Source organism: Pezoporus wallicus, unplaced genomic scaffold (assembly GCF_028554395.1).
Source record: "Pezoporus wallicus isolate ANWC-B61680 ecotype Strahan unplaced genomic scaffold, APGP_CSIRO_Pwel_v1 contig_8276, whole genome shotgun sequence".
NCBI lineage: Eukaryota > Metazoa > Chordata > Aves > Psittaciformes > Psittacidae > Pezoporus > Pezoporus wallicus.
Window position 1 is genome coordinate 8,539 of NW_026636425.1, and position 72,089 is coordinate 80,627.

The 72,089-nt window shown below is 38.1% G+C and overlaps 2 protein-coding genes across 2 annotated transcripts in view; both read left to right on the plus strand.

The window, feature by feature from the left end:
* The first annotated feature begins 14,298 nt into the window (after positions 1-14,298).
* On the plus strand, positions 14,299-50,409 carry TOPAZ1 (testis and ovary specific TOPAZ 1). The gene is made up of 22 exons (XM_057400244.1): positions 14,299-15,060; positions 17,486-19,952; positions 20,972-20,998; positions 24,117-24,184; positions 27,049-27,188; positions 29,246-29,307; positions 31,612-31,727; positions 33,935-34,020; positions 34,730-34,867; positions 38,818-38,881; positions 39,964-40,115; positions 40,378-40,470; positions 40,725-40,840; positions 41,357-41,401; positions 41,981-42,050; positions 43,083-43,257; positions 44,649-44,749; positions 45,158-45,323; positions 46,183-46,347; positions 47,375-47,578; positions 48,633-48,819; positions 50,103-50,409. The coding sequence occupies exons 1-22, from the start codon at positions 14,490-14,492 to the stop codon at positions 50,314-50,316; spliced, it is 5,427 nt and encodes a 1,808-aa protein (XP_057256227.1). The 5' UTR covers positions 14,299-14,489; the 3' UTR covers positions 50,317-50,409.
* Positions 50,410-55,280: 4,871 nt separating this feature from the next.
* The window catches only part of TCAIM (T cell activation inhibitor, mitochondrial), a 19,533-nt gene continuing 2,724 nt past the window's right edge, over positions 55,281-72,089 (plus strand). The window contains exons 1-10 of the mRNA XM_057400245.1: positions 55,281-55,352; positions 57,353-57,423; positions 60,398-60,530; positions 61,075-61,228; positions 62,410-62,656; positions 63,955-64,077; positions 66,516-66,613; positions 68,255-68,346; positions 70,226-70,458; positions 70,999-71,130. Coding sequence (XP_057256228.1) covers positions 57,392-57,423; positions 60,398-60,530; positions 61,075-61,228; positions 62,410-62,656; positions 63,955-64,077; positions 66,516-66,613; positions 68,255-68,346; positions 70,226-70,458; positions 70,999-71,130 — 1,244 coding nt within the window. The 5' untranslated portion in view covers positions 55,281-55,352; positions 57,353-57,391. The remainder of the gene's footprint in view (positions 55,353-57,352; positions 57,424-60,397; positions 60,531-61,074; positions 61,229-62,409; positions 62,657-63,954; positions 64,078-66,515; positions 66,614-68,254; positions 68,347-70,225; positions 70,459-70,998; positions 71,131-72,089) is intronic.

Here is a 72,089-nt window from a genome sequence, read left to right on the forward strand (position 1 = left end):
TGAGGGGCCAGTTGCTTAGTGATAATCATAAAGGCAAGGAAGAAAATACTGCAAGCCCTGCTATACCTGCACAGTCAATCTGATGAAAAGACCGTGGCGTTGCAAGGGAAACAAGATTAAGCTGCTTTGTTTTGTTGCTTGTGAAAATTTCTTATATGCTTTCTACTTATTACACACAACACTGATAATCAGGTCTTTTGACTGCAGTGTTAAAAATTTCCTAATAAATAATGCTAAGGGTTCGAATATGTTGTTGCTATGACCTTTGTAATACGGTCTTTAAAAAGTAGGTGGTATTTCAAAGCACAGGGTAATTCATAGCATTTTGCATACAGCTTGTATTCCTCCTACATACTTAAAATACAGAATTTAAGCACTATGAAATGTGTTTAGATGAGGCACAAAAGATACCAATGATACAAAGGCTGCGCTAAAAAGTTTGTCTGCTCAGATGATTAGACAAATTCTATAGGAAGTTATTATTGTTAAGGATGGCCTTATTGGCCATGAGGTCACTTATGGTGTCCCCTCCCCATTGCTCCGGAACTTTGATCCCTTATTAGTCACTCCATGGGCCACTGGCACCTGATTCTCCATGTCCATTTCTGACTGCTACCAATGTCTTTCTGTTTGAGAAACTCACTTTTTTTAGTGTCAATTCCAGAGTACAGAGCTTGCAAATACAATAGCAAAAAATGTGATTTTAGAAACATAACATTTGCAGGTTTTCTTACCTAACTGCTAAGTGCTTTTCATATTTACAAATCACTCCATAAAAGTAGATCCAAAAGGCTCAATAATTCCTTAATTAAGAATGGAGATGGAGCATTGCCCTGGCCATCTAAGAGGACTAACAGAATGAGGGTGAACATTATCTCTAGCCCTAGAAGTATGCTGCATATTTATGCAAATTATGCAAACGTTGAGGCAAAACAATACAAAACCAACAGTGCAAATGAATTAAGATTAACACCCCATAACGAAACATGGCAAGGAGAGATTCAGATTGTGCAGCACTGATGCATATGGGTAAACAGACCACTTTCACATTGCATAATGGCAGTCTGCAGTGTCTTCAGGAACCCTTTCCCTCAATAAATGTTGCATCCCAAGTTGCACATCAGAAGGTGCTGGACAAGAGCTGGTAAGAGGACGAGGAGCAGTTCTAGGTGTATCCCCCTCTCATGGGCACCAGCGCAGCACCATCTGCTGGGAACACACACACTTTGGACAAATCTCTCCAGCATCAGCATCTGTCACCACTCAACTTCCTAAACATGAAGGTGCCCTGAAAATTTCCACCTCTCTGGTTCTTCACCAATCTTTCCAGCAAAGAGGAAGTGATTAATCACTGCAAATTAATCAGATTGTTACTTGAGGAAATGCAGCTTGGAGGACTTGGCAAAAATCTTGGAACGGCCTGAAGAAAGTCAGCATTTTCAGGTTCTATCCAAGAAGTCATTTTGATAGTTAGCTTTTATTCTCTGCAAGATAACTTCATGGGCAGACGTTCTCAAGGGACTGGTAAAGGCCAGCGATGCCAAGATACAGCCATGAACCTGAGGCAGGGCCTCTCGGACTGAGCAATGGTTTTGGGTGTTCAACCCTTCTGAGGAGACTGATTTCAGATTCAAAAGTGACACAGAAAAGTCAAGGGTTAAATCAGAAGAAGGTGCTTCTAGGTGAGAGATGTAAGCTAGAGAACATAGCACTGACTGTTATTTTGCCAGCGTTAAATCTGTGGCAGAATTAGTCACATTTCCACAGTCAAAACTAAGCTTCATTATAAAGCAGGACATCAATAACTTTATTAGCTATGAAAAACACCAAGTATCTTCCCCATGCTAAGAGCAAGAACCAGCTGGAAAATTCTGGCAAGCTTTCTTTTTCCTCCCAAAATTTTTTCTGCTCAGAAAAATTTCTCTGAACCTTTGATGGAAATCAGGAAGCTTTCACCCTCAGAAGGCATTCCAGAATTTCTGGTTAGTGGTATGGGCAACATGCTGGAACAGACATACTGCTGCTGCAGGAAATACCTCAACTGGTCCTTCCTCACCCCACTGCATTGTGTGGCACAGGCAGGGCCAGAAAGAATAACAGAATAGTAAGGGTTGGAAAGGACCTTAAGATCATCTAGTTCCAACCCCCCTGCCATGGGCAGGGACACCTCACACTAAACCATGTCACCCAAGACTCCATCCAACCTGGCCTCGAACACCAGCAGGGATGGTATATTCACAACTTCCCTGGGCAACCCATTCCAACCACCCTTACAGTAAAGAACTTCCTACTTATATCCAATCTAAACTTCCCCTGTTTAAGTTTTAACCTGCTACCCCTTGTCCTATCACTACAGTCCCTAATGATGAGTCCCTCCCCAGCATCCTTATAGGCCCCCTTCAGATACTGGGAGGCTGCTATGAGGTCTCCATGCAGCCTACTCTTCTCCAGGCTGAACAGCCCCAACTTTCTCAGCCTATCTTCATACAGGAGATGCTCCAGCCCCCTGAACATACTCGTGGACCTCCTCTGGACTTGTTCCAACAGTTCCATGTCCTTTTTATGTTGAGGACAGCAGAACTGTACACAATACTCCAGGTGAGGTCTCATGAGAGCAGAGTAGAGGGGCAGGATCACCTCCTTCGACCTGCTGGTCACGCTCCTTTGGATGCAGCCCAGGATATGGTTGGCTTTCTGGGCTGCGAGTGTGCGCTCTTGGCTCATGTTCATTTTCTCATCAACCAACACCCCCAAGTCCTTCTCCACAGGGCTGCTCTGAATCCCTTCTCTGCCCAACCTGTAGCTGTGCTTGGGACTGCTCCAACATAGGTGTAGGACCTTGCACTTAGCATGGTTAAAACTTTGTAAGGTTGGCATCAGCCCACCTCACAAATATGTTGAGGTCCCTCTGGATGGCATTCTTTCCCTCCAGGGTATCAACCGAACCACACAGCTTGGTGTCATCAGCAAACTTGCTGAGGGCGCACTCAATCCCACTGTCCATGTCAGCCACAAAGATGCTGAAAAGACCAGTCCCAACACCGATCCCTGAGGGACACCACTCGTTACTGGTCTCCAGCCGGACATTGAGCCATTGACCACAACTCTTTGCGTGTGGTCATCCAGCCAGTTCTTTATCCACAAAGTGGTCCATCTATCAAATTGATGTCTCTCCAATTTATAGATAAGGATGTTGTGTGGGACAGTGTCGAATACTTTGCACAAGTCCAGGTAGGTGACATCAGTTGCTCTAGCCCTGTCCCTCAGTTCCACAGCCCCACCACAGAAGGCCAGCAAATTGGTCAGGCAAGATTTCCCCTTAGTGAAGCTATGCTGGCTGTCACCAACCACTTTGTTGTTTTTCATGTGCCTTAGCATGCCTTCCAGGAGAATCTGCTCCAAGATTTTGCCAGGCACAGAGGTATTACTGAAAAATGTCCAAACTTTTTGCCTGCAGAAGGCACTACTCTATCAATCAGTGCTACTCCTGAGGTTTGGCGGTGTGCTTTTTTAGCAAAGCCTTAATTCTTGGATCTCCTTTAAAAGCAAAACAAAACCTCCAAGAGCTAGGGATCCCATATTAAGATGTAGGCGAGAGTGAGTTGAACTGAATGATATTATCTTAAAGTATAAACTTCACATTGAGTAAAAGATATGGAGAATACACCTAGGAACCCCTGAGAGAGCTGTAGACACTATTCGGTATCAGTTAACCAGCTGTGTGTGCCATAAAGTAGTTCACTGTGAAAAAATATACCAGAAATTTAGAGATGAGATGCACTCAGGAGAGCAAATTCTTCTAGTTTGTTAAAGAAGCTCCTTTTGGTAATCTTGGTGGACAAGCACAGGTAAATCCACTTCCATGTTCAGACTTTCAGCGAGAACTAAGTTTTTGTTCACTGAGAATAGCATCATAAATTACAATGAAGAAAGGGCCATCCATTATGTTTTTTCTCAGATAAATGCTTCCTGTTCACACTTATTAATGCATAAAAATATTACTAGGTTTTCACCACCATCTGTCTACAGCTTTACAAATTCACTGAACCGCTGTCATTTGCCCCATGATGGTTATTTGCAAGTACAGCAGCCATTCATTCCTGAACAAACCAATCTACTACTTGTATTTCTTCTAAAGCATTTTATGATTCTGGAAAACAATTTTTATCATGAGAATTTTATAAAAACCAGGGAAAACTGAGTGTATAAATGTATATAAATACTTCACTATAACAACCTCTGGCACTTTAATTCAACACAGTTTAATTTCCTCCTAAAAATGGTTTCATTTCACAGAAGGTACATTTTAACATAAAGATTGCTATAGTTTGAATAATCTGAATGACATTCCTGATTAATTCATTTTTCCAACTACTTTTAATAACATAAAATGAACAGGAGGGAAGGTCACTGTGACCAACAGTGTTCTTTGAATCCAGCTGGAGACTCCTAGCAGTAGCTATTTGCAGTTTTACTAGATAAATGCACAAGCCCCAAATATTTTTCAAGTGCTAAATCAATTAGTCAATATTTAAAGGCCATATATGATAAAATTCTTTGTTCAATTGCCCCTGAAAATGTTACTGCTGTTACCTCACATGTACAGGGCACAGCAGCAACTTGCAGGCTCCACAAGCTGGTGCCTCACTCTACAAGGCAAACACCCAGAATAACTGTCCCTCACCCAAAGCCTGCAGTTTAAATGGCAAGTCTCCCCAAAAGCACGACATCAATGAGGGGTTGTATGAGAGGCGATAATAAAAATGTACAGATTGTGCACTCTAGTAAATGCTACTCCAGTGCATGTAATTCTTTTCCAGTACAGTATCTCTGAATCTCAACCTGACTAACGAGGCATGCTGTTTTACTTTGCTTTTATTTCACATAGGCTGTACTAATTCATATTATATAGCTTCAAGCCTTCATGAATGGCAGAGCAGCAAGCAGGGGCGGAAAAAGAAATGTCAGTCTCTTCACAGAGCATGCCAGTATTTCTCTCTTCAAAGTCTCCTGGTTCTCCTACTTCTTCTCCCAAAACACAAAGGTTTCTACATTCATGAAGTCTGGCTATGGTGGCAGAGCACAAACTCCAGTTCATATGGCCAGAATGTGCTGGTCGAAGTCAGATCAACAGACACAAAACCCAGGCAAGGGTTCAAATGTAATAATTCTGACATGGAAGGATTTGTTGTATGAATACAAGTTTTCATTCACACTGAGGTATGACCTTAGCATCTACTTGCACATAGGTGTCAGGGGAACTGCTGGCTGGCCATTGATTTCAGTTTTCAGGCCATCTTTAAATGTTTACATCACTTTACTGAGAGAAAATGTGGTCAAATGTCAGGAACACAGGTAATCATTCAAAATGAAGGGACAGCTAAACCATCAGCTAAGGCATCGAAGCCCCAGGCTAGCAGTCCACAGGAGCCCCCAGGCTAGCAGCAGAGGGCTGTGCCTGCCAGAAGCTGGTGCTGGAGGGTCCTAACCTCATTTTTACATTTTAGCTACACTTGTGTTGGCTTTTGTCCTAATAATAATGTCTAGTTGAATCCAAGCGGAATTACAGTCTCTGCTTAGCATTCATTGCTCAGAACTGCTGGGGGCAAAAGGGCATTGGTTTTATACTAAGAGATCAGGCTATTCATTGCCATTTCTCTGAAGTGAAGCAATACCCATCACAGAGCTCTATGTCACCCCATGAGCAGCCTCTTAACAGTATGGTATATCCTATTACACCAACAAATTCCAAAGTGAACATAAGGACTTGGCAGAGACACTGAACTATTTACAATAACCTCCTTTCCATCTCACTTCACAGAAAACAATTACTTAGGCAAAGAGAAGTGAGGATGAGGGCATCAGAAAACAGGTCTCTGAAAAAGCAGCATCAAAAATAAATGCTGTATGCAGTGCCTGACTTTTTTAATGAGGCAGCAATTTGTTAACTCATCCTTCTGTTTTAGTAACTGCAGACTGTAAAGTAAGGGAATATACTGTATTCACAGAAGTCTAACTACACCAAAGGAAAGATGTTAGTTAAAAAAATCCAAGCCGATTCCTGATTAGAAATACTTACTTGTCATTGGTTACATCTTTTAACGTCCTCAGTGGCCAGGTACAACAAAATAACACCCCCCAGGAAGGCCCAGTGTAAACTCATGTGACAAACCACTACTTGAAGATGAAATGTAAATGTTATGGGATGGTGGGGAAAAGACAAGGTACCAAGTGTATCCTGCACCACAGGTAGAGGTTTCAGTTCAGCATTTGCATAGCCCCGATCCCTGAAGGCATCATTCTTAGCCCACAGGAAGCGACTGATTTTGCTTGTCTCTTTTCAGACTGTTGAGCATGCAAAATGAATACAAATTATTACCTGACTCTTTTCAAGGTTCAAAACAGAATAGGAACCTCTGCCAGCAAATGTAATTCCCATGGAAGCTCTGTCCCTTTCAACAAGTCTTCTCAGAAGCAACATGTCCCCTGACATCAAGTCCTGCCTGAAACCCTGTTCAAGAGCTTATAATCAGCTCTGTAAGCAGTAGGACAAGACCTGGTATCTGACATTTCTGACATTTCTCTTTCTTGTGGCTTCTCTGATGTTTAATAAAGGGTTAGCCTTTCTTTCCATGGAAGACTTCTCATCTACGTGGATGTTCACCTTCATGAAAAATGCAGGAACTTAACAGCTCTGTGACTACTATCCCATCACTTTCAAACTTAGACAAAATAACCCAATATTTGATACTTACTCAGAGGCCAGGAAGGAATGACTGACATAAGCAGGCACACTGTGAGTGCAACACCATCACTGTAGCCAAGAACCTAGACTGCCTTGCTGTGCTGACTTGTCTGTTGAACAGTGACAACAATGCTATTAATTGACAAGTATTACTTACTGCCAGCCTTATTACAGGTGAGTAAGCCTTTGAAAGAGAGGCAAGGAAGGTACTTCTGCATAGATACAATAACATCAGAGAAGACCTACACTTTCTGATTCCTGCACCCCACGCCATGCAAATGTCTAACCACTCTTCTCATCTGATCACCACAATGTGACTAATGCAAAGAACTCCAATCCGTAGGTAAAGCAACATGCCAAATCCGCAGTGAAACTACTGTTTTAATTATCACACAGTATCACAGTATGCTAGAGATTGGAAGGGACCTCGAAAGACCATCTAGTCCAATCCCCCTGCCGGAGCAGGAACACCTACATAGTGTTACACAGGAATGTGTCCAGGCGGGTTTTGAATGTCTCCAGGGAAGGAGCCTCCACAACCTCCCTGGGCAGCCTGTTCCAGTGTTCCGTCACCCACACTGAGAAGAAGTTTCTTCTCAAGTTTAAGTGGAACCTCTTGTGTTCCAGTTTGTACCCATTACCCCTTGTCCTATCATTGTTTGCCACTGAGTAGAGCCTGGCTCCATCCTCGTGACACTCCCCCTTTATATATTTATATACACTAATAAGGTCACCCCTCAGTCTCCTCTTCTCCAAACTATAGAGACCCAGCTCCCTCAGTCTTTCCTCGTAAGGGAGATGCTCCACTCCCCTAATCATCTTTGTTGCCCTTCGCTGGACTCTCTCCAGCAGGTCCCTGTCCTTCTTGAACTGAGGGGCCCAGAACTGGACACAATATTCCAGATGGGGTCTCACCAGGGCAGAGTAGAGGGGAAGGAGGACCTCTCTCGACCTACTAAACACCCCCCTTCTAATACACCCCAGGATGCCATGGGCCTTCTTAGCCACAAGGGCACAGTGTTGGCTCATGGTCATCCTGTCGTCCACTAGGACCCCCAGGTCCCTCTCCCCTACACTGCTCTCTAACAGGTCGTTTCCCAACCTATACTGGAACCTGGGGTTGTTCCCGCCCAGATGCAGGACTCTACACTTTCCCTTGTTATACTTCATCAAGTTACTCCCTGCTCAACTCTCCAACCTGTCCAGGTCACGCTGGATGGCAGCACACCCTTCTGGCGTGTCAGCCACTCCTCCCAGCTGAGTGTCATCAGCAAACTTGCTGATAGTACACTCAATTCCCTCATCTAAATCGTTGATGAATATATTAAATAATACCGGTCCCAGTACTGACCCTTGAGGCACTCCACTAGTTACAGGCCTCCAACTAGACTCAGCCCCATAGACTACAACTCTCTGGCTTCTCTCCTTCAGCCAGTTCGCAGTCCACCTCACTACCTGATCATCCAGTCCACACTTCCTCAATTTATCTGTGAGGATGCTGTGGGAGACTGTGTCAAATAATAATTATCATAATGATAATAATTATCATAATGAATAAAAGTCTTTAAACTATCCATGTACAGTCTCTGCTCAGAAAGCCTTCATGAAACTAGCACTTGATATGACTCATTCAACTGTCCTCAGTTGAATGGCCTGGGCCACAGGAGTATGATTACTCACTTTAGGATTCTACCAATATAGAAGTAATAGTAGTAGTAATATTATGCAGAAAACCTACACTGCAATTATGACTCATAATAGGGGTTCAGGGCTGTTGTAACTATTACATCATTAAAGGAATTTTTCTGTATTTACTCAAATGAATTGCTCTAGAAAGCGGCAAGGCTGAAGGGCAGTCCAGCAAATAATTCCTTTAACAGTGAAACATCCAATTTCTTCAGTAATTACATATTTGCCTACACCTGACAGGTACAGGACATTCTGATCAGCTCTCTGCAGTCACAAAGTTGCTGTTTGTGGGACAATGACTCCAGAAATAACACTTTCCATAATTACTTACATGCTCAGTCTGACCCACCAGATGACAGCCAAGCAGAATAGTGGACACTTGCAGTTAATAAAGTATGGCATCTGGGCCATTACAAACATATCAACAATCCTCTTGCTGGTTAGATAAATATTTATCTAGGTGAAGAAACAAAAAGAGACATTATCCATCCTCAAATGCTGGTTAAGAAGCAGAGCATACAGGCAGAGGGTATGTAGGTTTTAAATGAACCTATTTTCTCATACACAGAATACAAATAGCTGAGATAACACTGAGGTTATGACCCAGCCACTCAGCTAATCAAAGTATAAAGATATGCAAGTGAAGTTTATATTAACTGAAGCATTTATGCTGGATGCAACTCTGTAAGCAGCAGCCATTTCCTAGATATGGAGCAAAGTACACTTCTTACATTCAAAACTATCTGTGTAAACTATACAATATATTGGGGGATGTGGAGTGATCTGATGCTTAAGGGTGAATCACCCAAAAGAAAAGCCACAACTTATTCTGAGGCTCCACACTTCGTATGTCAGCCACCTTGACACTACCAAGCAGACAGAAATGTAATGCCTTAATGGACGACCATAGCTCAAGAAACCAAACCTAGGAGCAGTCACTGTTCAATGACCAATTCATAAGGATTCAGATTGGGATGCCAGTTTACAATTGATCACTGCCACCATTCAAAGTCTAAGGCTCTCTTTACTCTTCCGATGAACACTGCTGAAGACAATCTTCCACTGTTTTCTTCAGTCAGTCTGAACCACAGAGAAGTTTCCCATTACTGCATTTTGTCTTCACTTCTCCTTTCCTTAAGGGCAATTTTCTGAAGCAATCTGACAATTTTTTTTCTTCCTAATTTCTGTTTAGCACTGTTTTCCCCATTTTATTACATTCTGTCTATACCTTACACCACCACAACTGTTTCTAATCCTATGCCTTTTCTAGCTCTGACTTACTCAACCTCCACTTCCTCTTTCCCTTTCTTTTCTAAGCTTCTCATTTAGAAATCACATTTCATAATCCTTTTTGGCAGCAAGATGGCGGTGTCATGTACTTGCTGGTGTGCAGATGCTTTCCTCCCAAGTCCAACATCCTTTTCATCCAGCCACTAAAAGAAGTTGATTCTAAAGACAGATTTAGTGGTAGATACATGGTACTATCTAGTTAAAGCAAAGATATGCTTTATTTAGAGAATTTTAAAACAAATTGAGACTGAACATGTAGTCTCCAAATTGATTTGTTAATCCTCTACTGCATGTGTATTTTTTTGAATTTTACATTCCAGCTAGTTAATTTCTTAAACTCCTAGCAGCGGAAATTTAAAAAAGAGCCATAAATGAAAGGAATTAAAACAGAAAAAGAACTGAACACAAGATTTCCCTTGTGGAACCTTAAAAACGATTAGTGCCACTTTCTGTAATGTTCAGATCATACATGATCATCTGGCAAGCCGGTCTTCCAGAATAACTGTCAAGCAGACTGATTACCAAAAAAAAGGCAAATGGTATAGATGACTTTCAAGCTTTCAAGCTCAGTGTGAGAGGTCCTTACCCCTCCTATTCTTTGACAAAAAAATCAAAAAAAAAGGAGCACAAAATGTGCCAGGGGAAAACACTGATTCCACGCAATCAATAATTTTAATTTTTATGATGTCACAATTCAGTAGTAAATTAGGAATCAGAGGATCTACCAAGAAATGCCAGATGGTTCATTATGAAATACACCAGCTGTCCTTTTTCCTCCAACATCTCATTTTAAACTGGTGGAAAATGAAGTTACTTTAATATACCCTGTACAGCTCTATAACAAAAACAGACACCAAAATAAAGACTGAAATATCGAGCTACTCACTGGATTCAGCTACTGTACCATCATGATGAAATGTCATCTAATCACTCAGCTGTTTCACAAAACAGATCACTTATTTCCACTGAGGTACCTCTGCTCCCCACACCATATTGGCTCTTGCTAACAGAGCTCATTGTGTCAAGGTAGACAAGCAGACAAAATAGCCAGTTCACATAAACTGGATCAACACCCGTACAGTTCAGCTACCAAGGACATGAGCTGAATGTATACATTGTACGTCAAGCCTAACAAGGGCAGATAGAGTGATTCTCATCAGATGCCATTTCAAAGGTGGCTCCCTCATTTAGTACCTGGGAATAGAAAGCAAAAGCAGTTTTAGAGATATATATATGAATGACTTGAGACAAAACTCCTTAGTTCAACAGATTAGCAATACACCTATTTCCAAAACACCTGTGTATTTGAATGGAAGGCAAGGGGTAAAGAAGTTACTTTAAATTCATTATGTGTACTATCTTTAGGTGCTACCTTTGCAAAACCAATAGTTAATAAATAAATCCTTGGGTTTATAAAAAGATAATTTCTTAGACATACTGGACTAAAACTCTCCCTGTTTCATTTCAGTTTTATTACTTAAGGGATTAATTTGGTGTGCTTGAAGAATATAACAGACTGTGTATTCTTCAGAGCTCAGTCTCAGTTATTACAGCACAGCCAAACTCTTCCCACTAAGGCTTGTTAGATAACAAATCTATCCCTCAGCCAAGCATGAAGATGTAAGCAGAGCAAAAGAAGTGGTCTAGGGGGACATTTTTCACATTGCCTCACAAAAAAAAACCAATGCAAGTTAATTCTTTTCAGTTTCCTGGCTAAAAAAAGAACACTTAATTCCTATGTGAGTGTACTAGCAAAGTCTAAAATGCACCCCAGAAAAAAAATTGTATGCTTTGCTCACCTATGTAGCTGGTTTATATGTTTCTGAATTTCAATCCTTCAAGAACTTTTGGAAGGTTACACAAATGTATCACTGTTAGATCTGCAGCCACAATTTCTCAACAGTAGTAATGTAAACTACATTAGATGGGGACTAACTGTGCATACTCCTTTGAGAGAAGAAAGAAATAAACTCATGGACTTTACATAAATGTATTCCTATGTATTCTTTTACCCTCTTGGAAAACGCCAGCTATCTCTGAGTGTACTGGCTATTCTGGAAAAAAAAAAAAGGGTTTAGGCACCAGGATCCCTTTTTAATTTCAGACACTTCGTACCTCATCTTTCTATTACTGTGTTACATGTCTAGGATGAACAAGAAACCAGTGAAACAAAGCAACAAATCAGCAATATAAAGTTTAGATATGGCATTGAAATACAGGACTTACAAAACTCAAGAGAAACAAGCATTTATTTGTATTTCCAAACAATTTAAAAACTTCCATGTAGTATTACTAATTGAAATGTTGTTGGAATGTGAAAATAACTTTTTCTCCCTTAAGCTGTTTATATGATTTTTTTAAAGTTCTTTCCACCTTAATAGTCTACAGTTCTAATAAACACTTGTCACAGAATTTCTTTTATTAAATCTCTTCTTTCAAGTATTTTTAAAAGACAGTTAAATTGATCCACTTTAAAAGACAATGTTTATACTACTTCTTTTTAGCAGTATTGTAATGTTTTTAACATAATCCACAGGTGCTTCAAAATATCCTTTCTGAGGACTTTTATGAATGTCTTTAATTAGCATTCATTTCCTGTCTTGGTAACAAAAGACCATGTTACACACTGGAGAACATTATATTTCAACTGGAGGTGGTTAAATTTTGCCAGAGCTGAATGTTTTCTGTTAAACACAGCTTTGCAGAACACTGACAATGATACATGCTGTGCAGTTAACCCTCTTCTATTCGGCCCTTTCTGTCTGAAGGACCTAAAGCACATTACTGAGCTGGGTTAGAAACTACCAAAGAAATCTGTATTTTCTGCTTTGCTTAGCTTTCGTTAGCCACTCAGTGACTTTTTTGTTGTACTTAAGAATGTATGCTCAACCTAAGATGATAAGCAAAAGGAAGTTACTGGCTTCCCAGCCTGCCTGTTGTTCCTTATCTATGGACAGCTTTTGCCAAAAATCCACTGCTGTGTTTATTTGGGCAGCGATGTATTAGCTCTACCTATAGGTGGAGAAACAGAGGTGAAGTGAGTAACACGAGCTGAAGTCACATAATAAGCCAATGTCATTTGGTAGAATATGCCTTTACTCTTCAGCTACTCTTTCACATTGCCAATACTGCACTTCTAGAAAGTAGTGACAAAAAAGCTTTATTTCTGTGCATGCGTCTCAAACTAGGGTGCATGAAATGTGAACACCTCCAAGCAATAAGTCAGGGTGCAATGAATCTGAGTAAGGCACTTCATTCCCTCAAGGACCACCTGTGAACAGAAAGGGACAGAGTCCTATTTGCCAACCACCTGTGATGCTGCTGACTGCATTGCTGGCATTAAAGCATCACCTTATTAAGTTTAATTATTTATGATTTTCATAGCACTCACCATTTAGATTCAATCTTTGTACAACATTGGTTTTGTAAGCTTACTTTTATGTGTTCACATTATCACTCAGGGGATGGTCCTGAAACTTTGGTGCCCTATCTTTGTGTTGAAGCTACCACCACATTTGAAGCCCAAACACCAACTTTGGTTGTTTTCTGACTATACAGTCTAACTAGTTGAGCTACTTTTTTCCTAACTGCAGTCCTCAGAAACTGCCTTATTTGAAATATGAAGTTTACATAGGCCACAGCTATGGAAACAAGTATATCACCCCTCAGTATCAGAGGGCCCCTTTAGTGCTCAGGGCAAACGAGGTGATTGCTTACCTGAGGTGGATGAAACAGGTGAAGAAACCGGACAGCGAGGCAGTCGCCGGGGGGGAGGGGGGTCTACCCGACTCCAGCTCCGAGTGAGTTGACCGGTTGCCACCATGTGGCACTTGACAGGTTTTAGCAGTTCTACATAGGCCCCTGGCACCTTGGGCCATCCATCCCCTGGCCTCAAGGCTGTGGCTAGGCCTGGTAGCCTCTCACCCTATGGCCACTGCGGCACGGGGCTTCGGGCATCAAGAGAGCATGACGGCTCCCCAGCTGCAGCTCGGAAACCACCACCCAGCCTAGCTCTGTGGCCCAGAGGAGCAGCGTCTGCCAACCCCATCCGCAGCCGACTCTGAAGAGGTTTCCTCATAAAGGCGGCGTCCTTGACCCTGCCAGAGGACCCGCACAGCGGGGTGGCCACAGCTCCTGCTGTTCTCCTGACTGTGTTACCACACAAGACCGCGCATAAGCCTTAGACCGCCCCCCAGGCCAACCGTCCACCGTCCTCCCCACGCCGACACCTCCCCCTCTAGGCGTCCTTCACGCCGACGCCGTCGACCACCTCTCGCTCCCCGCCCCCTCCGGCCGCACCGCCATTAACCCCTGCCGCGGGCATCCGCCTCTCCCTTCGAGTGGCGCGTGCGGGCAGGCGGCGCTGAGACGACGCTTCGAGGGACGGATCGGTGGACGAGGGCCGGGACGAGGGGAGCGGCGGGGTGGCGCGGGGGTGATTCAGGCGGCTTCTGCGGCGGGAGGCGGCGAGCTGCGTGGCACGGGTGGCCGCGGCGCGGCCCTTGGGGCGCAGACCCCTCTGCGCGGTGAGGGGCCGCACCGGGCTGCGGGGGGTGATGGGCGATCGCTCGTTGGTGGCTGTGGGCTTGCTTTCCTCAGGAGGCCTGAGGTTGTTTGCTGTCAGGCCGTGAACTCTGAGGCCTTAGCGAGGTTGTACTCCCCTCCTGGTTGGGCCTCTGCCTGCCTTAGGTGCCAGACTAGCTGGGGTGCTGCTGGTAAAGGTGCACTGGTGAGTGGATTTTGTTGCTGACTCTAGGCACTTAGGATGCCGCAGTTACGGTCAGGGAAGGTGGTAACTGGCAGTGATATAAAGTTGGCTGATGAGATGGTCACCAGGCCAAGCTCTCTGGGCGCTGGGGTAGAATGTGAGGCAGGGAGCATGTTGGTAGTCAAGCAGAGTCATCACCTGGTACCTGAGAGAAAACCTGAGCAGCCCTTACCTTGCTGTCTGCAACCTGCCATGCTCTCCAGCGTTCTGTGTGAGCAGTTTGCTCCTCCTGCCCCCATGCAGAAGGAGCAAGGTGAGAGTAGCCAGAGACTCCCAGCTGAAAAAAACAAGCAGATACAATGCAGGAGGATTTCCAGAATCAACAAGGGTCTAGAGCTGCCAATTTCAGACACTGCTATATGTGAAAATTGGCAGGCAGCAACTGTGGCTGCAGTCACATGCTGGGGAAAGACTAGAAGGAGAAGGACGGAACAAGGTCAGCAGCGATTTTTCTCAGAAACTACTTTGCAAAGTAAATTCTTGGCAGTGATTGAAAGGAAAGAACAGAACTCAGAAGAACTAAACCACTCAGCATTCCAGGAGAGTTCAGGGATTTCAGGAGAAAAAGGCAAGTATTCTTTTATGGAAATAAAATTACAAATCGTATCCTCAGAGGAGGAAATCAAGAGCACAGAGAGACATGAAATTTCCTGTTTGCCAGAACCAGAGATGCTGCAACTCGGAAACAGTACATGTAGTACTGAAGTGAAAAGCACTAACTCTGTAATGATACTGAAGATGCAAATCCTGTATCTTGAGAAGGCTCAGGAATCCTTGTCTGAACCAGCAGTTCAGGAAGAGGTAGATAGGCCCAAAAAGTCAGATGGGTATAATACAGTCATAGAATAGTTGGGCTTGGAAAGAACCTTAAGATCATCAAGTTCCAACCCCCCTGCATTGGGCAGGGACACCTCACACTAAACCATATTACCCAAGACTCCATCCAACCTAGCCTTGAACACTGCCAGGAAAGGACCATTCACAACTTCCTTGGGCAACCTATACCAGCACCTCACCACCTTCACAGTAAAGAACTTCCTCCTTATATCTAACCAAAATTTCCCCTGTTTAAGTTTGAACCCATTACCCCTTGTCCTGTCATTATAGTCCCTAATGAAGAGTCCCTCCCCAGCATCCTTGTAGGCCCTAAATTCTAATTGGATCAAGAAAGTCAGGGGTGCAGAAGAAAGGAAAGAGGTGCTTGAGCAAGAAAGGCAGGGCCTCCTTAATGAAACTAAAACTACAAGGGCCCAGAGAGAAGGGTAGATGTGCCTTGCTGGAACTGCATATGCAGTATCCAGAGTGCAAGAGAGGAGCAGTGAATCTGGGGAAGATGGACAGAAATGCATTGGTGTCACAGTGGCTACAGGGTTCAGGTGGCCAAGAACAACTAATAACCAGCAGAAAGATGCACAAGTATTGCATGAAAAAAGAGCAGCAGAGCTCAAACCCTCAGGAAGGAGCAGACAGCCTAGGGGAAAGTGATACTCACTTGTGCCCTTGTTGCAGAAGTACAGGTGCAGAATTTGGGTTCCTGGGACAAGGGACTGGAGCTGCAGTAAGACCCCATTAAAAGGTGAAAAAACAGGAGATAATATTTCTTTTGCAGATGTATCTGTGTGGATGTGAGCACAAGAAAGAGTGGCCTGTACTCTTAGTTAAAAACAGCTCTTAGTGGATGGCTACTAACTTAGCACAAGAATACAGAGATACGAGCTAGGGTCTGCTTTACAGTACTGTGAATACCAGTCTTAGGAGAAAACAGAATTTTAGGAAGAGGAGAGGTTTTTATTGAAGGAGAAAAGCAGTTCTTTAGCACAAAGGAGAGGAGGCCAGATACTCTTTCTGGGTGCAGGGGGTGAAAGTGACATTGGCAGCTACAAGCCCCAAGTAAGAACTTTTTATTCTTTTTTCCCCTCAGAAGTGGTCAGTTCATTTACACATAGAAGGTCAGGCACCAGCAGGAAAGGAAGCAGTAGTTTCAGCAAAGCCAAAAGAGAAAATAGTCAATTCTTCATTCACCTGTATATTATCTGATTGGTTTTGAATATGCATCATGCTGTCTTGGTTTGGTCTTGCCTTTATAGGTTTTGTTTTCAGAACTTTTGGGGTTTTATTAGCTATTCTCTGCAAAACCCTGAAAGATGGAGGAAAAAAAGATTGTGTTTCGGTGTTTTAAGAGTGTTGTATCAATATGGAGCAATTTTTAAAGAATTTTTAAAAGTCTCATTTTTTTTCAGGATAGCTGTCTGAAAGATTCTTTTTACTTTCAAAGCAGGTGCATTCAAAAGATAAATATTTGCTATAGGTTATTATTAATATTTTATCTATAAACCATATGCTAAAAAAGAAAAAGAGACATATTACAATTGTATCTTTCTTACTTTGAAAAGTAAGATCTAAAACCCTCAACATTCTGCTGGTACATTCTTGAGTCCATTCTCCAGGTGAAACTTTTGGATTGTACAGTTTTTTTACATCATCTTTATTTTTAAATAGAAAGTAGTACTTCATAAAAATGCAAGTCCCACAGTTTTCCTGAATCTTCTTGGAACAGACTGATACATTTGGTTGGACTATATATCTAAAATAAATTACTATATTCTTAGGAACAAGCTTTCCTAATACAGATAATCTACTATGTAAACAAAAGATTGTACAGCCAAGTGTGCGAACAGCATCTGCATTTTCTTGCCAGACTTGCTCTAATTTGGTTTCCACCTATGTCTTAAATATACTACTTCCAATGTCTTTATGACACCTTAAGGTCCTGTTTACATTTGTTTCTGAAGACAAAATATAATTTGTTACTGTAAGTCTGCTAATAGTGCTAATTTAAAATAAATTAGTAAAACTTTACAGAAGTGTTTTAGCTTTATATGGTGTTGTGTTCTTTAGTAGCCTTGAACGTTTTCTGTTCTGTATAAAAAAAAAAAGTTTTTTTTTTTCCCCTAACCATACTCTTTAATGACACTTCTTTATTTTTTAATCAGTGAAGGAAGAATGGAAAGCAATTGAGCAAGATTCTGGTACACAGGCTGTGAAGAAGCTTAAGACAAATCAAAACCCATCAGAAGACTCTAAGGAAAAGGAACCTCACTACTGTAAATCTCCTGCAGTTGCTGCTTTAGGTGGGACCCAAAGCAAGAACTTTCTATGCCATTCTGTAACAAAACAGTCCGGTGTGCAGTGTAAAAAAAGGAAACCCAGAACTGATCAAGTCAAATGCTTGCAAAGTTTTAGTGTGACTACACGTGAAGGAGTGAGAAGTGTATCTGCAAAATGTGATGCTGAACATTTCAGAAAAGCCCTAAACCATTGCAATGGCTTGTTCTGTGCAACAGAAAAGAATCCATTTGTGAGATTAGAGGCCTGTAGTTACATCAATACATTTGTGAAGTCTTCAGCTAATGGAACTACCAGCAGTTACAAATTGAATGGATTCACCCATATAGCCCAGGATAAAGGAAAGCGTGTTTTTCCTGATGGTACTGTAGAACAGAGTGATATGAATTGCAGCACTAGTAGAATGCAAAACAAAGGATCACTCATAAAAGGTGGTTTATTGTTCAATAAAGAAAAAACTGAAAACAGAGAAGAGTGTTTTTCATGCTGTCAGAGCAAAACCAAAAAGTCTTTAAGGGGAAAAAGGTTGAATATTGGTAGAAAGCCTAGGAAAAAGAAGAAAATTGCTGAGAAATCAGCAATGCAGAATATATTCAGAGACACGGCTAATGGCAGTGAGTATGAGTTACAAGCAGAAGCAGCACTTGCCAGGTCAGGTTCCTTTGAAGTCTTGGGACTAAATCACGAAGAAATTACTCTGTCACCTTCATGTGATCATGCATCAAATCTTCATGTAGGGAGAAATACTCATGAAGCACAAAATATATCAGTCTGGAGAAAGAACAGTACCAAATCACTTGTGTTTGAAGATGGCTTTAAGAAGAGATCAGAGCTCTCAGTAACAGCAAAAGAAGAAAATTCAAACAGCGTGGCACATCATTCTGCTGCCTCAGGTAGCCTGAAAGTGCTAGCTGATGAGGTCCATGGTGTTTCTAACAGTCACAAAAGCAAGACAGTTAAAAAATTGAACAAAGTTAATAAGAAATTGCATCAGATTACCTGTCAAAGAACAGTACCTATGACTGGTAAAAATGTTTGGCCTTTTGAATCTTGTGCCAGGACTTCTGAATGGGTTCATAAAAATCTTGGGTCTAGCTCAGAAGGAGAAAGACTTGTAAGGACCGCCTTCAAGGAATCCTCTGATCAAAGCAGTGTTGAAACTGTAGGAAGCAATGCTGTGATTGGGAATTTGAGACAGTTGGATTTCCCTATGTCATTGGAAGAAATTAACAAAGAATCTACATGCAAAATAATAGATTCAAATACTGAATGTCTGACTTCACTTGAAACACCAGGATCGTCTCCCATGAATATTGATGAGACTTTGAGAATGAGCAGTGAAAATGTGGAATCCCCCATTCATACAGATAGAAGTGCTGTGACTTTTAGCCATGAAGATGTGCAAGAAGTTAAAGCAACCTTGAATTTTACAACAAAGCAAAAAAATAAAAAAAAAGGAACTGTGACAAAAAGAAACTTGTCTGTGACAGTCCGGAAAGGTACATCTACACGTGACACACACAGAAAGAACTTGAGCTGTAGGACATCAGTAGTGAAAGAGATATTTTCTGATTTAAAGCTAATGAAAGTATTAAACACTGAAAAACTGACAAAATTCAAAATTCCTTTATGCAGAAACAAGCCTGAATCCAGGAAATTGGAATCTGTCTGTTCATTTGAAAAAAAAACCTTTAGTCCACTAGAGCTTTTTGACAGCAGTAGTGTTTCAAGAAGGCAGAAGATGGGTGAAGAGACTTTCTTGGTAAATTCTGAGCAGCGGCCTCTTGCTACTTCAAGTGATGCTACATCTACAGCTTCAACAAAAGAAAAAGCAGATGAGATCAGCAGTAAGGACTTCCAGCATGATGGCCCTAAAAACCTTTCAACCTTGTCTACTCTCTCTGAACATTCTTCTTTATATCCACATCCTTTTCCTGATGGACAGCCAAAGTCACCTGTGCCTGATTTCCATGGTACTGAATGTGTACTAAAATCTAGTTTTCCTGATCATTCGTGGAATGCAGTTGACCACCCTGCTGCATTAGAAATAAATGATGGTAACAAATCAAGTGGAACTCTTTCAGAACACCAAAGTCAAAATATTCCAGATATTCTTGACGCTTACAAGGAAGATATTCTTGTCATTGATGTGATTCAGGATGACCCTGACCTTTTTGGATACAATAATGAAGAGAAGCTTGAACTTGCAGACTGTGAAAATTGTTCTGTGAAGGAGTCCTATGATAGCATCTCCATTAAAGATGAAAAGCAGGATCTTAAGCCTGAGTGTCCTGTTACCTCAGAAAAGAAAGATTCAGTAGGTGATAATTTTAGGTATGCATATCATTTTTCTTTACTACAATAATCCTAAGTGCTTTGTTCTCATATCAGTGTACTTTGGTTGTAGTGGTCAGGCTTCCTTACAGAATTTTTTCAATTTGTTGGTTGAATTTAAATGTCAAAATTTGATTGAGGTATGACAATGTTCTGAATGCAAATAATTTGTTTTTCATAAGAACTAGTATTATATCTGCATTGAAGGAAAATATAGTCCTAAAGAACTGGTTTAGACCAAGTGAAGTGAAATATGGAAGTACAAACAAAACTTAGGAAGAGTAATATTCTTGACTAATAACTCAATGTTTTTAAATACCTGACTTGATTTGCGATAGCAGCTATCCCTTTGAGAGAATTTTTTTAGTTGTGAGGTGGTAGAATATTAGCATGCTTTCTAGGTGTAGCATATTCTTTTGCTGGATCTGTACAAGTAAATGGTTGTCTCTACAGTAGTATTCCATTCTGCCATTCTTCTTCTCTGCTTTTCTTCTACCCCCAGATATGTGAGTATTTTTTAAATCTGTAATGTGGTTTACATGTTATAGATGTTTATGATCCTGATGTTAATGACTAGGTAATAAGGTTTTTGGAGGGTTGAGATGATCATAAAAGTCACTGAAGGGGGAAGATAAGTTTAAAGTAGAAAAGCTTTTGTAGAAGAGGTAGTAGTCCTTCATGGGACAGAGGAACTCATCAACTGTCTAGACTAGTATTCTCTCTAAACTGTGATACCTGTGTTTGATAAATGAGTTTTAAGATGAGTTTAAGATCACATTTTTCATCATACAAAGGAAAACAGAGCTTAGATACAAATAATGTAAGATTTTCCTCTGAAGATTATTTTTTTTTTTATTGGGAGGGATGTTTTAATTTTCTTCCTGTGCACTTTCTGGGTGGCTTTATCCTTATTTTAAATAAAATGTTTTAATTATTTTCAACATTATGCCACTGCATTAATTTATTTTCCTCTTTGCTCTCCTTATCCTTTCACCTTCATTAAACCCATGTGCAAAAAGAAGAAAAAGAAGAAAATCTTCTCTGAGGTACTGGACAGTTTTTTAAACGTGAGAATATAAAACTTTCAGTTGTTAATGTATTAAATATTTTTGCAGAATCAAGCTTATGCAAAAACAAGCCTCTGAAGAACAGGGCAAATCTTCAGTAGGAGCATCAAACTCCTCAAGAAGCAGCTAGGCTCTAGCATAATAAATTTATTAGAATTACTATTAATTTTGTGTACAGTGTATATATTGTATCCTATATACACTACATAACAGAATGAGTGTTTGCTGTATATTACCCCAGGGTAGTAATGGCTGTTCTGAGATGGTTTCCAACTGGCTGTCTAGGCATTGCACAGAATGGAAGATCAGAACTTTCAAGCCCTTTCCACTCTCATCTTGGTTATGGTAGTAAAGTTTGGTATTTGTATAGATGCTAACTGAAAATTTTATTGGATCTTGTAAGTAAGATCCTCCTTTGTAAGGAGGATAAATATTTCCTTAAGTAATAATGACACTGAGAGTAACATTATCACAGCCTTTAGAGAGATGAAAACTGAACTTGTTTGAAGTCAAATTTCAGCTTTCTTCCTGGATCTGCTGAATTTGCTTGCCACCAGCCAAGGAAAGTAAAAATGCAGGCCTCTTATTTCTTAGAATTTTCCCTTAATTTGCTAAAGAAGCAGGCAAAATTGTCTGGTTTTGCTTTTTAAATTCCGTAATTTAATGCAAAGATCATTAGATAGTGACTGATCAAAGTTGGTAACAGTCAGAAACATACTAATGAACTGAGTATGACAATATTAAAATAAGGCAGTAAACCTTACTACTGTTTATCAGGTACTTGTATCCCTTAATAATACCAGATAATGACCAGTTCATACTGCTATGTTTTTTTTTATTAGTGTTCGCCAGACACAGCTGGGACTTCAGCTGTCTTTGCCAAAGTGATTATGCTGGCAGAGTTACACTGACATCATACTACATATTTTAAAATAAAATACTGTTTCTGTTAATATCCTTTTTAATTTTTTTTCTTTAGAGGTATTCTAGGCTATTGCGTATGTTTGCTTGTTTGGCTTCTTATTTTATGCATACTCAGTTTTGCTTTGTTGCAACATTAGCTGCATATTAGCTTGTAATGATACTTCAATCTGTCCATGTAGAACAGCGAGTCAGAACTTCACTATGGTAAACCATATCTAACTTATATAAATATTAGTTTATATGCATGTTTTGTTTAACATTTGGTTAATGTTAGCCATTACACTCTAGATGAATGTAATTTGGTGATCTTAGGTAGAAGAGCAATACAAACGCTTACTGGCTGCACATGGTGGCTGTTGCTGAATATTTTCTTTATCAATACATAGCTTTTGTTATGGTTTCCCTTCAGATTAATGAGAACAGGCAGATGATGATAGAAAGAACCTGGATCTTTGTTAAAACTGTTTTAGTGCATAAATGCATGAGGATGGACTTCAGTACATCTCGTGTACTAATACTTTGATCTGGCACTGGTACAGAGCAGTAGGAACTGTAGTTCTGCTAGCAAGTTATTCTGACAGTATAGCTGGGTTCTTAAAAAGGTTTTTAGGATGTGTTGAGTGTTGCTGATGAGTTTAATAGCATTTAAGTTGTAACTGCAAGGGAAATGACTGGTGCCTTAATTTGTAGTGTTCTTCCCACTACAAAAATCTGAGATCTAGCAGCTTGTCAAAATTACAGTTCCTATAATGAAGTATTATTTTTTGTTCAAGTTTCATTGATAAACCAAAGCACTGAAACTGTGTGAAGATTGTACCTGCTTGATTCAGTCACTGACAAGTGTTTGGTGGCAATTATTAGCCACTGCAGATGCGTAACTATTAGTGTGGATCCATTTTGTTTGAGTTTTGAATTTAAACACCAAGACATGTTTAGCTAATGAAGCTTTTCATCTTCGACTGTTTGTGACCTTAAAAGATGGAGGAGTATTTTTAGTTACGAAAATGTAAGGATAATAATTTTTGGCTTCCAAATTTCAGATAATGAGAGCACATGTCCTTCAAAAGGAGAACATACTGGTCACAACAGTGATTGAGCTCCAAAATGCAAATAACTTCTGTTTCACACTACACAATTAGGAGAATCTGGTAAAGATTTGGAAGTAGCTTTTGACCTGAATATGAAGATTTCAGTTTCTTGATGCTGTTTAATATTTTCAGTTTTAAGCAGTGTTTATGAAGATGACAGCTTTCTGGAACTGTCTGCACTGCAGTTTTACAAAAAGAAAGTAACTTGTTTCAGGCAAAATCACTCAAACTTTGCATTTCCCATACAATGTGGGGGAGAGGGGAAGTAAGCCTACAGAGAGCTTGCCTATAATAAATAACCTTCTTGTCTCTACAAACTTGCTGTAACTTACTCAACTTTGCTTCATAATGTATCTCATAATATTTGTGCCTGAATGTTTGCATAATTCCAAGTTACACATACTGGGGAACTTCTTTATTTCCACTAGGTTGTTGCAAATTTTCATTGTTCCATTTTACTAGGCAGCTTGCTGTCATTACATTTGTTGTCATTTACTAGGGGTAGGCTTCCAAGATCTGTAGTGATGATGATGTTTGATATATTCGATATGTAATATTTTACTATGTATTTTTATCGTTAGAGCTTTTCTGAGGAGAAATACTTACCTTTTTTCCAACTTATGTTTAAAATAGATGAAGTATATTTCTATGACCAAATGTGTTTGTTATTCTATTTGAGATTCAGTGTTATGCAAATTGTCATGAATATAATATTAACATAAATCACATTTTGTAGAAACTGATGAATTGGCTCATTAGTACAGTATTTCTGTAATTTGCTCTGCAGAGATATCACTTCTTGGTATTTTAGACAAAGGTGAAATACAGTAATGAGCTTTTACTGACAGCTTTTGAGATTTGAAATGTCTTGGTGGTAGTTAACTCATTTAGGTGTGTATTTGTAAGGATGGCTATAAGAAAGCCAAAAGAGTGTGAAGAACTGTCTTATGACAGTGTGCTGAATGTAAGGATTCTGTCCACAGCTAAAAGTATTACTGAGAACTTTAATTTTATGTAACTTGTTAGATTAATATTGCCTTTGTGCAAGATAGAAATCTTAAGTACACTTTTTTTTTCCGAAACAGACACATTACCATACAGGAATCTGGAATGTCAGATGATACTGAAATTTCCTGTGATTGGGTGCTAAAAGGTAAGAGTCTTTGGAGATTTCTGAATGCATAGTCAAGAGGAGATGGTAACCACAAAGGTGTTCAGTAACAAAACCAGGACTTTCTGGTTTCCACATAAAATAAGAATTTGTCATTTCTGTAATACCTTTTTATCGTAACAGCGTTTTGTTTCTTAACGCATATAAAGTGGGTGTCTTGAAATGGTGCAAACCTGAGTCTTACAGGGAACATGCACTTGTCTTTAGTACTTGTGAGTTGATAGTACTGGGTTTTGTTTTTTTTTATAGTAAGACACTGAGTACTGTGATACTGCTTTGGAGGCTGACTCACAATCTCACTTTGTTCTTCTCTTAATTAGCAGACAGAATTTTAAAATAGGTTTCTTTTTCCAGGTTGTACTTTTTTTTTTTTGCAGATGCTATGCCCATTCTTCTAACGGTGTCCAGTTTTTTAAGGATGCTTCTTTTTTAGAGAAGGATACTTGAGTTGCTTAATTTTTTTTTTTCTTCCTATTTTAAGCACAACAGTCCAAGTAGGCAGCATCTGAGTGTGATTTGTTTTGTTTTCTACAGCTTGCATACAGGCCTACTATGCAAAGTATGTCTGATGTGGAAGTTTCCCTTAGATAGGTTGAAGGAACAGGAGAATAAAACTAACACACTGGAGAAGGCACAGTGTGCTGATGCTGGTTTTGACAGTTCTTGGTGTTCCCCTTTCTGGTGTCAGTTTGTCAGCTTGCTGTTAGTGTAACACTTGGTCATTATGTATTGTTTTTGTTGCAACCTTGAAAAGTCTCTGCGACAGTATGTCTTGTGCTAGTTTTTATATTAATGTATTCATGTAGAAAGAAATACTTTTCATGTAGAATGAGTGAATGGTTTGGGGAGATGCAGCCTCCTGGAGAAAAAGGAGTGAATAGTAACTATTTGGGGGAGCGAAAGTTTCAGGCTTCAGTGATAAGAAGCAAAATCAAAGGTAATGAGGATGTAATTGTTCAGACACCAAGAAACAGACTCAAGTTCCCTGAGGATGAGTAGGGAGGAAGTACACAGTTATGCCTCTGGCCATGTAAAGAGCCAGAGGGACCATGGTATCTGCAGTACTGAGGTGATTGAAAACAGACCTGGCAACGAGTCCTGTACTATTTAGTAACTTCTGCATTTTCTTGGACTGTTGTTTTGCTTCATGTTCTAATGAAGTTCAAGGTTAAAAGCCTTTGGGTCTTTGTGTGGTGCTTAAAATAAAGAAAAAGATTTAAGTATGTCCTTCTTCACAGATGTGAGAAATTAAGGATCACATCATACTGTTAGATTAACAGTGCACGTAGTAGCTTATCTTTGATATATGACTTTTTTAACAGACCTGCACAGAACAAAATAAAGTGCTTGGTTTTGGTAGTTACCCACAATTTATGTATTTATTTAGAAATATATAAATACATAGGAATGTATAGGTATTACTGCTTTCACGTCTTGTGTTATGTAGTGAGGCCATGGCTTCTTGTCTCAGGGGATTCACAGTCTAAGAAGAGCAGCGATTACTACAGTTAAGGTATTATGGATGACATCAATACTCTTCATCTGTCAAGTGGAAATCTTACGTTGTCTTCAAGCAGATGTGCCTTGTATTGCTGGTTATACAGAGACCAGTGACTTATTAAGATGAAAGCCCTTCCAATAATAATCTGATTCTTCCTGTATCTGGACAGTGTGGTGCAGTTGAAATTTATTCATGTGATACAATGAAATAGTGAATTTTTTCTCTATGCAGAGCTCTTCCATTGCACATACACAGTTGCTTCAGAAAGTTGTAGTTACTTTCTGTTCGTTTCCTGTGGAGTCTGCAAAAGGTGCTGAAATTTCATGACACTGAATTCTCATTGTGTTTACTATATTACAGGAATTTTGAGTTTCTGAATTTAGTCTACAGAATCACAGAATGGGTTGGATTGGGAGGGACCTTCAGGATCATCCGGTTCCAGCTCCCTGCCACAGGCAGGGCACCTTCCACTAGGCCAGACTGCTCCAAGCCCTGTCCAACCTGGCCTTGAACACTGCTAGGGTTGGGGCATCCACAGCCTCTCTGGGCAACCCATGCCAGTGCCTCTCCACCATCACAGTAGAGAATTTCTTTCTAATATCTAATGTAAATCTCTCCTCTTTCAGTTTAAAGCCATTCCCCCTTGTCCTGCCACTACATGTCCCTGTAAAAAGTCCCTCTCCAGATTTCTTGTAGGCCCCCTTTAGGTATTGGAAGACTGATAAATATATGAGATATATGAGCCTTCTCATCTCCAGGCTGAACAAGCCCATCTCTCTCGGCCTGTCTCCATAGCAGAGGTGCTCCAGCCTTCTGATCATTTTTGTGGCCTCCTCTAGGTTTACTCCAACAGCTCCACATCCCTCTTGTGTTGGGTGCCCCAGAACTACACACAGTACTCCAGCTGGGGTCTCATGAGAGCAGAGGGGGAGAATCCTCTCCCTCGACCTGCTGGACACAGGGCTTCATCATGTCATTACAATAAACTTACACACTTCTGCAGCAAAGGCTAACTCTTTATTTCCTTAGGAAATTACCATATGTATCTTTGGCTGTGTTTTAATAACAAAGCTTAACTGAATTTATTTCTAAAATACTGAAATAAATATTATATAAATAAACCTGTTCTACAGCTTGGATAGAATTTTAAGTACAGATTCAATTTCATATGTATTTGAAAGTGTTTGTGCTTTAAGGGTGAAATAATTTTACAAATAAATCTCGCATTCAGGAAGTCCTAGGATTTCTTAAATCTCATTAGTATTAAGGCTTTTTCATATTTAGGAAGTAGAAGCTTTGTTGTCTTGTAGCTTGGGAAATACAAAATGTGTTTATACATTTTCAGCTAAAGACGCTAAAACCCACAACTCATCCAGAGGAAGCAGTCCTCTTGGGACTGTTACAGGTGTTACTGAAAGCTTTCTTGAAGATGGGCAATCAAGAGAATTAGATGAACTTCTGAAGAGTTTTGACGTGGATGAAAAGGTACTGAGAAATCATGTTTTCTGTTGCTAACTAGTTTAGGAAATGATGGTCCATGTAGTTGGATAATTTTAATTACTGATGCTGGTTTATTAACAGAATTTTTAATTTCCTGTAAAAAAAGAATGTAGTGTTTCACAGGTTACTGTGCTATTGACAATGTAAGTTTTGCTTGACAGAACTTCGGTCACTAATCGTCACTAATAACCCATTTTCAAATTTGAAACAACAAGATAGTTATATCAGTTATTGCAGCAACTCTGTATTACCAGTTGTATGAAAATTACTGTTCCAGAGAATACCTAAGAGTACTACTGTGCATATGTGACATCTTTACATAACATAACTAGTTTTAAAAGTTGGTGTTAAATGCTTCTCACCACACTGTCTCAGAAGGATGGCATGTTATTGGAAAGCTGGGGAGCTGCACAGCCATCATACATCCGAGGAGGATCATTCTGTGGTTCATTACTTGGGCAGAAAGGCTATTACATTATCATATTGACTACTTGGTAGTTCAGAGGGAACATTAAACCATTTTCATGCTCAGTGACTTTATCTGACCTTTCTACTCTCTCTGTCTTCCTTCCTGTGGATGGTAAGTATAGGTCTTTTAAGACTTGAAGTTTTATGCTATTTACTACTTTTATAATGGATTGGAATTTACAGCTTGCTGCTACTCAGACATAGCTGCTGATAGCATTTACTTCTTTCCACTACTTCAAGAGTGAATAATGTTTTTAACTGGATAAGTTAAACTGTAAAAGCCACATGGCTAGAAACTGGTAAAAAATGGATAAGGTAATCAAACAGTAGGGAATCGGTTTCCCTGGCAAAATTGTTATTTAAAAGCAGAATAGAAACATTTCCTTCAACAAATGGAACTGGGGCTGCTGACATCTCATTCACAAAGTTAATTTTGTTCCCTGACCTCTTAGGGAGAGTAAAAGGGTCTCTCAAATAGAATAGGTTACTGGAGTAACTAAGTGGAGTAACTAACTGCAGTTACTGGAGTAAGTATAGCACTTATTGCAGGACCCCCAGGTCAGTCGCTGGGGCTGCTTCATAGAGTTGTGGCTTTGTAAAATCAAATGTCATAATCCTTTCTTTTCTGTGCTGTGTTGGGCAAAGGTAAAGAAGTACAACTAATATTACCCAAACCCCAAACTTTACCAAATTTAAGCCACGAAATATTAATACAGCCCTAAATCTATTCCTGTATGTGGACAGAAAACCAGCTTTCCAGATGTGAGGAGGGAGTGCAGTGGCAGAACACTTGTTGCAACTGTTCTACTGTTTGGGGTGATTCATGGGGCAGGTGATGTTTCTTTCCAGCTCACAATACTTTGAGAAGGACGAAAACTTAACCACTTAACTATAGAGAAAACCCTAAAAATACGTGGGGAACTCATAAACTGAATTTCGGAAATCCATTGAGAGCATGTCCATCTCTGATTATTTGGTTATCATAAATTTTGTGAAGTTCAAGTTACTTCATGAGTAACAGACAAAACAAAGCCAGGGTTCCATGACTTTGTTCTGTATCAGTCCTTTCAGATTCTCACACCCAAATATGTTAGATTCTGTCTTTTTTGTCCATATACTTGGGGTTTTTTTCCTATATGCTGTGGTACACAGCTGAGAAAAAGCCTTAGATTTGTCCTCAATACAGCTTTACATTTTCACTAAACTTGGTGGAATGTTTTTTGCGGGTTTCTACATCTGTCAGGCGCAGTTAAAATTGGGCAGTGGGCCTAAAATTGCTGGGACTACTGGTAGGAACAAAGAGAAGACAATTGTGTCACCTTTTTTCCAACTAAAAATCACTGTTTTAAAGATTACAAGGTATAAGGGCAGTGTTTTCGCACCATTTACACCATATAATGGCAGTTTTACACCATTTAAAAGATGGTGTAAGAGTAACTGCCATCCAGATTAGTTTTTACAGTCAAGATTCTTATCATACTTTCCAATGATCTCTAACAGGTTGAAATCTGTAGTGTAAAGTGTAAGAGGCTTCCTAGTGATTTGCTGTATCTGAAAGTGCATTTTATTCATAGTTCAGGTTTGCAGATGGAGTGCCTGATGTCAAAGAAGAAAAAAAGGGTGAAGCTGGAAAAAGGTATATATACTGTGTTCTTCATGTAACCTGTGATACTCCCTAGTTACTGTACAAATGAAAAGTGATGTTTTTCCTGAAACACCATCAGCATTTTAATTCAGGTTTTCTGTATTATTGTGACTATGATGAAGAAAATACGTATGTGAAACAATACAATTTCACTGTGCAAAGTACAAGACAAGTATAGCTGTAGCCTGACAGGACAATAGAGGTTATTTTGTCCTCCGGCTAGTGATGAAATATATCCACTTTATGCCAGTGTCTAGCTTTGTCATCTCAATGTGTGTAGCATAAGATGCATCTCCACCCACAACAGTACTTACCAGAACTCAGAACTTTAAAAAAAAAAAAATCAGTTGAAACATTCAGCTTTTTTTTTCTGCCTCTTGGGACTCTCCCTAAACTAGTGAAAGAATTGAAAGATCTCATTCAAATTCAGGCTGACAGCAGTAGAAGAAGGCACTTAAAAACGTGGCATGTGGAGTCAAGCACGTGCTCTGCTGTTCTGCTAGCTTCAGGCTGTGCTTACAGTGTTTGTTGTACGTACAACTTGGAAGTGTCATGCTAAGAAACTTCATTCAACATCAGCCTAAAAATGAAGCAGAATAGGACTTTGTAGAAAAAGTATACTTAAGTGATATAATTCTTAAGTAATGAGAAGAGAAATAACAGGTATTTCAGAGTCATTTTCACAATAATCGAGAAACCTCAGCTGGTATAGAAGAGGGTATTGTTTTTTTCCAGCACCAGTTACATTTCAGTGACAGACTTGAAGTGTACCAGAATTTGGTTAAATAGAGAATATTGCATCTTTTCATTAATCCACTAGAGAGCTCCAGGCTCCTCCTTCTGGTAAAATACCCATTTAAATTTACCACAGTAGCATAAATAGTTCTTTATACTGTAGGACTATGCTGGATAAAGTATGTGCAAGTAATACTGCATTACTTCCTTAGTTGAAATGCAGTGCAGCTAGAGAAGAGGCATTTATTTATTCTTTCATTTGGAGTCAAACTGTTTTCTCTAGTTTGATTCAGAAAATGTTACCATTGCAAAGTTTCATTTAGAAGAAAATATAGTTACTGTTCTTATTCAGCAAACTCCACTTCTAATGACACTGTTACTTAAAAAAGGGAAGTTGATTGTAAAGCTGTATAGTTTACAGTTCCTCACAAAATTGTGTGCAGTTTCTTGTCTAGATTAAAAAGAGAGCTGAGATTGTTGTCCTGAAGGTAAGCTGCTATGAAAATCCTGTTGTGTCAGATCTGAGGCTGGCATCACAAGAAAGCAGAAAAAAATGTCATGGTGACTTGAAAACTGTGATTAACTAGATCTGCAGATCTAGTTTTCTGTTTTTCTTCCTCTGGAGACTTGTACGGTATAATAACTAAACGAAAAATAAATAATTTTGGTTTATTAGGTAGAATTTATTCTTCTCTGCTGTCGCATTTGTATTTGAAACTCTATTAAAACCAGCCTGCAATTTAGGAAAGATTTTGCCTATCCTGGCTTTGGGAAGTATTAAATAGGTAGCCCTAACGGGATAGCAAGGCAGTTTCTGTCTCCAAACCATAAGTAGGCTGAAATGTCCTTTGTACTGAACCTAGATTCTTAATTAAAGGAGAAAGGGGAGGAGGATCTCATGAAAGAGGATTATTTTTTTCTGTAGCTTTATTTACAAATAAGAAAGAGATCACTAAGCATTTAGCTAGCAGTATTTTCAGCTTGTTTCAGAAAACTTCACATTTTAGTTGTTTAATTATCTGAAATGTACATATGTGGGAATAGTTGAAGGCAGAACAGAATTGCCTTTGAAATCACCTAAGTCTTCTGCCAAGTAGAGCCAGTTATTAGGAAAGAAAACAGACGACTCTTCAAATGTAATTTCAAAAGCTTTGTGGATTACTTTGACAGGTATTACATAACAGGCTGCTGAAAAGTAGATGCTTCTTCAGAGGTGACAGAAATCATCTTAGTCTTGCTGTCAGCACAGTGAAAAAAAAATTAGAAGTTGTTCACGGGTATCTTTTCTTCTTATGTATTGAATTTCATACAGTTCCACTTAAAGACATAATAATCTCAGCCAAGATTGTAATTAGATTGGACCCGGCAATGAGACTAGTGAAAGGAAAGTTGTTGATACTGCTACTGTTTAAATTTACATCAAGTTTTGAAGTGTTGTGTCAATTGTTGAAGGAATTCTCAATTTTTATGTGCTTATTCCTCCTTTTTTTTAGTTTTCTAGTACATGGGAGAAGTACCTGCTTGATTTGGCTAAACAGATTTTTGTTTTTCAATACTCAGCAGTGACTGTAAATACAGAGACCTTGTGAACTGTGGATTGCTATCAGGATTGCCAGTGCCTGCCCAGAAAATAAATGTCCTCAGTGAAACTACAGAGATGGAAGCCCAGACAAATGGTATCTTATGCTGCTTTGGTGAACCTTCCAGAATTTTTTTTTTATGTGTGTTTTATTTACCTATAAAATCTTAAGGAATTTCTTCAATTCCTGAAGGTACTGGCTGGAGTTTATTTTAGTTTCCATACATAGAAGCAGAAATGCAAGCTCTCACATGAGAGGTTAGTCAGGTTTTTTGGGTTGGATTGGGATTTTTAGCAGGATCCTATTTGGTAGGGTCAAATAGCAGTCATTCTCTTGTCGGTATTCATGGTTCTCTGACATTTGAATGGTACAGGGAACATGACTGCAGATTTTCTTGATTGGTTGCTATCTGTAGGCAAAACTTGGTTAAGGGATTTGCCCAGCTTGCCAAAGGTCAGAACTTTGCTGTTTATGCCAGTTCAAATGTTTGCAAGACATTCACTAGTCTGGATCAAGGAAATGATCCTAGATTTAATAAGCAGTACTTAATTTCAACCTGGAATATTTCACACCTGGGACAGGTACTTCTTAAAAGTGTGCCTGCCACCAGAGAAATAATAATGTAATGGAACTGTAGTCAAAGTTTCCTTCTCTTTTTCTCTGCACAGAATAACTCTTAATGTTAAGCCTTACATAAAAGCATAGTTTCATTTGGTGTACAAGATAGAGAAAAACAGGAATTGATTGCTTATGTATAGGTACTAAATTCTGTTTCTTTGCAACAGCTGTTTTGGGAATTAATGTTTTTAGAATTACTGGTTAACACGAATGTTTGTAAACATGGATTTCCAGAAATGAGCCCACTGGCAGAGGCTCTTGCTTAGTTTCAAATTACACTTCCAGTATGACCTTGTAAAACGACTTTATCACTATGTCTAACAATATTTTCAAGAAATGCAAGAAACATAGATGCTGTAAAAAGCAACTGTGAAATATGTCTCTAGACTGTAGTAGTTTGAAGTTGCTCATGTCTTTGGCCTTAAAAGTGTATACACCTTATGAAGAGTTCTTCTAAACCTTCCTTCTTAAAATCATTTTAAACTGTTGCCAAAGCAAGAGTTTCTGTGCTAGGAGAGGGTAAAACAACCTTTTTCCCCTTAGAACTATGCAGGCAGGATTGGTCTAGTTCACTTCAGTGCCTGCTTCCCTACAAATCTGACGTACAGTTGGCAGGGAGAGTACAAACTTGAAAAGACCTGGTCGTAAACTCTCTGCCGTGAAGATGGCAAGAATCTGAAAGAAAGACCTCTAAGATCAAGTTCCCAGTAGCTTTGTTCTGCAGCTAGTGACTGACTCTATCCTGGGTCTTTTGCCTGTCTCTAAATTCATCCAATCCTGAATTTACCAAGTTGCCCACCATCACTGCACAGAGTTACAAAGCTGTGAGAGAACATGACATTCAGATATTTAATTGTTTTACATTATATTTCTCCTTCCTATACTGTGAAAGCCTCCCTCTTTAGAAAGACATGCAGATTGAGAACCATGTACCTAGTGCAAGTCTGTAGTACAACATGCACTATCATTGGATGCTTTTTAGTAACTGTAGTTTGTCAGAAAGGGCTAAGCACACCCTGCCTTTTGAATAGCCTCTTCTTTGAAGGGACCAGATGGAAACCCTAGAAAGCAAGGCATTCAGAAGCTCTTGTTTCTCTTTAGATGTGGAGTTGAAAATACGAACTTTTATCTTCCGTTAACAGTGTTTATTTTTCAGAGAAAGAGATCTGTTATCAATAATAGTTCTAAAAACAAGTTTTACAGTTAAGAAGCCAGTAACTTATATTGGTCTTAAGCTTGATACTGTGCTGTTTAAAACATAGAGTATGAAAGATTTTATTTCAGTTTTGGAAAAGTAGTTTATGGCTAGTGATGTGGGAATGCAAAGATGACTGATAAAGTGGGTTTGGTTGTGTTTTTTTCTCCTTTTCAAATTAAAACTTTTGGATATTTTAATTCAGTTTATTTCCTTCTCTCTGTAAATTAGATTAAAACCCTGGATAAAGATGCAAAGTTTTTAATTTAGATGTGTTTACTCTTGAAGTTTGTGTAAAGTCTCGATTTTAGGATAATTAAGAAAACTGTAACAAATGACTGGCTTTAGCTTGTATTAATCAGATTTTCTTTAATCATTGCTGTGATTTGAACAAACTATAAATATAAGGGAAATACAGATAAATGAGAGTGCTTTCAGTATGATTTATTTTATTACATGATCCATTTATTGCCCTCATCATAATTTTTAGATTACAGATTTTCAGGAAAAAGTCTTTTACTGCCATTGCAAAATTCTGGAGATTTTGAGACATGGAAGGTGGAAAAAAATGCAATTGTGAGTTGTTAAATCCTTAATGATCTCTGATCCTCTGGCACTAATTTTGTTACGGATATTCAGACAACTCTCCATGTGTCTAGTCAGAAATCACGAATCTATGTAAGTTTACGTTTCTACTCCTCTAAAGACATTAACACTGAGTAAGTACAGTTTCTGAGAGCAAAATCAATGATGAGGGGACAGCTATTCACAATTGAGCTTTGTAGATTTATACTTCCAACTTAAGCAGAATCAGATAATGCTTTTTTGGCTTGTTTTTTGTAGAACTGAAAAGCAGACAAGGTTTATCATGTTTCAGACAAACTGCATTATCCATTATGCTGGGCACTGAAAAATGATGAAGGAAGTTGATGCCCCAGAATCCTCAGACTCTTATCCAGAGCCATGTAGGAGTTTGTCATGTTTCTTCATCCTCTCTACTCTGTCTCATTTGGCAGTTCTTACATTCTCTCTGTGGTCTTCAAGACAGATTTTTGTTGTATTAGACACTAACTAACATGTGACAAAGGGCGGATCTTGGTCTGCTTTGAAATGCTGCAAATACAGTATAAGAGATGAGGGTTGCCTCAAAGGTTTAGTTGTAGATCACACATTTTTTGCTTTTGTTTGTAATTTGTAGCTATTTTGAAATTCTCAAGAAAATCTGTGTGTTTGCTTTCAAAAAAAAATATTGTTTGTGGGTTTTATTCTGCTTGTTTTATTTTAGGCTTCTCATTCAGTCCAGCAGATCCTCGAGATGATTGAATTGCCCCGTAAATATTGCAGATTTTATTTCATGACTTTGCGGGGCTGTGAAAGAGCAAAATGTTGGTTTTGGCATGTTCCTGAACACGGAGATGAAAAGGTAAAGAGCTTCATAGAAGAAAAGACAGATTGTAAGCATGGACACTTTTAAAATGTAAAACAGAATCTCTTTTATTCATTTATAAGCGGAGAGGGAACAAATTTCAGAGATTGATGTATCAAAAAATCAGAAATTCTTCCTCTCAAGTCTTGTGAAGTTTTGGTTTTTGGTCTTGTGGAGTTTTTGTTTGGTGGTTGTTTTTTTGGGGTTTGTTTTTTTTTTTTAAGGTAGAATTTTGAACTTGTAGTCTTTTTAAGAAAACAGTGAAAGAGTAAGTATCAGGCTGTACAAATACAGAGTTGTAGAATGGGGAGATTATGAGACATTTCTGCATTGGAAACCTGTAAGCAAACTCAGACTTTGTATGTATTGTTAAAGTCAAAAACCAGTATGTTACTTTCTGCAAGTAAATAAACAGCAGCATGTTTGTTTAAAGATGCTGTAATCTCCTTAAATGTCGCAATAATTCTCATTATATTTACAAGCAAAAATATTTTTCCAGAGGTGGTCAAAGTAGGTATGTTTTCAAACCATTTAACAAAGAAAATACGACTCTCTAATACTTAGAACTGTGTAAGACAAGCTAATTGTGCTGTCATGTAAGATTTTGGCTGTATGAAACCAAGACTTAGGTGTTTCTGTAAATCACTCAGAAGTAATAAAACAACTAAACAAAACTAGATGCCTAAGCTTGTCTTGATCAGGTCTTTCAAGATTTATTTCTCATCTACCATCTTATTGATACAAGTACAGTTTTATCATTGGTGTCAGTAAGTAAAAACACAATCAAAACATAAAAAAAAATAAGTTGTCATGAACCTGTTAGACATAAATAATTTTAAAAAGGAGCTTACCCATGTCCTTGAGATCTTAAATATACTGTGTCAAATTTTAAAATACATCATAATATATTAAAATACAAATTTGGTATTATTTTTCTGAGTGGTTTTTTTTTTTTTGCTTTTTAAATCTCAAAAAAGGGATGTTTTTCTAGTGCTTTGTAACCCCTTTGAAAATTTGTATGATGGATTAAAAATACTAAGCTCATTTAACAGTAATTCTGTATGGGACATTTTCCCTTTTACTCAGTTGTGAAGGCTATAGAGAATATAATTAATTTTCAGCTAGTTTGTATGAATTATGATGATTCATTATATACAGGCACATTAAGGAAGTATATGCCTAAAACTATTAAAAATCTCTTCCATTTTATTCTTGTGGTGCAGCACTCCAGCACACTTACTTTTCTGCCCACCAAACCCAGCCTGACTTTCCTGGTAGTCTCAAAGTCTACTTCAGGGTGGGTTTATTTTGTTTGTTTTTAGAATTGTCCATTTAAAAACTGTAGTAGGCCAAGCACCTCATGGTGGCACCAAAGTACATAAATGGAAGACAGGTAAAGCAGCAACAACATCTTCATCAACTGCAGGGGAAACAAATCTCTTTAGGAACTGTTATGCAACCCACTTCCTTAGTATAGCGTTTTCACTGATGACTGTTACAGGAATTTTCAGAGAGAAGTACCTTTCCCCATAATGGATACTCCTTCCTTTTCATTAAGCAACTGTTTGATGTTTTAAGGCATAACTTACTAGAGTTTCACTCTTCACAGTTGTGGCTGATCATGCAACACAGCAGTGATTTCATTCATAAAAATGTATGTTTTGAAAGTCATCACACTCTTGAGCTCAGCAAGTTATACAAGTTACCATGTTTTTGGGGCTTTTTTTAAGATATCTTTAATTTCAAACAGTGAAATCTCTTTTATATTAGGCAAAGTAAACCAAACTAATAAGGCTGTGTTTTAAGTACTCCACAAATTATTTAAAGGGGAGGATCTTAATGATGTGTATCAGTATCAGATAGGGGCGAGGGAGGTAAATAAGATGAAACCAGGCTCTTGTCAGTGGGGCCCAGTCAAAGCATAAGAGGCAGTGGGCATAAATTGAAAAGATAGGAAATGCAATTTGGCTTGAATGATACTTCAGACTGTAGCATAGATAATTGTGCAGTTGCATAAGTGGTTTGAAAACAAATCTTCATGCGAACTGTATTTCTTGGATTTTATTTTAGCTTTGTGTACCTTGCTCATTAACCTTTTGGGACTCATAGCCGCAAAAGAAATGTTTACTTTTTGTGACTTCTTGAACCTCTAACTGGAAACAGGATATAAAATAAGAAGATATGTGTCTTCATTAATGTCATCTTGCAACTTCAGGGTCTTGGGTGTATGCTTCTATTGTGGTTTGGGGTTTTTTTTGTTTGGGTACTGGGGGGGGGGGGGGCTTTGTTTTGAGGGATTTTTTTTGTTTGTGTGATTTGGTTTTGTTTTGATTTTTTTAATTGGGCTTCCTAAAGAAATGAGACCTAAAAGTTGCACTATTCTGTTATTACTGTCTCTAACTGCCTTTAAATAGTTTTTTAACCTGTTGGTTAGTTTCAGCCACATTTAACATGGAGTGTGTGTCTCAAAGATGCCACAGGATTCTTAAACAGAATCTCTTGTAAAAAGGATCCTGGTTTTGATCTCATTAAGCAAAAGGCTGCAGCATGGGGTTTTTACCCCTTATTAAACATTAAGAGTGCAAACTGGGGAATGCTGAAGGACTTCATAAATTCTTGTGCTTGTTTTTCTGATTTAAGCACCTTTGTGTTACTGCAGTAGAACTGTTTTACTGGGTAGTCAGCTGCTTGTAAAAGATAAACAGCCCTTTATTGCTTTTTATTAAATTGTCATGTAAATAAGTTCTGGAATCAACTTACAAGTGACAGAATAATGTCATCTATACCACCTTTTGAAAATAGGAATTGTCTCTTTTATGTACTTTAATTTGAAATCTATTAGAGATTCTCGCATTTTTACATGATCTGTAGGTTCGTTACACCTTTTAAAATTGAAACAACTAAATCAACGGAAGCCTAGAGAAGCTGTAAATGAATAACACATTTACTTTCTTTTATAAATGTAATGTAACATGTCCCATGATTAAATATTACTACAACTGTATTTTCCAAGCAATTTCACTAATACTTGGAACAGTCAGAGCTCCAGATGCAATCTTAGATTTTTTTTTGGGAGTCAGTCCAAAGAAGGAGGAAAACACATTGCAAAAGAAAGCAAACTAATTTACATACTGTAAGCATGTGCTAAAGCTTATTTTGGAAATGCCCTCAGCCACCTGGGATCGTAGGTTTGGATTAAATGAGTTAATTCACTGCGAAGTGACACTTCATCTGCATTAATGATGATTTTCCGAAAGGTATATCTTAAATGATAGTTCAACAACATGATGTTTCAAAATGAAAACAGTAAGCTTTATTTATATTCAACATACTTATGTATGTGGTCTTCCTGTTCTTTGACTTGATGATCTGAATAGGTTAATGAGCTTAAAAAAGGAAAGATGTCTTGGCCACAAGCCAGTATCTTCTGCTTTGATGATAATTCATTTGCTATGTAAGAAACATAGTTCTGAGTTTTTTCTTTTATGTCCTTATGAGTAATTCTTTGTGACTGTCAGTGTTACCAGCTTCACTTCTAGATGATTCTTTGATTTCTTAGTTGGTACATTAATGTAATTTTTGTTTATCCCATTTTCACCTTTTTGCTTCCCTTTCTCTCACTGTTAACAGTATGTCACATCTATGCTAATTCCAAAGTAACTGTTTTCTAATTCATTTTTTTGTTTGCTGTGAGTATATACAAACACAGACACACAAGCATTTGTCTCAGCAGCTCCTTTTTCAAACATTTCATCTACCTTACGTCCTTTTAACAGTGCCTTTGCCTACAGACTCAATTACTTTCTTACACCATTTGTCAGCATGTGTGGGTTAAACAGAAGCAATGTGAAGTTTGTTTCCATATAGGTCTCATGGTTGTGAGTAGTTCTTTGTTTGGCATAAACTGAAGTAACATTTTACGGTGGATTTTTTCCCCCTTTTTCTAGGTTTGCATGACAATACTTAGAACATACATTACTATCAAAGAATCGGGCCTTCTAAAACGTGCAGGTACGATGTAGTAGCTTTTGATGTATCTTTAATACTTAGATTATTTAAAGCGAATTAAATAGGCTCTCAACAGAGAGTAAGAAATGCTGATTTTGAAGGAATATATTCAATCCACATGTTCTCTTGTTCCAGTTGCTCATTGAAGCTAGGTATTTAGATACACAGTTATCTTGTGAGGTCATTGTAAGTCTTACATCCACAGAAAATTAATTTAGCCTGAATGAATTAGACTTGAGAGCAGAAATGAGCAGCTGGGGAAGAGGGGAGGTTTAACAGAACAAAGTTTTGTTAAGGTGCCTTGGCAAAACATTACAAGTCCAAAAACTTTGGAATTGAGCTCTTGAAATGAAGTGCACCCAAACAGCTTTAGTTTAGTCCTTTCACATTACCTTACATGCAAACAACTATGATTAACACATTTTAGAGACTGTAGTTGATCCAAATCCATCTGAGCTTTTGAGTTCAGTCACAAAGGACTGAATTTCAGTCTGGTCTGTCATTCCTTTTGTACCTGTCCTAAGCAGTCTTAAGTTTATGAAAGCTTATTAGAGCATAGCACAATGGGAACATGGGATCCAGTCACACCCTGTGTAGTATGTTCCCATGCTGAAATACTGAGCATTGTAAATGCAAATAACACTGGGTACCAGCAGGCTACACAGTACGTCTCTACCAAGGCTAGGACTGGAACAGATTGTAAGACCATCCACTGTGATAACGCTGCACTTCACTTTCTAAAACTTCATGTCTGGAAAGGCCTTACTACCTTGATGCACTTACCAAATCTAACCTGGTCTTGTGCATTTTTCTGGTGCTGCACCAAATATCTGAACTTTCTTGAAACTTAAAGGGCTTGTGGTGTTCAACTCAGTGACATGAAATGTTTCAGAATACTCAGTCTGGGTCTAGCAAGGTTAACATTGTATTCAAACTGGATTCTTTTCACCCATTTTTCTCCCTATCCCATAATATCCTATATAATAAAGGGTTGTTACAGTGAATTTAAAATTTAAGGAAATAACTTGTTTGAATAGTTAGTGTCAGTTTACCTCAAAATGAAATTAATTTAATTGCTTTTTCAGTGCAAATATTTGTGAAATATTACAGAGAAGTTACTCCTGGTGTGTATTTTGCTTCTGAAGTGCTGAATGATCTTCTGGTTTCTCTACTCAAGAAATGTTTGTTGCATGAAGTATTTCAGATATTGAATGTAACTGTACAAATCAGTACACCGGTAGGTGACCTTACACAAATCTGTAAAAATATTTATATTGTATATGTAATATAAAAAAATTACATTTTTTTTAAACCCCTGATCCATCGTTTCTTAGTTTTTTGAGTACTGTGCCACTTGTAGTAATAAGTTTGATTTTACTCTGATACTCGAATCTTGGGGAGGGTAAAAAGAGCAATTAAAAAAATATATATTATAAAAACTCTAAGCTTTCTAATTGAACAGAGTTGTAAAACTGATTGTGCTCTTCTGTCTGAATTAGCCGGCTGTAGATGTTCTTCTGAAAGTTTTTGAGCACGTGGCTTCTTTGAATATGAGAGACGCTGTGCCTATGTTAATCAGTACCTTTTGTAAGGTATGAGTTTGGAATTTCTGAAATAACTTTGCTTGTTTTAAAATTCAACCATGTCACTTCAATATTATTTCAGTACTTTTTTTTTTTTTTTAGTTACATTATGACTAGCTGAATTTGTGGTGCGTGCTTCTACCTTATTTTTTGACTGAGATTCAATCACATGTTTTTTCCACCATTATTTGCCACTTGCCTCTTGAAATATGTGTCACAGTTCTTTGTATGCCTACTTTTCTTCCCCCTCTTTGCTATTACAGCTCATTGGTGCTGGTATGTTCCTTGAGACTGCACATTTTGACTGTATTATTAAGTTCCTTCACCAATTGAAAGTTTCCAGTCAGGAACTAAATACTGTTTTGAACATAAAATCCAGGTATGTCTTTAAGGAACTACTTTATATCTGTCTAGTTCCTTCTTTAGGTTCTATTTTTATAAATTCATGTATGCCTTTAAAAGGCAATTAGAAAATGCAAATGAGTGTTTCAGGTGAAAATACTGTCATATCATGTGCAATTGTATTTTAAAGTGCTGTCAGTTTACTGTGCTTCAAAGATCAAGGATTATTAAGTCAAAACTTAGATTCTGACCACAGTTTTGATTAGTTTTTTCCATACTGCTAATCACTGTATAATCTGTTCACAGCCCAAATCTCTTCCAAAACTGTTGATGTTGGTATCTCCCCATCACCTGCACAAGATTTGTCTTTTTCTCATTATCTGCATCATACATTCACACACAAGCTGAAAAACTAAATTTGACATTCATAAAGCAACCTCTGATTCTTAGAGGAAACCAAATACGCAGCATCTGTTGTGTGAAAACAAGCCATCACTGTTTCATTTGAAAGCATTGTAGAAGTTATTTGGTGCTTTTCATACTTTTGCCATAGTTTCAGACATGGATCTCACCATGCAACTTACCACACATGTTGGAGGTAATTTTTATCACTTTTTGGATCAAAAATCTCATTCACAGAGGAATGACCCCCTTTCCAGGTTGCCTCAAGTATGTGCGTGTTTTCATCACAGACTGAGAAACAGTCTGTATCTGTGAAGACTGAGCAGCTGTGCTGCTTCAGCTACATGTGTTAGCTCATTCATATGTAGGTTATGTATCTCTACATGATAGCGTTGCACCAGGTAGATGTATTCATTCAGTGGTGGCAGCAGAACAAAGTATCATGCTCCCAGGTATTTGAAGATGTATAGCATTTTCTTTTATGTAATTAATTTTTTTTACCTGTATGTCAGAAATACGTACAATCCAATTCTGCATTTACTTAGTGGAGTGAAAGTCTTAATGATACCTTCTCAGTTAACCTTTCTACTGAGACTGGCTTCCTTTGCATGATTGCAGATGTCTGTTTTCAGTATCTAGTTTGCATAGTGTGTAGTAAATAGATCAAAATTCACATCAGTTTTTAGTTCATATATGATAATTTGCTGATAGCCTCCTGCTAGTGCATAGTTTTGTTCAATAGGATGTGTTAAGTATTAATATTTTTTTCTTACAGAAGATTTCAGGAAAGACATTTTGAAAAGAACTGGGTTTTTGACTTCAGCTTGGCAGTGGCTGAAATTCAGGTACAGTGCGTGCATTCTTCAAGTTTGTTGAAATGCTTAAACAGTGTCTTCTTTAAAACCTACAAAAATAGCAATTTCTACATAATTTTAAATGAGTGGGCTTTATTATTAAGTATCTTGAGATTTTAATAAAATATTTTTATGCAAAGCCATGTTTGGGAAAGATTAACATGCAGGGGAAAAACTGGCTTTTTTTGTGATGCCAGTATTCTGGTTTACATACTTGCAGTTTTTATCTTGGTTTTGTATGTAATTCAAAGATTTTGTAACTTTAAACAATTGTTTCCTATGCCTTTTGTTTGTTGTGTTTGTAATTGGAAGTAGTACATCATTCCTCACCAAACAAATACTGAATATATTATTTACTAGACAGAATTCATATCTAGTTTAAAAAGGCACAATTGTAAAAGGCTGTAATTGGAAATACTAAGCAGGTATTTTAAAGAATAAGTGTCATTAAAAATTCTTGGAGGCTTACATCTTTCATTTTCAAGGGCAGATGACTTACACTGCACAATTATAATATTTTACATATTACAAGTTTACACATTACCACACTTACTACACAGATCCTGAGATGAAAATTTAAGAAGGGAAGAACGAGGACTGATTTATTTTTTTACTCCTTTAACACCACAATCATGAAGTGATCTGACAAGCAAAAGACTAATTCATAACGAAAATAACCATCAACTTGGCATGCATTGTGAAAAAAAACAAAACCCAGTAAAATACTGGATGAATGACAGTTTGTAAATGGATGAATAAGTTATGAGCTTCCCCAGTTGTGGTTGTGACATAAATGGAAAAAGAGTTTTAATTTCTGGAGTGACAAACGTGATTAGCAGTCCATGCTAGATAGGAAACGTAACTGTGCCATATTGAACATGGAGGTTCTTGGCAGTAGCATTTCATCAGCATCTTTTTTCTGCTTTAAGTCTATCCCAGGTGCATCTCTCATATTTCAGTATGTTCTCTGTTCAGTGTTCTGGAAGCAGGTTGACTTATATTTACCCCTTGCCGCCTCTGCAGCATTGCAAGGAAAAAAAAGACTGGGTCAAGCTGGGAGCTTTGTTTGTCAATGCAAGAACTGGCTGTGAACATTCTGATGATCTTCAGAAATTGTCGTTATGTATTGCTGAAATACTAACCAAAGACTCTGAGACAGACCGACTAGAAGTTCCTTTTTGTGACTTTGCTGATGCAGGTAAAATTAAGATGCAAGAAACGCGTTTTGTTCTTCCCTATTCTTTGTAGAGTGTTTAAAGTGATAAAGAAACAAATTCATAAACTGATTATTAGTTAATTTTATATGTTACAATATTAAGAATTTCTTGAGGAGCAAATACAACCAGCCAGAATGCTCAATAGAAGCCATTTTCTAGTAGAAGTAAAATCCACAGTGCTTACATTTAAAGGAAGTTCTGAATGAAGAGCATTTGAGCTTTGTGAAATCAAGAAGAGAAACCAGTATTGGTGGTCTTTTAATAGGACCAAAATTGGTGGTCTTTCAGTCATGTTGTTTGCTGAGGACAAAGGCAAACGCATTTAAGTATTGTCATGTGAAGCATCACATTCTTAATAGCATAAATAAACTTCACAGCTGTAAATAAGGCTGTATTAGTGTATTTCAAAACACACTGAACAGGGTTACATCAGGTATATTATTTGTACTTTTTTCTTTTTTAAATTTTTTTTTTAGATACGGATTTTCAGAATTATTTCATTCTCTAAAGAACCAAGAATTTATGTGAGGGCTGGGAACACAACACCTTCTAGTTTTCTTAGAGTTCTTGCACGTTTTCTCACCCCTTTCCACCCTATGCCCCTTCATTTACATAACTGTATCCTTCTTCCTAAGGAGTTTCCAGAAAACCGAGGCTCAGCAAAGTGTCATTGGGATATTAAAGCATTTTATAATTAATGTCTCGGATCTTTTTCAATCTGTATTAACTACTAAAACAAGATGAATATTTATTTCAGATATGTAACATGACCTTTCTGACCACAGACTTCGATATTATAGAACGGCTATCAGAGCTTTCAGTTGTGACACTGTGTATTAAGTACATTATAAAATAGACACAAAAATAGAAATTAAAAATAAGAGATAATATGAAATAAACAGTACTTTTAAAAATATTTTTGTTTTTTAATGGTACAAAAATATATTTTCTTCCCACACCCAGATGGATTGTTGAGCTCATGCCCTACTTTGGAGACCACTGCTCTAGAATGCCAACAGTGCTTCCAAAGTGGTTGTGTAATATGGTTGGAAAAACTTGTAATTAGTCAGTTCTGTAATTGCCAGCATTTCTTCATGGTCCCAGAAAATGCAAAGCTTACTGTACAAATAATGATATTACTAAATTATGCCATTACATGTCCAAGCATCTCATGGATTAATTACTGTGAAATAGTGTCTGAATTGTAATTATTTACCCTACTTTCCGTGTTGAGACTTAGGAAGTTACTACTTTTAATGGCAAATTAAGTAATATTAAAATTAATAATTACAGTGTTTCTCAAGTGTGCAGTCTCTTTAAAATTGCATTTGCATGTACCATTTTTTTAATGTGGTGTTGTTTCTCTTTTTAGTAGCAAAAAATCCACAACATAATGAAGCAGACAGAATTTTCACTGGAAGGATTGGGATAAGTGTAATGTATTCTTATCACAAAGTACTCCAGTGGATAAAGGTATACTGGACTATAGGAACCTGACTGGAAGAAAAAGAATGAGTCATTTCTAGATTTTCATCTAGATAGTCATGAGTCTTTCTATATGTTAAACTGTATTTCTTTAGTTGAATGGTTGGATGTGCTACCTGCCTCCCCACCATCTTAATACTTCTTAATTGTCCAGCTGGACCAAAGCATTTCATTGTGTCTTTCTGAGCATTAACCTTCTGTGGAGCCCATCAGAACTTTGTCTTGCAACCTAGAAGCTTAATTGTTCAGGTTCAGGTTTTGACTTTCGTTTGGATACTGATGCTTGTAAATCTGTATCACCAAATTAAATCTGCTGTGTTTCATGTAAATATACTCTGCGTCCACTGATATTGCTTCCTCTGACCTTCCCCCTTTCCCATCTCCCTCTTATGCTAGGGAAGGAAGGTTTTGGATAAGTTGCATGAGCTACAGATACATTTTACAGTCTTGAAAGGACTCATAGGTGCAGAGAAGTTAGCTTCAAGATGCCAAATTGTTAATAAAGCTGCAGAAATTTATCTTAAAACAGGAAGTTTGAATGGAGCAACATGGGTATTGAGAGGTAAGTTTATCTTAAACTAAATTTTGATTTAAATTTGATCACTCTCCTAGGACAAATTTCAGATGAAAATTATAAGCTGCTCTGTGGGGTTTTTTTTTAAATAAAGTTAATAATACTGGGACAGCAAAAATAAAATGTGATCCATTTAACTGCTTAGTTTTCTTCTTAATATGTATAAAAAAAATTATAACTAACACTAAATCTCTTTCAGAGAAGTTGTCACAGTAGTCTGCCATCAACACCATTCTACTCAAAAGCCTACTGTAGTAAGGGAGGGCTGCAGCTTGGAAAGTGGCCCTGCCCCAAGTAGATTGCCTTTGAGCCAGGTGACATTCAGTGTCAAAAAATGTTTAGGATTGAGTCAGTGCAGTGTTCCTTTACACCTCACAGTATCCTGTTTAGTAAAATAGCTTTACAGTAGTCCAATATTTCTGCAATTAAATGATGCATAATTAAAGGCTTCTTGGAATTCTGATTTGCTGAAAAGGGATGAAACACGAAATATAAACAAGAATAGGAAATACAAACTAGTAAAAGGTGTTCTGTAGAGTAATATTGATGATCTAAATTTGCTGTTCAGTTTTATATAGATACTTATATACACATATATGCCACTGGCAGTCCATTTTAATTTTGTGGTATTTAATAAAAGGGGTTATATATAATGTAAAGGTTCAGAGAATCCGTCTGAGAAGTACCAGTGATAAGGAACACATTATTCATAACTAGAACTGCGTTTTCTGTGAAATTCTGCAACTTGTTTTCTGCTGCAGTTTACAGTATATTCTCAATGGCCAAAAGTCTCACCATCCAACAGTTTCAGTTCATGGAATTAACACTGCACCATTGTTTGCCACAGAATCGGAGTGGGTCACAAATACACCGTTGTGGCCCTGTGATAAAATGGACATCCTCAGTCGACATAATCTGTTATGTACACTAGTGCACAAATACTTGAGGAAGAGTTTATACAGGCAGGCATTGGAAGTTCTGCAGAACTTACCAGGTTTTCAAAATCATTCTGGTAAGTAAAGAAAAAGGTACTGTGTTAAGAGCTAAAAATTCAACAGATGATTCTGTACTGTTCTTTTTGTTTGTTTTCAGGCTAAAATTTGTTGGAGAAGAAAGTTTTAGATAGTTTTAGAGGCAGACCCCCCCCCTTTCCCCCTCCTCCCAAAGCATGTAGTGTCAGTTAAATATGTATAGTATTTTGCACCTCTTGCTGCACACGCACATACACAGTTTATACACCTGAACACTTTTTCCAATTGGCTTAGTTACACAAGGTAAAAGGAAAGACCCACTAAATTTTTAAGGATCATACACAGTCTATACAATAAGATAAAACAGGGATATCATTCAGGCATTGTTTTTTTATATAACTTAGCTAGCTAGCCTAAACTGCTTTTACATACCATGTTAAGGACTGAGTACTGTTCTGGGCTCAATTTATCTAAGTTTTTGATGTGCACTTCAAGGTGAGATGTGTAGTTACTTGAGGCTCCACTAAGGAAACCTGAGCTGATTCCTGTGAGCAGGTCTCAGTGCTATTGCTAGTGTGTGCTTTTAGGTATATTAGGAGAGCTTAGTTGGAAGGCCATCTGCTCAGAGTATCCTAAAAGGATATAGGCGTTTGAGGCATCAGGTGGATGCAAGGCTCCTCAGTCCTGCCAAGAAGGGGACAGATGAGGGGAAGTGAACAATTCAGAGTAAGAGAAACAGAACTTGAAGCACCAAAGCTGTTTCTGTTGGTGCAGATTTTAAGTCTGAGAAGATCAGGTGAAGATTGTATTTATAGGCTTGGCAAGTGAATATATTTATATCTGATCCTGTTGGTTTTGGCAGCAAATTATTACTTGGACCTTAGCACTTCTCTTCCACAATGTGAATGGACTTTAAAGACTTTTGATGAGTAAACCATTACCATAGGTTACCTCAGCCTTGTTCCATTTTACAGATAGAAGCAAGAGTCTTCATGTAGGTACTGATGAGAAATGTTTCTTCAATTAGATTTGCATTTGACATAATTCATAATCTCCCTTTCATTTCAGATACTGTAGATGCTTCTCAATACAGCTGCCTTTTTAACAAGCTTATAAGTGCCTGTTTTGAGAGCAAGAACCTTGGGGTCTCATCTTCTGCAGTAGACTTCATGCTTTCAAAAAACATAGCTATTGATTTTTTTTTACTTAGACAATTAATTACAGCTTTGGGAAGAAGTTCTTTGTGGTCTAAAGCTAGGACCTATTACAAAAGTAAGTTGCTTCTTAAACAGTATCCTTTGCTCAGTATGTTGGGGGGAAATGGGCAAGAGTATACTTCATAAGAAAAAGGTACTTTCTGTGTTACGATCAGGTATTTAAAATGTTTATTGGGAAATAATAACTGTTGAAAATACAAATCAGTGCATACCGCCTGGCATGAAATAAATGTAATTCTGATAAAATTAAATTTTTACATTTCATTTCAGAATTTAAAAAGAAAAAAGTGACCCTTGAAATGGTTAGAAAGTGCATCATCTTTGTCATCTAGGCAAATCAGATTGCTTTATACTTCTCTTTAGAGCTGTGGTGGTAAAATAATTTATGATCTGAGAGGTCTGGCAAAGAAATTTATCCTAACTAAAAGAAAATCCCTTTCCACTAAAAGTCTGTTTTCAACTCCCCATTTCTGTGCTAAGATTATACTGGGTGTGCCACCCTGATAGGGTCCACCATGAGCCATCTCTCCGTATTGTCACAGTATTTACTGTTTCATTCTGCCTTGGAATTCTGGTGGTTAGCAGGCTGCTCAAGGAGTCCAGCCCTCCTGGGATACTTAGCTTTGTTAACATTGAAATTATTTTTTTTTCCTTTTCTTTGGGGGTTTTGGGGATGGCAGTTGGCTGGGGTTTGTTTTTTTTCCTGAAGTGTTATATCGGTTAGGTCTCTGGAGTCACTTGGCAGAAGACGGGAGTAAAGGGGGAGATGCTCTTCAAATGTTTTCTCACTGTGATCATAGTTAATACAGCTTCTGTCTGACCTGTCCTAAATTGTACTTGCGTTATTATGCACTTGGAGTCTCCAGATTTCTGACAGAGGTTTTTAATCATCACTGATAATTGATAAAAATAACATTTTATCACAGTGACTATTATAAGTGAATACTACTTGCTGTCTTCTCAATCAGGCCGTTTCACAGGTGAAACAGTAAAATGCATTATGAGGTTGGGGGTGGGGGTGTCCACATTCTTAGCCACATACTGAAGAAAACAGATCTGTGTTCAGTATTGGTAATCGTAATTCCATGCATTTTTGCATTTACTCTCAGGTGCTTTATCACTGGGTTGCTACCCACCACCACTGCAGGGACATCTGTATCACAAACTTCTAACGATTCCGTCTTACTTATCAGAGGTGGAGATGCTGTTGGCCATTGAAATATTTCTTGTTTCAAATGCCAGTGATATTCAAAGTCCAATGGCTACTAGTCAGACTCTTCAAATAATACTGAAAAGGTTTGTTGCCAGATATATGTAATTTTGATGGTATTTATCCATATGATCATGTACTTAAGGATAGAGCTTATTTTCCATTGTCTGGGAAAGGCAATGTTCGGGTTTAAACTTGGTTTTAATCCTTGTTTCTAAACTGGTTGTAGAACAGTAAATGGTATGGGGAGGTGTTGTTATATTATTGTCATTAGTTTTTACATATGTGTAGCAGAAAGGTAATTGTTCCAGAGTGATACTGGCCTGTGTTCCTTGAGTATGTCTGTCCCACTGAGAGTGTACTGTATTTTCAAAACCAAGATAGCTTGGTATCTTGATATATAGATCCTTGTGTTGTGGTTAAGCAGTGTAGCACAGGGACACTGTCAAAATATTACTCCTTTCACATAGCAACTCTTGAAATTTCTTGGCTTTTTTTTTGGAAAGTGGGTGAAGCCATTTTACTTGATTCTCTTTATAGTGGATATCTTGATTTTTTTTAGTTTTTCCCCTTTCTGTGAGACTTCATACCTTCAGGTAAAAATATGTTTTGTTGCTTTTTCCTTTTGTCCATAAACCACCAACCAATGTCACTAGATTATACCCAGACTTTGTTTTTCTCAAGAGCCCTTTTTCTCTGAGTTGACTGGCTCATCATCAAAATATGATACTGTATAGAAAAGCAACATTTGTTAAGAAATATGAGCAGGGGCATCTCAAACTTAAGAACCCTGTCTTCGTTCCCAGAGAATACATCTCTTTTTATTTTGTTTTTTTGAGAAATTTTTTACTTCAGTTTCATGTGTATGCTATTGTACCTCTGCTTGTTTGTTTAAAGGGTAAGTTCTGCTTTTGCAAAAATGTAGGCATGTGATTTGGGCACATCCTTATTCCAAACATGATTACACACCAAAAATAAGTAATCCTTTTGGATTCAAGCATGTGCATGAATTCTTGCTATATCCAGTTTATAAAATGGTTCACATTCCTTCACTGAATTTTCCAGCCGAGTCAAAACATTTCTTAATGAAACATGCTGTGACTATTGTAGACCTACTTTGCACTAGCATTAAATCCCAGTACTTTTCATTATTGTAGAATATGTTTAAAATACACCTTTCCTAACTTTTTAATTATTTAGAATAATCAGCTAAAATTTGTCTAGAAATGGACATAGTCTGTTCTAAGTGAAGTGAACCTTAGACATTATTTTAATGTTTTTGTAATCTTGTTGCCAGTATAAAGCATCAGGCAAGTGACACAAGGCCTGTATGGTACCTAACTTTGTGTTTGTGAAAATTCACTTACAGATGCGCACATCAGGCAGTTCAGAATAGCAGTGACTACCAGGCAGCAGTGGAGAGACTGATCCAGGCTGCTCGTGTGTCTGATCCAAAGCTTTTTCTTAAGCATATGACAATGAATGTTAATATGGAAGAAGTTTACAGCTTGGAGCTTACATCTGCTCTAAAGTGGCTTCAGGAGAATATGAAATGGGCTGGGAAGGTCTGGCTGTTTCAGTAATTATTAAATAGTCAAGACTTTTGGGGTTTAATGGTTAAATCAATCATTGTTGAAAATAACACATATTAATAAAGGCAGTTTCCCCTGTGTTCAGTCTGTGCCTTACTGATTCTCAGCAAGGCTTGAAACCAAGTCATGTTTTTAAATACTTACATTGCTGATAATGCAGATAGTAGCACAGAAGCAGTTATTTTTTTCCCCTGACTATACAGATTGTCACACTGACTTACACAGATGTTTTGTAATGGCATCATTAGATAATGAGGAAACTGCAGCCTCAAAACCTACACTCTGTCCTTTTACAGAGAATCCACTCCTCCCATGAGGTGATAGCGTATGTAAGTGCATTGATTGAGTGTATCTACTATTCTTGACTGAGATGTTTTTCCCATCGCTTCATGTTCAGTAAAAGCAGTATGAGTTTCTTTTTTGCCTTCTTCAAAGTATACTGTCCCATCTCTGTGTCCCTTAGAGGTTATTTTCCTTACTCCAAAAACCCAGTAAAAAGCACTTGAGAATGAAGTAACTTCAAAATCACTTGAGACATGCCTGACTTAGGATACTTCCTTCACAGAACTGAGTCTACGTAAGTTGCTCACACCTGAAGATTTAGTTGTGTCTTTATAATAACTTGTATATGGCTTCCCATTTGTATATATGCATTCTTCCACTAAAAAGGAAAACTTGCATTCTCTTCTGATTGTTCTCTTAGAGGGAAGTACTTTTGCTGTGCTTTTGCCCACTTGTTTAGTTTCTGACAACTGCATGATGAGATGGAGGCTTTAATCAAGCTTGTTTTTAAGGGATTCTTCCCCCCCCACCTGCAAATCCTGAATGAGATTGGGAGCATTAATTGCTTAAGTCACGCTTCAGCTATTAATCTACAGCCTGTGTAAAAAGGAGCAAATGTTTCTTATCAGAAAACTTTTGTGGCAAATCAGTGGGACCTCTGTCAAATTTCATACTTGTCTGAGCTCCCCACTTCTGTAGTGTTAGTTTAGATCTCCTGTACCAACCTTCACAAGCATGCCAATAACACAGCTCTTTTGGTCCTGCTCTCCATCTTCTTTGGAGATTTTTGTGCTAAAAATTTCTACTCTCTTGGGTATAGAAGTTCTTGGGGTTTTTACAACTGTTCCACCATAAGAGAGATCAAGATGGTGGCGTAAGCTCACAGTCTGTGAAAAATCTTTTGCTTTTTTTGGGGCAGCCTGAGTCTCTTCCCAGTTCCAGCAGCATTATTTATTGCAAGTGTCGTTTGCACCTCTGAATCATGAAAGCCATTATGATCTTAGCACTGGGATGTTTGTGGAGGGTTTTCATGGATGGGGTTGTTAGTGTTTTGGGTTTTTGTTTGGGGGGGGTTGCCACTCTAGTCCTGAGGTTCATGCCATTAATCTGATTAATATTATCAGCAGTTGGCTTCATGGTCAGATCCAGACACTTTTTGATACCACTGCTCACCCTGTCTGGAAGTCGCTGCTGGGAGAGAGAGGACTGAATATGATGACTGCCACGATCACTGCCTTCCTGCTGTGATACTTGTACAGAAAAATGTTCTTGTGTTTTCACAGGCTATCATTCTTCTGTAGGGATCTCACCTGCTTTCCTTCTAAAAAAAAATGGAAGATTCAATACTGACAATTGGATAGCATTTATCTACTAAAAGCTCCTTAGCTCAACATTTCTCTTGAAGAACAGCTGGCACTAGTTCAAGCAGACGTTTGGTTCCACCACATGGTATTCGCCAGCATGGCCCTGCCATTTGCAAGGCTATCCACCTGGGAAAATTCAGCAGCATTTTGCTGCTTCTGTTTCCCAGTAGCTGAAATACTGGATAAGAAGTGATGAGGTTTCAGAGGAGGGATCTAAGCCAGTGTTCCTCCAGCCACTCCAGTATTAGTGGCAAGCGCAATTTTGGGAGATTTTGACAAACTAAAACTGGCAGTGAGAAAGTAAGTCATTTTTGCTAATTACTTTCTGTAAAATCCTTTGTAGCTTAATCTCCCTTGGAATTACAGCCTTTCTAACTTCAGCTAAATCCCACAGTTCTGTAAGCAGTACCAGATGTAGCTAACACTGTGTTTGAGAAATTCAGAAGAGCAAAATTCTCTTAGTCATCTGTATGGCTTCAAAGTTTGGGATGTTCTAGAGACAGCTTTATTTTCTCAATATAAGCCACCTTGAATTTTCATTTAGATCATCCCCAGAAAAAAAAAAACAAACAAGTATTGCTTTATTTTTCAGACAGAGGTTAATCATTGACCTTCTAGCTTAACTTGGACTTGCCAAAATTTGTGCAGTGTTTTGTCTCCATCTCCCAAATATCATCTTCAGCTGATAGAATGCAGTCTCAGCCCTGTGTTACATTAACAAGGAAAGCAAGCTCCCCACGATGTTGCTGAGATGTTTTGTTAGAACTGGTGCATCTGCTGTTTCTGTCAACATAGTGGTTCTCCCTATCACCATGATAAAACAGCAGGAAATTTAAACAACTGTACTGTTAAGTCCCGTATTTTGCATTTTTGTGCTGAGCCCATTTGAAATACCATACAAATCTTGTCATGTTGATGTGTATCATAATGCCAGAAAGCAACCTTCTCAGTACTGTTTTGGTGACAGCAATTCCATGTGATAAATAGGACAAAACTCCAATATGGAACGGAAATAAGCCTGGAAAGATGAAAAAATCCGTTCTGAAAAATAAAGTACAACAAGAGACAGTGCAATTTTGCAGACCCTGCCATTCAGAAGATATGATATGTTTAGTTTTTCATGTAGGAGATAAAATGTTTACCTGTTCGTAGAGAGAGAAAAAGTGCAGAAAACTTTCCTGTACTGCTCTCAGTAGCTAGGTCTAGACAACACTGTGCTTCTTCAGTATGTTGTTAGATGCATGAAAGTTCCCTTTGTGAAAATCTTTCTTCAGTTTTCACTGATTACAAGGTATGCTCTTGGAAAGATTAACTTCTGTTAGGAATGGACAAGTTCTTGTAACTAAAACAAAGTGATTTTGTTTGGAAGACTTACCACAGTTTTATTTCAAAGCATTTGATAGTTTTGAGCGTTTATTAAGCCTCATCAGGGACAGAGGTAAGAAGCTGGAAATAACAGCTTGATAGTTTCACAGTGTTTTATAAAGTGCAATTGTGGGGGTCACTTTTCAGTCGTTGTTAAGATGTTAATAAATTTTTTTTTATTCTTTCTCTGAAGTATCCACAATTATCTGTGAGTATTGTCACTCAGTTATTTAATTCCGTTCAGATCCCTGTAATTAATACACTTGGGTATGCAGGAGGACAGGCAAATGGCAAAGCAGACATGGAGAGTTTAACATCTTGTAACTCCTGCAGGAATCTAGACTATGATATGCTGCGTGAAGAGGTTAAGAACGTGTGAGATCAGTCAGACTATGCAGTTTTTCACACGCCATAGCATAATTTGGCAAATGCTCATGAATGAATTGGGCAGAAATTCTCAGCTGTGGACATGGCCAGCTTCCAGTTTGAACTACAGACCTGAGCCAAGGTGACAGTGAGGCCTGTGGGCTGGGCTCCATTCATGGGAGAATTCTAATGGATGTCAATGAGAGTCTCACAGGAGGAGAATAGTAAACTTGTATGTCCCTGGTGTAGTAATCAAACTTTTAATGACCAAAATCTTAGTGCCATACTCCTCAGTTTGGTGAAGTGCAGGCACATTAACAACTAGTAGTTTGCATTTTTGTCCGTCCTCAGTCTTCAGATGCATCTTCACAGGGCTTTTTATTTTTGCACATCCCAGGTCTGCATTTTTGAGTCTTAACCCCTTCTGCAAAACCGTTTTCTAAAATTACTAGTATGATGAGTAGTACCAAAAATTAGTGCTGACATTGTTGGCTTCAGAGTCTCTGTGCTATTGCGTGTGATGGCACTGGAGGAACTCCCCATCTGCAGACCACAGTACAGAACAGAAACAAAGGAGCAAAGAGGAAATGGCTGTTGCCTACTTGCAGCAACTTGTGATGCTTAAAATTCTTCTGTTGGGGGACACGGGTATTCAAAACACATTGAACTGGGGGCCAGGAATGGTGCTCTGGCTCTGTTTGGTGGTGGCGTCTACTGCTGAGCTCTATTTACTTTATTCGTCACATAGTTAAATCCCAGGTGAAATGAACATCATACTTTCTGTTTAATCAATTAAATTTATTTTTCCATCTTTATAATTATGCAGCCACTGTACTTGCTGATGGCTTCTATCAAATAAAACCCATGCTTCACATCATGGAAATCACACAAATACCACACGGCTTGTGAAGCATCAACCTGAATTAAAAGTCTCACTGAACTACAGGTAGTTCCTAAGCCTTGACAGTTTGCTTTTTAACCTTCTCTGCATGGAAGTGCAATGGACTGTATGCAGGTTAACTCCAGTCCCTTGGAGTTAAAACCCCCTTTGTTCTAAAACTCGCCAGATAGTAAACGTTTTCACTCTGAGGCTGCATATCTCCGTTAGCTGCTTCTTGATACCAGCTACCTTGGAGAAATAAACAGATTTATGCATCGAGCATTACTAATCGCCGAGCAATCGTTCTTGCTTTTCCCCTCGGGGCTGCTCACGGCTGGTTCTTAGGCCTTCTAGTATTTTCCTCCTGCGCTATTCGGAGAACCCGCACAAAAAAAGAGCGGCGACTTATTGTGCCTCCATAGTCCCTGTGGACACACTCAACTACCAGAAGCAACCCCCCACACCTAGCACTACTCGCACGGGCGGCCAGCCCCACCGCTGCCCACAACACCATTATCCCCCCGCGGAGCCAAACGGATTCCAACAACAAGCACAGCACGGCGACCCTGAAGCTGCGCCTGCGCGGTGAGAGGGGCGCACGGAGGCTACGTGAACGCCGGGGGCGGGGTGGACAGCGGCGGAGGAGCTGCCCCCTGGCGGGAATTACTGCTCCCGCCCCGCCCCGACCCCTCCCACCGCCTAGCGTCGGTGGGGGTGGCCGCGCCAGGCAATGGGGGTCGAGCGCTGGTGTGTGCTGTCCGGCCGTGGCGGTAAGAGGGGCTGGCGGTCCTTGGGCTCCGCCGTGAGGGGAGGCAATGTGACCCACTGCTCTTTTTCTCGGGGGACTGTCTCATCCGTCGCCAACTTCGGTGGCCGGAGGACGATACGAGGCCGAGCCGGGGTGGTTGGAGAGGGGTGCAGGGGCTGTGCTAAAACCAGGCCGAGCTCTATCAGTTCTCTCCAACCGCTCCCGCGGGGTGGGTGCGGGGGACCTGGCGAGGGGCTGCGCCCGCTGCCGCCCCGGCGGAGCCTGCCCCCTGCGGAACGTACGTAGCGGTACGTGCGCGGTGGCACGCACTGCCGGCAGCTGTCGGCGCGAGCCCTGCAGGTGGTCGGCCAGGGCCTGGCGTGGCTGCTCCGATGTCGGGGCCTCGCTGCGGCCGCGCTTCGTTGTCAGCCGGGTCCCGAGGCACCTGCCGGGGCGCCGCGTGCGGCCCGCGGTGCTTGGCGTAGGGCCCAGACCGAGAACTGCGGCGAGCGGGTGAGGCTGCTCCTTTCGAGCCTTTTAATATAGCTAGGGGTGGGGGTTGCCGCGCCAGACGTCGCTGACCAGTGTGCCGTTAAGAGGCTGTAGGAAACCCCCCTCCTTCGGCGCGTTTTAAAGCTAGTGCTGTTTAAATAGTTAAAACTGGGGAGTTTGGGTCGTTTCAGCTTGCTTTCCTTCAAGCAGCGGGTGAATCCGTTTCACCCGAGCTTGTTTTCTGAACGCTTTTATCTTTTGGTATTAGTTTCATACTGTTTCCTTCATGTTGCCTTTAAGGGTCAGGCGTACGCAAACACCTGAACTAGGTAATCTCGGTTGGAATAATGAGGTAGTAGCGTGCCAGGGTCGTGTTTTCAAAGGCTTTTGCAAAATGAGTACAGCATAATCAATGTCTTGCTTCGTATGAGGTGGGGTGCAGGTGAAGCCGGCTCAAAACTAGGAGGGTCTGTTTGTTAACTAAGGGATGTAACAATTTCTGAGCGCTTAACAGAGCATTTTAAACAAGAAACAACGGTACTTTTTGTGTGATAATACAAAGTGTCATCACAGGTTAGTGAGATTGTTGGATTTTTTCCATCCTCTGTGCAAATCCCTGAAGCTAAAATTATAGAGATCTGTTTTATTACCAGAGAGCTTCTTAATGTATTAGTTTATGATTAGCACTGCTGTTAAGGACACTAAATATGAAATCATTACTGTCCTCCCACCTAGCTGAAAATCAGAAGACAACAATTACAAAGTGTTTTGGAGATGTTTTGACTCAGCATATCTTTTTCTTGCTCTACTCACCTCTAGTAAGCTATTTGGTAAACAATTTGTGCTATTAGTTAAGTATATTTGTGTTAGTAAGATGCACTTCCAAAACTTCAAGTGCTTTGCAAAATAGTCATAGGAACTACCATGTAGAATTGGAAGAGGGAGGGTATTTCTCTGATAACTGCTCATTCCAGGTGCTTTAAAATGGCACAGTTAGTGGGAACACATTAAAAGTGCACAAAGATACATGAGAAAACAATGGCAATAGGGAGCCGCCTTCATAGTCCCTAATAACTAGGTATGTGTTAACACTCTGATACACAAAGTGGTTTATCTCCTATTGGAAAGCTCTCAATTACAGTTGAATTTACAGAATTTGCTGGTAAAAATTGCTAATTCATATTTATGAAAGGCAGCAAACTTCTAATAAAGATTTCCAGGCATTGTTGCATGACAGTGCATTTCCTGTTGATTTTCTATTGTGCCCCCATAAAATCATATAAATATGGTATATAAATTTTAAAGTATTATAATTTGTTTGAAAAATTTGAACTTAGCACAGTAAAAAGGTACATTGAATTCCACAGGCTGGTATGTGTTAGTGATTAAAGAAAGCTTCTTTTTTTTTGTTTGTTTGTTTCTATACTTCAAGACGAATGCACTGGTAAGTAACAGGGGGAATACTCATAATGTCCGTTACTAAACAGCTGGGGTTTTTTCTTTTTTTTTTTTTTTTCCCAAGTGGGTTAGTGGATGGCTGAAAGTTGGCTTGACCATTGAGTTGCTGCAATGTTTTGCTGCTTGAGAGCCGTGAGGAGAAGGTATGGGATGTTGCTGACTTAATTTGCCTTTACCATATACTTAAGTGTTGACTTGTGACTTGTATGTATGTAAAACCGGTTTGGTACTTTTGTTCAGTTTGGCTTATTTATTTGGCTTTCTCATCTTTACAGCTTGAAGCTTTCAACAGAGTTGAAAATCCCCAAAAGCCATATGCCTGTCCTGGGGGGGGGGGCGTTAGAAAGGCTCTCAAAAAACAAGGGTTTAAAATAGCTTAGTTATGAGAAAGTGGTAGTCTAAATATGACTATGATACCCAATATATTACTGCATTATTGAGTTATTAAAGCTCAGCGTTTAAAAATGAATGAATGTATCTGTAATAATGAGCTTTATCTAACAAAGCTTTTCAGTGCCAAAGCTATAAGCCAAAAAGTTAAACTTCAGAGACATATGGAAAAAAAGGTAGAAAGAAATCTGAAGAGAATTATTTAACCAATAAATTAGATCAGTCCTAGAGTATGATTGCATAATGTGTTCTAGTGGAGATTGTGTTTCTTATCTTTCATGAAGTGGGGACAGCTGTCCTCAAAGTGGTTATGACCTTTATTTTAATGCAAATACTTTCTCTGCTCATCAGATCTAAATGAAGCTCTTGGAAGAATCCTTGTTCCTTGCAAGTGAAGCCATAAGCATCTTTCTTGCATTTTCTTTCTCTAAGTTCCATTTAATTCACTTATTTTGTCACTTCACTTGAAGGATGCCTCCAAGTTCTGTCTTTCACCTTCAGTGAATGGATTCTTCCTTCTGTCACGCAGACTAATTTTGGCCTTTGAGCATTTCTCTTTTAAGCAAGTTCAAAATAGACTTCTAGCTGGAATCCTGAGCCTTCCTACTAGCATGACAGTGTTGTTTAGATACAAAACACGGCAGCTGAAGTTAACCATACTTGGCCATTTTCCTTGTAGAATACCAGATGGAAGTTTATGATTAATAAATTTGGAAGTATGATTAATAGTTTCCAGGTATGTTGGAACATTTTTCCTGATTACTGGCAATGGCACACAGCGTAGCTTGAGAGTGGGTGTGGGAAATAGTGTACAAATAAGGTGAAGGGAGAACTGAGCTCCTTACTTCTTCATAGCAGCTGAGTCTAGGTAAATGGGGGTTTTTTGCATGGGCATGGCAACTTAGTCAAAACTGCTATCAGAGGAATAGCAGGTTGGTTTACTTTTTTTCCCCTTTGTTGGAAAGATTAATTTTTTTCCTTTTTACCACTTCATGTTCACACACACACACAAAAAAATAATCTGCTATTTCTTTCTCAGCAAGACAATTTATTTTGGTGTTTCCAGATGCAAAATGGTGAAGCGGGTCTTTTCCTGTGTCACTGAGCAACTCTGGCATGTTCTTGCCACCAAGAGCTTTTGCTCTCCATAAAAACCTGATATTACTGTGGTACTTAATCATCTCCTGCTATTTGAAGCAGGACCAAGGGCTATAGTGATGATTAGTCTTAGAGATGCAGCCAGCAAGAAGGTAGAAACTCTTGCCAGTAGTACAGTCTATCTTTTTTTTAATCTTGCATTTAATTCACATGCATGAAAATCAGTTTTAGTCCTAATGGTTTGAAATTCCATGAGTCGTCTCACATTACAGGTTTTCCATCCCAGTTTTCTATGAAAACATCTGTTTTCAGCAAGCTGACTTTTAAGACCTACTGATCCAATATTTGCCCACCTCTTAGGCAGGAAACATTAGCTTTAACTGCTTTCATGTTTTTTAATTGAAAAGCTGGAAAGGTTGACAGGAAAAAGGTAGAGTAAGGGTCACTGCATCTGCTTGACAGCTCAACTGTTGTCATTTACCGTTTGCCAACATGAAAAATACTGCTTATTGTCTCAGCACAAATTTCGGGACTTTCTGGATTAGTTGTTTGGGTTTTTTGAATTAGTGAAAGCAGTAGGGAAGCTGTCTCACATGTTTGTTTGTCAACAATGATTATTAGGTCTGGAATGCTGAACAAATAACTCTTTGTTGAACGATCTTATTTACTATTATTAATGAAGTTACTAATTTTATGTGAATTGGAAGCAGCTTTACCTCCAACCTGCCATATATTGTTTGGGGCTTGCAGTTCGACTTGATACTGCAAGGAGTGAAACAGCATTGTATTGCTTTGATTCAGAACTTGGTTTTCCCTCCATTTCAATCTTCTGTTACACAAGCATGTTCATTGCAGAACTCTTGTTTAATTTATGCATCATTGGAAGTATTCAGTCTTTTTTACTTTCTGAAGTTCTGTAACTTCTTCAGCTTAACTTCCTTCTGCCCTTAGTGGTAGGAAAATAATATTGTTTCACCTGAAATTTCTTGTTTTTTTTCTATTTTGGTGAAGATCAAAGGGCAAAAAGAGCGCTGTCTTTTTTTGTTTGATGTCTTCTATAAAAGAGTATGTTTGGGAAAGCAGACTTTTTTCAAATGGGCACAAGTATGTAGACCTCACTCTAATGCAGAACTCATTTTGATTGAATTGTGATTATTATTCCTGGGTAAAACTTATTATTCTTGTGGCACTGCTTAAAAAATACTGGGTTTGGCTTTTTAATTTGAAGGTTCAAAAGTAAGTAAGGGGTGGCTTTTAAGAGCAGCTTCAGCGGTAGCTACAGAAAAATACCACTAAAGCCAGTCTTCATCATTTGAACTACTTGACTGAGGAATTTTAACTTGAGCCTGCTTTGAGAAAGTAGAGGGAAAAGTTATTGTACTTATTTACTTGTCTTTAATCAGCCATTAGCATCCACCATCCCTCAAACCTGTTGGGTTTGCTCTATATAAATACAGCTTTATGAGTCCTAAGGGGAAAAGTCCAGAACTCGGACTTCTGATACCTGTTTTAAATTATTATACTTGCAACTATGAATGTTTGCTCGATTCTGTCACATTCTGACATAATTTATGTCAGTTTGTCACTTGATTGGTTGCATCATACATAAAGATTTTATTACTTTATTAGGTTATGTCTGGAGAAGATACTGCTATGGGGCATTCAGTCAAGAAGTTTGTCAGGAGCTGATGCCATCAGTGCTCTCAGACCTTTCTATTTTGCTGTACATCCAGATTTCTTTGGCCAGCATCCCAAAGAGAGGGTAAAAATCTCTCAGTATGCTTTCTTTGTAAATGTGTCATGTGTCAAGGATGGAGATTTTCTAGTTTTCCTGCTGTCAGAGAAACAAAATTAGTATTAGAATGGATTATGGTTGTTACCAGAGAACAAAAAGATGTACTTTATTTTTAACAAGAATAGCTCCCTTAAATATCCATTATTTGTTAGTCATATTTTCTGCTTAATTGTTATAAAGAAAGTACTGAATCTTCCCTGACAAATATCTAATACGTATTACTTGCTTTATAACTTCAAAATGCTGTGCATTATACTTGAATCAATGTGTTTCTTTAAGCTTGAAAGCCTTAGAAGTGGTGTTTTGGAATGGACAAGAATGTGAATATATACATCATACAATTTATTCATGCAAGATAATTACTCATGCTGAGAAAATGAACACTACTTGTTAAGAGCAGCTGTCAGTTTGTAAAAATTCTGCATGTAAGATTAAAAAGGTTTAGATGAAAAATGGCCAAATTCTTAATCTGTAATTTGTTTTTTCCTTGGCTTTTTTTTTTTTTTAACAGGAAGTAAATGAAAACTCTCTGAAGAGATTAAATGGTTACTTGGAGAACCTACAGAAACCAGGATTTCACTCCTTTAAGCCAACTCCACTTACTTTTTATGTAAGAGAAAGAGAACCAAACTCTTCTAATGTTCAAGAATCCTTCAGTGCTTCAGGTGCTTTTATATTGTGTAGAATATATTTTCCTGTATTTGAATTCTTTCATTCTTTCAGACCATTACTAAGCCTTGTGCAGTCTTTTCAAGTGAATAAAATCCTGTCAAACCATAAAAATGTCTTACAGGCAGGACTATCCCAAGTGGTTAAACATCTTAAGCTTTAAGAGGCATTGACAGAATGAGAAATTACAAAGTTGATCTCATGTTATGGTATGAGAATGTAAAAACATAGGTTGATATAAATGATAATTTTTCTGCTTTTAATGCCATTGTCATGTTTAACAGTTGGGTCCTTGTTTTAATTGCATATGATGTGTAGTACATAATGTCAGAGTGCTTGTAGGATCAGTAGGAGCTTATTTTGTAAGCAGAGGTTGTATAAATATCTAAAGCTTCAATTTACCACAGTCTCTTACTTTGAGACTACAGAAAATATTGCAAAGTTTGGAATACTGGTTTTGATTAATTTTATTCTGTGTATTTGTATTTGTTGTACCGATATGCCTTATCTAACAGATGAGCTTTATCCTTAGTACCCTGTTAGTCAAAACACTTCAGCAAATTGTGAAGGACCTTAGTGCTAGAAAATAAAATCATACTGTTTTTCAAGAAAATAGTAGTGTTATATCCAGTCTACTTAAAGTAACAGTCAGACTGGCAGCTGTGTTCTGCTTTTGAGTCTTAATACTTGCTTGCATTCTAATGGGGCAGTTAGGCCTAATAGTTAAGTGATGTGACTTAGTTTTAATCGAGTGGGCAAGTGTGGTGTTTTGTTCTGAAGCTCCTGTTCGTAGCCTGGGAAGAGCTGATGTAATGCTGCATTTCTACAATAAATTATATCAAAAGTGTTTATCAATAATAACATGAATTATGTAGAGCTGTTGGACAAAACTGCCACTGCTAAAGCAAAAGAATAATTTTTTGGGTTAAGCTGCATCTGTAGGTAGGTTTCCAGTTTGTCCAATGATTCAAATAGTTACAACAGCTCTATGTTTTTGAACATGTAACAGTTTTAAAGATGAAACGGCATATGAATTTTGCACTGAGTATTGAAATAACTATAATAATTTCCAACTGTGCACGCCTTATTTGGGTTATTGTAAGATGAGAGAAATGTGAATGCATTTTAAATAATTTTAATTAAATATTACTAATTTTGTGGGACTTGTGTTTTATAGGGTTTCGAGCAGTGAGTTTCACATTACATACTAGGGATCTCCTGAGCACTGTATTAGATATTCTCAACTCCTGCAGTTTATCTACAGAGCATGTTCAGAGTTTGAATGTGAACTCTCAGCCCCTCAAGGAAGCAGAAAGCACAGTGAACAGACCTGTCAAATGGGATAAGACTTACTATTCATTTACTGGATTCAAGGATCCTGAGGAGGAACTGGAACAAGCCCAGAGAGTGGAAACAACTTTAATGTACGTAAGACTTCCATTTAACTGATAATTTATAGCCAAATTGGTTATAAATATATATATATATGGCTATATAAATATATAGCCAGACTCTAATGCTTAGTTTTTTAGAGGCAGTCAGTAAACATTCTGAACAATACAGAACCTTGTCGAACATATAATCGTGTCATGCTTTTTACAATTTAATTTGAATTAAAGAGAGTTCAAATGAGCTGCTGTGATAACTGCAGTACCAGCAAAGCTGAGGTATTCTTGTCTCTTTGCCCAACATTCATGTTTGGTTAATCTAGTTTTGGTTAATCTAGTTTTCCAGTTTTATGGAATATTGGTGGCAGTTCAGACGGAGGCAGAGGTTCCAGTTGCTCCAGATAGTTCCTTACCTCTTACAGGACTCCTCTAACACAAAACTATACAGCTATTAACTTTGTTGTTAGTATATCATTATCAGATTATGAAATTTAATGTACTAGAGACTATTTCTACTTTTACACATTTACGAGAAATTCCCTGAGCAGTTACATATTTACAGTCTGATTAATACCTAACCATTTGGCACTGAGCTTTCTCTGTTTGCTTTTGAGTTTGATTTGATTTTTGTTTTTGCTTAGAATATAGTATGAGAATGGAAGTATTTGTAAAAATAAGAGTATGAAAATAAGCTTAGGCTGTGAAGAAAGGCATGAATCTCTTAAAATAGTAGCTCTTTTCCTAGAAATAGGATGATTTATTTACTGAAAGTTTTAGATGTATTCCATGAGTCATGTTTGCCTGGTTGTGATTATTGACAAAAAAACTATAAAATTTTGACCTGCTTCATCTCTGTTCATCCCAGCTCTGTGAGAGTTACCTAACTTAGCTCTTTAGTACTATCTCCCTTATTTGATAGTCTATTTAAATCACTTCATTTTGTTGTTTTCTTTTAAAAAGACAGATGTGTGGGAACTTCTGTTACTAAGGCAGTAAGCTCTGAAGCTGCCCCACTAAATCACTGTAATCTGCTGCTCTGCGCCCTTCACACTTTTAGGTCTTACAGACAGTTGTAACACTGTCAGTGTCTCTTGGCTCAGTTTGGTTCTCTAATCCCCCTCCCAAAGACATTATGCACTAGGTTTTTGTTTGTAGATATCTTAAGAATGAAGCATTTAGCAGTTTCGGCTTCTGTTTTCCACTTTTGAACAATCCTCTTACCTAGTGACTTGAAATAAAACATTAATATTAACAGTAAGAATTCGGTTAGTTGTACTGTTTGCAAGAAAGCTAATACAGCATACCGCTGGGGTTTTTTCCTCCTCTTGTTTCAGATCCTGGCTAGATGATAATGAAGCAAGTGCAGTAAATAAGCTGAAAAAGAGTTTGCCACTTAGAAAAGAACTAGAGCGTTTAAAATTTGAACTCTCTCATCAACTCCAGCTCTCAGATATCAGGTAATAAATTAGATCAGTTGGACTTATATTAATACAGTCAGAGCAAGGAAGTGTTGTGTAATAATACAACATGAGCTTTAAAGGCTTATTTCAGCAAAACAGCTATATTTCATATATGGAAAAGTGTTACTGTACTCAGTAGTGTTCTTCTAGAAGAATTCTGTTGGGACAAAAGTTCCCATTACAATCTGCTCAAAAAGACCTATTATTTGTAACTAATAACATAGGCTCTAGGTGCCGCAAATGCAGAAGCACTTGAAACAGGACCTGTGCATATTCATTAGTCTGGGTATTTTGTTGGATACAATTGCTTTTCCTGATTTCAGTATCTACAAAGGTAGCTAGATTAGCAATAGTAATGAGATTGGATGGTACATCCTGACATCCTATGAAGGCTTATTACAAATGTTGTTCTTTCTAGTGTCTTGTTTCCCATGCTCTAGAGGAGGAGGGTATTTATTTGCTTGAAAGGGCTGAAAGTTGTAGTAGTGATCTTAATTCTTTAGAATATTTTTCAGAAAACAGTTTGCCTTTTTTAAATTTTGTGCCTTCAAATAAGGATGTTCTGAAGTGAGGTATTCAGGATGGGAGGATGGCAATGAGGGTATTTAACAATGGAAAAATAAACTTGGGGGATTATTTCAAGGGCTAGTTTGTTCTTTTAACCAGGGAAGAGAGAGTTGATGCTTCTGAAATCATGCTTTTGTTCTTTTACCCAGTAGAAGACCGTGGCTTCCTCTAAGTTGAAGCCAGTTTAATTTTTTTTTATTTATCATGATTTCTAATCCTCTGTAACTGTGTTATCATCAGGGTTTTCAAGTTTCTGAAATAGTCTTTACTAAATGTGTAGGTTTGGGTTTATTCATGGCTTATATTTAATTTTCTTATAGTTTGTGCTCTTAAAGTACAGTAAAACTATTGTTCCATGAAGAGTTATTAACCTTCCAAGAGTTACATTGTCACAATTCAGAAAAGAATGTGAGTGTTAGAAACTTGACAAACAAGTGTCTTAATAGGAAGCTACTACTTGTGATCTTGCAGGATCACATTGATGTTTGGTGCTACTGAAAGCAGAGTAATAGTGCTAGGTAACAGTAAATAGTTACTAGAATGGCTTTCATTATAATAGATTAAATTGCCTCAGAGGTCCTTTGGCATAGCACCATTCTCTGTATCCCAAGCAGTATTTGTTAGATTTTCATAAATTAGATGATGTGGGTTGACTCCAGTCAGCAGCTAAGCGCCCACACAGCTGCTTGCTCTGGATGGGAGGAAGAGAATAGGAAAAGCAAAAGCAGGAAAACTCATGGATCAAGATAGGAGTTTAGGTGAAGTGAAGCAAAGCAAAAGGAAGAATTCATTCACTACTCCCCATCAGCAGGCAAATGTTCAGCCACTTCTGGAAAGCAGAGCCTCTGCACGTATAATGCTTGCTTGGAAAGATGAATGCTGTAACCGCAGAGGTCTCCCCTTCCTTCTTCTTTCTCTGAGCATTTATTGCTGAGCACAACATACAGAATATCTCTTGTCAGTTGATGTCACCTGTCTTGGCTGTGTCCCCTCCCAGCTTACTCAGTCACGTCAGCTTACTTGCTGATGGAGAGTGGGCAGAGCGGGAAGAAAAAGCAAAATCTGGTCACTGCGCCAGCACTGCACAGTAGCCAAAACAGTGGTATGTTATCAACACTGGTTTTGTAAAAAATACAAAACATGGGGGTGCTGTAAAAAAAATTAACTCTAGCCAGTCTAGACTTTTGTATGAACTAGAAGTTTGTAAAAGGATGCAATTTTTCAATAAACTGGGACAACTTTATGATTTAAATGCTTTTTGAAAGTTAGGAGTTTAATCTGTCTGTGATGGATGAGATGTCAAAGCTATGTGTATTGAAGTTGCCAACGTAACACCTGGCTCCTGTATACTTTAACAAAAATTACTGCATTGTAAAACATGAATATGTATGTATGTAGCAACTTACCACTGGAATCCTAGCAATGTTTTGTTCTAGGAGCTGAAGGAAAATATCCTTATATAAAGTACTTGTTCTTCCAGGTGAGCATTACACAGTGTACAAACAGAAACTGCATGCCACATGACTGAACCAAATACTGAGTTGTCAGTAAGCTATTTACTTACTAACCCACTTCTTATTGGTGGTGAGATTTACAAGTTATGTTCTGTCTATCTTTTTTTTTTTTTGGGGGGTTGTTTTTTGGTGTTTTTTTTTTGTTACTTTCAGAAAGACTGAAGTTTTATTTAGCTTTTATCTGTTCAAATAGCATATGAAACAGTTTTTCCCTTTTATTTGCCCTTGCTTTTATTACTATTGGAGTGCTATTTTGAGTTGTTTGTGTTAGAAGGCTTTCAGCTATATCTCAACATATGAGTTTTATTTTAATAATATTGAAAATTAAATGCTTTCAATTATATTTTTATTCAGGTGGCAGAGAAGCTGGGGTGTTGCTCATCGCTGTAGCCAGCTACACAGTCTAGGTCGCTTAGTCCAGCAGAGACCTGAAGTATTAAAAAATGTTAAAGGTATTTTCTGTTGTTTGTTTCATATATTCTAATATATTGTTGACTCAAAGGTGCTCATGAGTCTTCTGTGACAAGGGAGCTCTAGTTCTATTCACAAATGCTTTTGATAACTGTAAAAACAAATCTGACCGGCTTGCTGAAAAGCTGGTGAGAGCTTTCATTTTAAGCTACTGGGTATTTTTTCAAGTGACTCAGTTTAAACCACAACATCTTATAGTGTATTTGCTGCACTCAGCTTCTATTTTACTACTTAAGTGCAAACTGAGCAAGTTGAAGGCACTAGACTTAGTACTAAACATGAAAATAAAGATCTAGACTGAACCTTTTGAGAGGATGGAGGCAGCAAGAGATTATTAGCCATGGTGGATTCAAGACAAAAACATGAGTATCTCTCTAAGGAGTCAGTATAAGGAGGACTTACTAGAATACCTTTAGAATCATACTGTCTTACTATGCATTTTTGATAAAATACCTGTATTTTATGTGTATATGTATATAAAATATACACATAATACGTAATACATGTATTCTCTAAACCTGATGTACCATTCTTCTTGTACAGCTGTTTGACCTGTAGCAGTAGCTATTTCATGTAATTATAACTCCGTGTTTTATGCATGTCTGCAGATAGTAAGTTTTGAGTGGCTTTCATCTGAGGGTTCACGTAATCCTTTGTCAAAAGACAGAGTGACAATAAATAGTTGTTCTAAATTGTGTCATGTTTCAACTTCGTTTCTCTAGCTTTGCTCAGGTAAAGAAGTCTATCTTGTGAAGCTGTTGTAGTCTCCATCTTTGAAGATCTTTAATAACATACTGGACAAATACCTGTCAGTAATTAAACATGTACAGTTGGTCTTGCCTTGGGCTGCAAGTGTGGACTTGATTCCTTAAAGTCAGTGTTGCTCTTAAGGATTTTTGAAAACTGATTTCTGAGAGCAGGACTTTCTGTTTAAGTCTTGTCTTGTAGATTAATACATCACACTGAAAACTTTTATGGAAGCTTACTTTGATAAATAGTTGCCTCTGCTTTTATCCTAAAGAATTCTTGAGGATCTGTGTACTTCACTTAAAAAAAACATAGACTCAAAACTGATTTATCACCCCAAAAGTCAACCTAGTATTATCCTTTTATGTTGCTTCTTTCTTTTTAAGAAAAGAGCAAAAACCTAATGCGAAAGTGTTTCTTACGGCTTGCATATTGCAGGTTGTTCTGTGAAAGTAGTGTTAAATGGCTCTGTTAATACTGCTTTGGCCAACTTTTACCTTGCATATTCTTTAAGCATACGGCATGTATTTCCTACTGTATACACAATTTGTACATATTCTTTGAATATGCTGTCTGCCGAGATTCTGTTTTAAAAAGAGTCTTTGTAAGAAGAAAAGTCCAGTTAACTAAAAATCTGTCAAGTTTAAGCCGGAAGAAGGCAAATGCTAGGTAAGGTTTGTCTGAAAAAAAAAATCTTGGAGTTTTCAAGAATCAAATTTTGACAATAAGGAAAGCACCTACTTGTACATGTTTGTGCTGCAGAAATGTGTTGCTTGTGACATGTTAGTAGCATAGTTAAACCTTAAATAATGACAATATTTAAATAGTAATAATTATAATAGCCAGATTAATAAAGAGGTTTGTTCAATCCTCAGGGCACACAATGGTATTTACAGACCGTTCAGGTATGAGTGCAGCAGGCCACATAATGCTGGGGACCATGGATGTTCACCATCACTGGACCAAAGTAAGGGGATTTTGTAGTAAATGATAATGCCTCTTTTTATGACATCCTTTTTTAAACTATAACCAAAATATTAAATCCTACAGGTGAGTAATATAAAGCAAACACATAGCTACTGTGTTTAGCATAACTGTCTACATTGTGTTCTAAATTTAATCCTGTGATATGCTAAGAACAATCTTCAGATCTTCACTGCTTCTTTTGCTAACAAAACAGTCGTAACCCTGATTAAATATAAAGAAAATTTGTTGCAGTGTTCCAGTCTATGCTGTGAGCACTAGCAGAATATTTCCTGATCTATAAAGAGCTCATTCCTATGAAGAATTTAGGAATTTTATTCAGATCTGTGAAGTGATCATTTCAGTCAGTAGCTGCTAACCAATCCTGTCAGTCTGCTTTGTTGTTTTAGGCAGATAATGTGGATGTTTGACAGGCTTTCTGGCATTCTAAATGATAAAAGTATTGTATGCGAAGGAGCACAAATAAAATATGATACCAGCATATCACTTAAGGAAATTTTCTTGAATTTTGGTTGCTGAAATATTGACAGTTCTATAAAAAAAAAAAATTCTTTGCAAGGGGCATAATTGGAACCTCATAGTTGGGAATTTCAGCCAGTTAGAATATCAGAATATTCTGTTTCTGTATTCAGAAATGCTATCTTCCTTGAAAAGAGAAATTCTTCCCCTTTCTGACCTTTGCCAACAGGTTTTCTGAAGGGATCGTATCTCCACATGAAGTATTTTGCAGATGGGACAATGTGTGTAGTTGTGGTGATGGTATTTGCTTTAGAAGACAACCTGAAATCAAAGGCTTTTTATTTTAAAATGCACCGACTATCATGTTAAATGATACATAGTAAAAGTCAGTGAAAATCTTTGTGAGCTTTGTTAGCTGCTTGATTTTTAGAGAGCAGAATCTTTTGTCTAATTCTAAACCATTTTAGGCAGCAGTCTTAAGTATTAGTACTGTTGTTACTAATCATAAGAAAAAAGCAACAGTTGAATGGTGTCCAAGTCAGTCTGTAGAATGCTGCTTCAGAGGTAAAATATTTAGAAGAATTTTGCAGTTTTTCTCTATAATAAATGCTAATGCTGAGCCAGTGGATTTTATTGTGCCAAGCTGTCCTGATTTAACTACTCTCTTGGGCTTCTAAAGAGATTATTGACTTGTTCCAGCAGCAGTAATTTTTTGTATGGAAAACTATGTTATATTAACAACTGGGTAGATGGTAAGTAGTGATTACTACTGCACTTTCCCTTTTCACTGTTCCAGCCTTCTCCCTGTCACACCACCTATATCTTCACTCACAAGTCTGATCACTTCTTAACTTTTTGTGGTATACCTTTTTAAGATTAGAGATCTGGTGCCTTCCTTCTTTCTCCCCTCCTTTCAGACTCGAGATAAGTTATCCAGACTGTTGGAAAGAACTAGTTGCAGCAACAGACTTCTCTTTTTTTGAGAATTTGTATAAATTAGACTGGCAAAACTACTTTTGACTGTATATGGTGTAGCTGTACCACTATAACTGTGGTGATAAACATTTTGTGTAGGCCTCAAATTATTATTTCTTGGGTTTCTTTAATAGTGAAAGAGCACATCCATCGATCTTGTTATGGCCTTTTGGTGCCTTTACAGTATAAATACCAAAATACTTAGGAGCTTATTCCACTATACCTGACTCAAAGTGTATATGCTTTATATTTCTGATTTATTTTTTTTTTATCCTTTTGTTTGTATTTTTTTTCTTCCCCTTGGGTTCCCTGTTCCCATTGTTAAGTGTCTCTTTCTTTATAGTTTCTTGTTTTAAAATTTTCATTTCTTAATTTTAAGTGTTATACTTTGTAACATAGGAAGTGTGTGTTTGTGTGTGTGTGCACAGATTTTTGAGAGATTGCCAAATTATTACAAACTTCAAAAAAGGCTGCTGTTGTTGGAAGATCGGATAAGCCAGCTTCTGGGAGGCATACAAGTAATATATATTGAAGAATTGCAACCCCTGTTGACTCTAGAAGAGTACTACGAGACTCTGGACTCCTTCTATAATAAATTACGTGACAGTAGGCTACCTTTTCATCCTCGCAGTCTGCGAGGCTTGCAGATGATTCTGGAAAGGTAAGGTATTTGCAGGGAAGCTTTCTTCCTTTTAGAGCTTTTACGCTTTTTTTTTTTTTTGTTACACTGATTACTGCTCTTGCTAAGAAGAAAATTAATATAATCTCAGATTTTCATTTTGTCAACGTTTCTTTGTTTCTAAAGGTTTAAGTTCCTTTTTATGGGTTAAGAAGGAATCAGACTGAAGAAAATCCTGCTAATTTCATACAAGTTAGAGTCAAAGTTCTTCAAAGTAACATTTCATCTTACAGTGTTGTGCTGGGTTAAATTGAAGGGTTTGTGCCAGCAGGTTAACACTCGGCTCTGTATGATGGTGTTGCTGCTTATATTTTTGGAGTATTGTTGACAGCTTCTTTTGAAATGTAATTTTAAAACTTTATGTATGATGCTTCTGTATTTTCATGAACCAAACTTGATCACTTTTACCACTTACTGTGATTAATTTATATTTAACTTCAGAATTAATTCTGAAAGTAATTAATGTAAATACTTCATTTTAAAGGTTATACCTTGTTTTTTATTTCCATGATGTGTCATTAGTGACAGATACGCACCAAGCTTGCATGAATTTGGACACTTTACGATCCCAACAGTCTGTGATCCAGCAACCCTTCAATGGTTTATTTTTGCCAAAGCACAGGAAGCAAGAGAGAATCTGAAAAGAAAGGAGGAGTAAGTGTTTATGTGACTCGATACATTTAGCTCATTAAAATCTTTGCCTATCATATGTTTTATTTGGAGGAGGAGGATAACTTTGAAGAATGTATTCATGTTGTTCTGGTAGGAAAAAAACCCTTCTGTTTATAAAATAGAACTTTACCCAGCAGCTTTACTAAGTAAAAATCTCAGTGTTCAGCAAACACAAATAGTTGTTGGAAAATCCTCATCCTTCACCTTGTAGGAAAGTTGGACTTTACTCAGAAATACAAGATCTTTGCGTACAAGACAATTACAGAATGTGTTTACAGTTACCTCCCCAGAGGAGACATGGTGTTTTTATTGACTCAGAAAGCAGCAAACTTCTGTTAATGCTACTTACATTGTGATGGGAAAGCAGTAAAATTTAAAAAAAAAAAACATAACTGAGACCAACTAGGGAATTATTATTCCTAGCTGTTTGTCAGTTAAACAAGGGAAAAGGTCAGGTAGCACCTAGTGAGGGAAAGAAAAAAATCTGATAGAATGATGAGAGAAACACCTCCTTGGTACTCTTTCACAGATGGAAGTGAGATGAGGGAGTTGATAATAGTTGAGTCAAAGGACTATAAATAAAGTCCATAGACTACAGTTGTACTCAATGATCTTAAAGGTCTTTTGAAATCTAAATGATTATGTGATTCTGTGACTTGGAATATCCATCAGAACTGTAAATTTTGTTCTTGATTGTGGGTGTTGTATGTGTCTTTGAGAGTTAAAAGCATGAAGTAGAGATACTGTGTGTTTATTTCTAGTAAAATACCGTAATAGGTGACTGGGTGTTACCTTTTAGAGATTGTTACTGCAAGCTTTTCTGCTTTGGAAATCTTTTACTGAATTGTTGAAATATCACATTGTCATGAGTGTATACATGACATATAGATCCAGATGGTTTCTTGTGAAGGTTATTTTAGGCATGAGTCGTACTGAAGGCT

Coding starts and splice junctions, on each gene's coding strand:
- TOPAZ1 (XM_057400244.1), top strand. CDS start 14,490: ATGCCGCAGTTACGGTCAGGGAAGGTGGTAACTGGCAGTGATATAAAG. Junction 34,021..34,729: donor AGGTGGAAAAAAATGCAATT/GTGAGTTGTTAA, acceptor GTTTTATTTTAG/GCTTCTCATTCAGTCCAGCA. Junction 38,882..39,963: donor GGGCCTTCTAAAACGTGCAG/GTACGATGTAGT, acceptor TTGCTTTTTCAG/TGCAAATATTTGTGAAATAT.